Source organism: Capsicum annuum, chromosome 3, assembly GCF_002878395.1.
Source record: "Capsicum annuum cultivar UCD-10X-F1 chromosome 3, UCD10Xv1.1, whole genome shotgun sequence".
Classification (NCBI taxonomy): Eukaryota; Viridiplantae; Streptophyta; class Magnoliopsida; order Solanales; family Solanaceae; genus Capsicum; species Capsicum annuum.
Window position 1 is genome coordinate 256,050,843 of NC_061113.1, and position 60,992 is coordinate 256,111,834.

The following is a 60,992-nucleotide window of genomic DNA, read 5'->3' on the forward strand; positions in this document are numbered from 1 at the left end:
TAATTAATTTTTAAAAAAATTATCACACTCTTTTCTTTCTTTACCCTAGCAAAATCTCATGCTCTACTGTTAAAGCGCATTCTACCATTAAAATCGCCGACGTCGCCAATGAAGGCGACACAACAACAACAACAGCGCGCCGCCTCCTACAGCAGCAACACCAGCCGACGCCGACGACAGTACACAAATCTCACAGTTAGTCCACAATAGTGTTTTTGAGTTAAACTACCTTTAGTTCTATCCTTGTTGAATTGCTCACATCGAGTTTGGTTGAGCTATAATAGAGCTAAAGTTTAGGTTTGAATCTTGAAAACTTTTACCGTGTTTTTTCCATCTGGGTCAGTTCTAAGAACAAAAATTTCAATCTTGAAAACTTTTAGTATGATTTTCCCTTCTGGGTGTATTCAAGAACTCAAAAAATTTCAATCTTGGTAACTTATAAGTGTGATTTTACCATTTGGACCTGTTCAAGAACTCAAGAAATTTGAATCTTGGTTGCGTATAGTGTGATTTGAAGTTGCTTTTTGACAGAACCTGAATTAGGAATAAAGGTTGCTTTGCTATTCTTCAGCAATCATTTGTTTCTTTCTCTTCAATTTAGGCCAAGCAAAAGTAAGTTGATTTCTCTCTATTTTTTTTATAGTGGAGTCTTTAAATGTAGTGTTAAGGTAGGATTATTTGATGTAGATGTCTTTGAAAGTCATAGGTTTTTGTAATGATTATATGGTGTGTGGGGGACATGCGACGCCTCTACTTATTTACTTTATTAAATTTGTTGAATTGTTTGACTTATATTATAAATTAAAGTTTAATAATTTTATTTTGAAATGTGATGTTGGTTGTGATGATTATATGGTGTGAGAGGACATGCGACACCTTTACTTATTTGTTTTATTAAATTTATTGAATTGTTCGACTAGTATTAATGAAAGTTTAATAATTTTATTTTGAATTGTGATGTTGATTGGGATATGTTCTGAGAGAGACATGTGACGCCTCTACTTATTTTCTTTATTTAATTTGTTGGATTGTTTGTCTTGTAGTAGAAATTAAAGTTTAATAATTTTATTTTGAGTTGTGGTGTTGGTTGTGAATTTGCAAGGTTGAAGAGAAAGTGACTTGAAAACGGTTACGTGTAGTCACTTGAAATAGTGAACTATGACCTGAAAATGGTTAAATATAGTTACTTGAAAATGGTTGTGTGTAGTGACTTGAAATGTGAATTTGTGACGTGAAAATGGAAAAGTGTAGTCACTTGAAATATGGATTAGGGACTTGAGAATGATTATGTGTTGTGACTTGAAATAGTGACGTGAAAATGGTTAAGTATAGTTATATGAAATGTGAATTAGTGACTTAAAAATATTTAAGTGTAGTGATACAAGAAAGGCAAGGAACACACGGAACAAACACCAAAACAGTCCACAAGTTCAAAGAACTGAGGACCTCTTTGATGACCACGCTCGAATTCAACAAGAAACTAATAAAACAAGATGAACAATGGTGTTTAACACACCAAACAGTCAGCCCAAACTAGATTAACACACAAGACAAAGAACAACAACAAGAGAATAACAACAACTCCACGGATTCAACAACACAGGAACAAAATGGGTACAAGAAAGTAAAATAGGTAACTTGATATACAATGCATAAACACTTATGAACCAAAATGTATATTAAACATTAAGACCCAAAGTATTCACACAAATAACACCAATTTCTTACGGGACCTCAATGGAATTGGACTTCCCAAGCAACCACCGTTTCCAAGATTGTTATCAATGCAAGTAATGTCCACACTTGCCTCAAGGAATCCACCATGCAAGACACTCTCTTGAGCTCTCAAAATATGTCATCTAAGTCTAAGAGAAATGACCTAATAAGGTTCTATTTATAAGCTAGGTAAACTTATTACAAAAAGTCCAAAAGACCCTTAATGAGCCCTTACAAAGGGGCGGCCTTGGAGTGTGCTTCTTGGACGGTTTTGGAGTGTAGGAGCCTTCCTCAACACTTCAAGACTTGTTTCCTTGGATGGGCAGCCCCACAAGCTCGGGTTTTCACATCTTGGCTTCCATTACGTCCTCGAGTGCTAAGATGCCTCTTTGACCCGTATTATCCTCCTCTCCTTGGAAAGGATTCATCTTCGAATCCGAACCTTGTAAAACAATAGGAAGGACAACCAAACATAAGTTCCTCAAGGTATGAGGGTTAGGGTTAGTGTAATCAATCGTAGCATCTTTCCAAGGTGGCTCAAACTTCACATATAACCAAGCATCCCTCTTACCCGAATACCCTCCCAAGAAAGAATCAACTAGTTTATCCACATAAGTATGACAAGAAACAAGGAACAAAAGTTGTTTATCAAGTGGAAAACATAGACTCTTCTTGGAACAAGAAATAGACTTGAAAGTCGAGATAGGAAAGCCATACATTCCATGCACGTTCAAGTCATTCCAAAAGACATCATCACCATATTTCAAATGATCACCGGGGTCAAATGGGTGAAGTGTCCATGGGCACAAGTTGGAAACACACTTCCTTACCCCAATACTACTACAATTACGATCAAATTTCCCCTCTCTACTAGCTTGATCTACAACAAAAACAACTAGAGGTTCATCCTTAGTCAATCGGCCAACATGTTCAACATCACTATTTTCACACACAAGTTGGTCTTCATGACTTCCATAAGACAATGTACTATCACTCGGCATAATGACTTCAATACTAGGTGAATCAACTAGTGTATCCAAAATTTTAAGTTGTACATTATCTCCACAAAATGAAGGAACATTCGGCTCACTTAAAGACAAACTATCATTCACACTTAGTTGGCTACAAACCTCATTCACTAGAATGCAAGAGTTAGTTTGATTACCTTGTAACTCACGTGGAGCATGTCCACTCATGGAAACTTGATTAGGAAGGCTTGGATGCTCTACCAAGTTATCCAACTCCTTGCAAAGAGAGCTTTCTGTCCCTTCCATTCTTTCTTCTATTTGGTCCTTTATTCTTTCCATTCTCTCCATTCGACTACTAAGGTCGTGTTTCATACCCATTATGGCAGCCACCAAATCGTTCATGGTCACTTTTTCCAATACATACCTAACAAGAGAAATTCTAAAACAAAAATACAAAAAATAGCAAACTAGTTAAAGTTAGAAAAGAAAGCATCTTCACAAAACGTCTCAAAACAGTCCGCAAACTCTCAAGTGCACACTTTTGATGTTTTCACTCTATTGGCCTCACAAGTGTTGATAACCCGCTTGTACTCCAATGAGGTCACGTAGTTCAAGTTGTGGCTCGAGGTCGGGGTGGATTCTTGTTTGAAACGACACAAAAAGTAATGTACGAACTTGAACCAAAAATATATTACAATTCAAAAATGAGAAAAGCATAAAAAAAAACAACGCTAACACAAAGAACATACTCAAAAACTAATCTACAACTTAGTAGGTTCTTACTAGTTGTCAATTAGTATAAGAGTCAACAAAATTGAAAACCAATAGAAACAAGAAAGTGAAGCTAGGAAATCCAATGTTCTTGAGCTCTTTGATGATGTGGCACTTAACTATTGGACGTTGTAATGTTGAAAAATTTTTGTTTCAAGAAACTAATTGTTCAATTTCATGTGTGGAAGAAGAGAATTTCGGCCAAGGTATAGGGCAAACAAGGTCTAGACTCCTCTTTCAAGATTCATAAAGTCTTTCACCTACTTGCACCAAATTGACAAGACAACCTTTTTGGATGTCTTGTCCCCTTTCCCCTTTTGGACAATCCTTGAAAAGTGTTATTCTTCTTTTTGGTAGTATGGCTTTTGAAAAGTCTTTTCGTTTGTTTCCCTTTTGGTGATGTCTTGGAAGTGTTTCCAAGGCCAACACTCTCTTTCATTTGAAATTTGCATCAAACAGGTCCCTTTTTGAAGCTTCTTCTTCACCACATCAAGAACACAAGAATATCAACAACAAGAACACACAAGCCGTCCACCCCCACAATAATATTACTTGATTTTTAGCTCAAAACAATTGGATTTTAGACACTAAAAGTGTTAGTGAGAAAGGAACCAACACTAGAAACACTCAAAACAAGTAAAAGACTACCAAATCTAGACACACAACAAGATTTTCGGCCAAGACATCAAGAACACCAAATCTTTTTTTTGATACCAAATTTTTTTTCACTCTCAAGCACAAGATTGATCTAGTTGTTTTTGTTGAAGTTTGATGTTTTCCAACTTGAGTTGTTCAATCTTGTTTGTTTGGTGATGAATTTCAATTTTAGAGTAATGAGACAAGACTTTGGATTCTATTTCCGAAGGTCAAAGGTTCCCATCAACTTTTCACCAACTTGCACTAATTTGGAAAAACACCTTTTTTCTTTGGCTTTGTCCCTTTCCTCTTTTGGATCTTTTTGAAAAAGATTTGACACTCTTTTGGTAACTAAGCTTTTTGGGAGTCCTTTTGTTTCTTTGCCACTTTGGTGTTGTCTTGAAAGTATTCCCAATACAAACACAAAGCTTTGTCTCTCTCTTCTCTTTTTCAAATCAAGCAACCCTTTTGTTGAATATTACCTCAAGAACAATATGAACAACAACAAGAACACTTATGAACAACCACAATCTCTAAACCGTCTAACCCTTCAACAACAACTTGACAAGAGTTCATATCTTAGACTTTGGACTCAAGTGTGTTAGTGAACAATAATCCAACATACGAAACTACTAAGACAAGCAAAAACACATCTAAATCTAGGCAACTTCTCGGACAAACACAAGACACCTAACAACACTCTTTTTTTTTTATTTTCAACTAGAAGAGCCCAAGATTGGTAGTGTAAGAACATGACCAGCCTTAACTTTGATACCAAATGATACAAAAAACGCAAGGAACACACTAAACAAACATCAAAACAGTCCACAAGTTCAAAAAACCGAGGACCTCTTTGATGACCACTCTCGAATTTAACAAGAAACCAACAAAATAAGATGAACAATGGTGTTTAACACACCAAACGGTCAGCCCAAACTAGATTAACACACAAGACGAAGAACAACAATAAGAGAATAACAACAACTCCACGAATTCAACAACACAAGAACAAAATGGGTACAAGAAAGTAAAATAGGTAACTTGACATACAATGCATAAACACTTATGAACCAAAATGTATGTTAAACATTAAGACCCAAAGTATTCACACAAATAACACCCAGTTCTTAGGGACCTCAAGGGAATTGGACTTCCCAAGCAACCATTGTTTTCAAGATTGTTATCAACACAAGTGATGTCCACACTTGCCATAAGGAATCCACCTTGCAAGACACTCTCTTGAGATCTCAAAATATATTATATAAGTCTAAGAGAAATGACTTAATAAGGTTCTATTTATAACCTAGGTGAACTTATTACAAAAAGACCAAAAGGCCCTTAATGAGTCCTTACAAAGGGGCGGCCTTGGAGTGTGCCTTTTGGACAGTTTTGGAGTGTAGGAGGTTTCCTCCACACTTCAAGACTTTTTCCCTTGGACGGGCATCCCCACAAGCTCGGGTATTCACGTCTTGGCTTCCATTACGTCCTCGAGTGCTAAGATGTCTCTTTGACCCGTATCATGTAGTTATTTGTAACGTGAAGTAGTTATTGAAAATGGTAAGTATAGTCACTAAAAATGTAAATTAATGACTTGAAAATGGTTAAGTGTAATGACTTGAAAATGTGAATTAGTTACTTGAAAATGATTAAGTGTAGCTGCTTGAAATGTGTACTAGTGAGTTGAAAATGGTTAAGTATAGTGTTTTGAAAGGTGAATTAGTTACTTGAAAATGTGAACATGTGTTTTGAAAATGGTTAAGTGTAGTGACTTGAAATGTGAATTAGTTGCTTGAAAATGGTGAAGTGTAGTAACTTGAAGTATTGAACTAGTGACTTGAAAATGGCTGAATGTAATAACTTGAAAATAGTAAACTAATGACTTGAAAATGGTTAAGCGTAGCACTTGAAATATGAATTAGTGACTTGAAAATATTAAGTCTAGTACTTGAAATGATGATTAGTGACTTGAAAATGTCAACTTGAATTTTGAAAATGGTTAAGTGTAGTCACTTGAAATGTGAATTAGTGACTTGAAAATGGCTAAGGGTAGTGACTTGAAATGTGAATTAGTGACTTGAAAATGGCTAAGGGTAGTGACTTGAAATGTGAATTAGTGACTTGAAAATGGTTATGTGTATTGACTTGAGAATGTGAACTTGTGTTTGGAAAATAGTTAAGTGTAGTAACTTGAAAATGTGAATTAGCGATTTGAAAGTGGTTAAGTTTAGTGACTTTAAATGTGAACTAGTGTCTTAGAAAATGGTGAAGTGAAGTCACTTGAAATATTGAAATAGTGACTTGAAATGTGAATTAATGACTTGAAAATGGTTAAATGTAGTCACTTGAAAATGGTTAAGTGTAGTCATTTGGAATATGTACTAGTGACTTGAATGGTTAAGTGTAGTAACTTGAAATGTGAATTATTTACTTGAAAATAGTCATGTGGAGTTACTTGAGAATGTGAACTTGTGTTTTAAAAATGGCTATATATCATCTTTTTCTTGGATTTTTCTTGATGATGAAGGTGGGAGATAATATATGGATTATTCTTTAGATTCTTTTCCACTACTATTTCTTGTCTTTTTGTCTTGGTCATGTGTCATGGACCCACACAAATACTATTTCAAACTAATTTTATAAGTAGAACTTTTTGGGTGAAGTAAAACTTCTTTTTCATTCTTGTTTACTTTTTAAATGGTATAATTGAATTTCGGAAAAATGGTTAATATGCACCGAATTTTATGAAAATATTTAGATATATTTTTCGTTAAAAGTTTAACTCATCAATATTCTTACCATTCAAGTATTGATCTATATATACTTTTGTTATCAAGTTTTGGATCATATATACTCCTGTTGTTAAGTTTGGGATCATATATACCTCTATCCCCTTTTCCTTTTTTTTCTTAAGAAATTATAGTTTTCACATCACTTTTTATTGTCACATCACATATAATTAAATTCACCCCTTCTTCTACACAGTAAATGACTGTTAAATACTCTCATCTACCTCATAATCTCTTTGAATTTTCTCTAATTTATCGAAAACCCTTTATCAGATTCGTATGTAACCGCTTCTATCATACATACACACATACATACATACATACATACATACATACATATAAAAGCTATCCTCTTAATTGATAACTTATTATTGCTGTCTATATATGAACTGCCTCTTTTACACTTCTACATCTCAATTTCTCTCTTGGGTTTTCCTTATTCTTTTTATTCTTGATGCTAGAATTGACAGTGGTACGAAAGATGGAGTGGTTGATGATATTAAAATAATTTGCAGTTGGTAAGCACTTTAATTTTTTATTTTTATCGCAATTGTACGTTGAGTTTTTATGGGGTATTCTTGACTTTTTTCATTTTTTTACTTGATGATTCTTTGGGTTATGCAAGAATTAAAAAACACAACAAAGGAATTTTGGCAAATTAGAGAAAATTCAAAGAAATTATGAGGTAGATGAGAGCATTTAACAAATGGTTAATGTGTAGAAGAAGGGGTGAGTTAATTATATGTGATGTGGCGATTGAAAAATGATGTGGAAAATATGATTTCTTAAAACAAAAAAGGGGTTGAAAATTTTTAGCAAAGCAATTAACGACAACAGGGATATATATAGCCCAAAACTTGACAACAAGGGTATATATTGCCCAAAACTTGGCAATGGGGGTATATATGGCCAAGACTTGGAAGAAAAGGGCATTGATGAGCTAAATTTTTAATGGAGGATATATCTGAATAATTTCACAAAGTTTAGGGGCATATTTGATCATTTTTCCTTGAATTTCTATAGGTGATTTAGTCATTTAGTTGGCAAAGAATTATCCTAAAATAATTAATTTTGAAATTAGTTTTTCTGAAATTAGTTATCCTATTATATATATATATATATATATATATATATATATATATATATAATAATATATAAAATAACTTATTTCATTATTATGGTATAAATAATGAGATAAATAATTCTGATATTAACTAATATCTCACACCAAATATGAAATAAAATAGTTCTTCATTTTATCCCAAAACTATTTATCCCTTAGACCTCACACCAAACGACCCTTAGGGTCAGTGGCGGAATCAAAAATTTTAACAAGGGGGTTCACAAGTGAACATACGAACTAACTGAATGGGGGTCGACATCTATTATATACACATAAAAAATAATTTTAACCATGTATATATAGTATAATTTTTCATCGAAGGGGTTCGGATGAATCCCCAATCCTAAGTGTAGCTTTGCCCCTGCCTAGGGCTCATGAATTACAATGATTTAATAGAGAAGAAATTAAGAAATGTTTATACAAAGTGAATGATGAAATGGTCGATAGATTAACATAGAATGAAATTAATTTAAATTTTGATATATAGATCTGGCAACACACTGTTAACCGAGAGAATTCAGAGTAGATGTGTCAGATGTCTATCATTTTTTCAAATTACTAGTACTGACTTAGAGTGATAACCTAGTCCATAGCTTTACTTACCAGTTATTTGTCCACTGCCTTCTCTCCCATCACCAACAAGATCAATTAGAAGCCTAGAAGAAAGATTGTACATACCAATTCAATAAGCAGCTAGAGTAGAAGAGAAGGTCCGGAACAAGGTTGACTGAGACTGTCATCAACTGCAAGAGAAGAGAAGAGAGAAAGCAAGTCAGAAACTTCGTACCTCATTAACGGTTAGAGTTATAAAAATGAACAACTTAAAATTTATTTTTATCTAAATTTATTTTTATCTTTTAAATTGTATAGTTAATACTAGACATTAAAGGGCCCGTGTGTTATTTTTTTAATCTCAATTTATGTGACACAAATATAATTTAAATAATTAATTATTAAAATAATTTTAATTTTTAATTATTGTGATTTATAAGACTATTTCATATATTTCAATTTAAGTGACACTGATATAATTTCAAAAGTTAACTTATGTGGTAGTAATATAATTTTGATAGTCAATCAAATGTTTTATGTTGACATATCGTTTTGTGTCTATTATATGATATATTATTAATTTTCTAATGCGATCATAATAATTAATTAGGGGTGATATAATAAAATCACGATTGAAGCATCAAAGAACTCGTGTCTTAAATGACTTATAATAACTAATTAGAAGTGATATAATAAAATTACTATAAAAATACTTGTGGAAAAATATAAATAGGCATCATATAACACATCAAGTTTATTTAAAAAATCAAGCGTTAATTTATTATTTTTTGTCAATTTTATATTTCTTATTAAATATTATAATATTTTTAATACTTAAATAACTTATAGTAATTAATTTGGGATAATATAGTAAAATTACAATTGAAGCAGTTGAAGCAGACATGTCGATTATTTTATATTTTTATTTAATATTATATTTTTTTTAATACTTAAATAACTTATAGTAATTAATTAGGAGTAATATAATAAAATTACGGTTGAAGCAGCTGAACTAAGCAGCACAAGCAGGCATGTCGAAGACGGTACCTGCTTATTGCCACTTATTATATATAGTAATTATACGTATAATAAAGGCACGTGAATTGCACTGATCAAATGGTGAAAATATAGAGAAACATTTTGTGATGATTGAATGATAAAACAATCGATAGATCAAACAAAAATGGGATTAATTTTTGAGTTTTGGTATATAGATCTTAAGACGCCGTCAATAAAGAAAGAGAATGAGATTAATTTGAGTTCTAGTAGTATATAGATTTAACGACGCCGTTAGCAAAAAGAAAAAAACTAAGGGAGCTCTGGCATATAAATTTCGGCAAAGAGAATTCGGCATACTAAAATTATAAAACTAAACAACTTTGAGTATACACAAAAATGTTTTTATTGTTATAAAATATCTAAATAATAAAGAAGAAAAGTAGAGAGAATAGACAGAATAATTCTTATTTCTCTTGAGGGATGAATTACAATGAAGGAAAACCCTTTTATTTATAGGGGAAAACTAACATTGGGTTTGTAACTTTTTCATTAATAGACATACACAATATATGGTAAAGTAAATATTCACTATATATGATAAAGTAGACATTCACTATATATAGTACATTTATAACACTCCCCCTTGAATGTCTAATTAATAGATAATACGCATATATGTTGCATCATTAAAAACCTTATAAGGAAAATTCAGTGGGATAAAATCTCGTAAGGAAAAAAGAGTACAGCGCGTATTAACTCCCCCTAATGAGAACATCTATCTTTGAACCTTTACATTCCGATCTTGTGCACCATCTTCTTGAAAGTTGCAATTGAAGGAGACTTGGTGAATAAATCAGTCACATTGTCGCTTGAACGAATTTGTTGCATGTTAATATCACTGTTCTTTTGGAGCTCATGTATGTAGAAAAGTTTTGACGAAATGTGCTTCGTTCTATCTCCTTTTATGAATCCTCCCTTAAGTTGTGTTATGCATGCTGCATTATCTTCATATAAGATTGTGGGTATATTGTCACATTTCAAACAACATTTTTCTCGAATGAGATGTATCATGCCTCAACCATACACTTTCTCGGCTTTCTTCATAAATAACTATTATCTCAGCATGGTTTCATGAAGTGGCTACGATAGAATGCTTTGTATATCTCCAAGATATTGTAGTACCACCACATATGAACACATAGCCTATTTGAGACCGAGCTTTATGTAGGTCAGATAAGTACCCAACATCAACATGACCAACAAGATTGAGACTGCAAACTTGCTAACAAATTAACTGAAAAAGGTTATATCAGGCCTTATAGTACTTGCAAGATACATTAGTGCATCAATTGCGCTAAGATATGGTACTTCATAATCAAGGAGTTCCTCATTCTTTTCTTGAGGTGGGAATGGATCCTTATTCAATTTTGCATGTTTCTCATTTAAGCAAAAATTCTATTGCTTTGGAAAACTCTCCAAGAGTTCCAATGATACTCAAATCATCAAATTATCTCTTATGAGGATGATAAAAAATTTCCCAGAAACTTTATATGCTTCAGACATTTTGAATCCTTTAGAGATTTTCATATAAATTTTTGTCAAGTGACAATATCCAACATGTCAAGTGTGACATCTTCAAGTGTCTGGACTGCAAATTAAATAAGTTTTATACTTACCAAAATGCATCATTTCGTCTCACTTGATAAATATTTCTACATCAGCATGCTTAAATAAACGTAGAATTTGGATCCTCGTAATACTTTACAATATTGCGTCAATATTGTATCAAAGATATTATCGATGATATATCATTTTGTATCGGTTCACAATGTGACAAAACATTTTGTGATTTCATCACTTCATTATTTTCAGGTACCTAAACCTCTTAATGAAGTGTTATGTCGTAGACTCTTCAAGAGCACATTGCCTTCTTATTATGATTATTTGCTCCTTGTTTCATGTGGAACCGATTAGTCTACTATGTTTCATGCATGCATAGACTTTGTCCTTCAAGGACACAAAATAGGAGCACTTGCAGCTTAAATATGAGATGCTTTCGGCATATGACTTGAATTATCTTATGAATGAGGATCTTATGATAATTCCTAACATTTTTCATAGTTGCTTATAATCTCCCCCTTATGTTAGGAAAACTAACACACATCCTCCTTCTTCTTTGAGGAATCCATCTTTGTGCATCATGGTACATTCATTGATCGTATATCACACACTAACTATTAGATGGACAACGTGTGATTCCTGACTTAGAACCAACTTTGAGGGGAAATTAATCATAATTTATTGGTTTGATGCATACAAGTAATTTTGTATATAATATTTCAAACCAACACATGAAGCATTTGTTCTCAATGGTTTGACTATTTATTGAAGGCATTTGATGCTAAATCATGATCATCAGGATGAATTGTCTTGATGGCATAATCCAAAAGTTATGCTCTTAACTCAATTTTATTGAGCAAACAACTTTATGAATGTCAAACTGCAGGTTGAAAATAAAAGCACATGGGATCATCTTATATTGATGCATCTTAATAGATCACATAACTGGTGAACGGGCCCATATTCACCTTTTATACTTTTCAGATTTTAAGGGATCCAATCCCAATATTAGTTGGTCCAACCAACTTGTTATGAGAACAAGCACTATTAAAAGTAATGAAGAATTTTCTAATTCTTCATATATGTTACATACTCAGTATGCACATCATTGGGATGTCGCAATCGTTCATATCAATTTATGAACTTTTATACTAGTAAACTCCAAGTTTACCATGACATGTACCTTTTTTCTTTAGTAAATTTCAGATTTACTATTACATGAATAAATTTTAGATTTACTACTTCAGAAGTAGATTTCAAAATAACTTTTTTCAATTATTCAGCCTATTTTGGGGGTGAGTTGTGATATTATCACAATCAAGTGCATGTTTGCATTAATAAGATTCTCATTCCCCAAGAATGGAGTATAATCATGCCTTAAGCGTATCAAATTATGATAGCTACTACAAAAGCAAATTGAGGCATACATATGATTTATTACTACCACATTCAATTCAAGGAATGAAGCATATTTAATGGAAAATGTTTCACCAAATACTCATTATTTTACCTTAGCCATCATAATATCATTAATATGGTGCATTGAGATTCAAACTCAACGTCTTATCCATATAAAGGCGTCTTAGGCATAAATCGATGAGACTTGAACCCAACATACTATCATCCCTTTTGACAATATTGTTCTTGAGGAATAAATTTTAAACATAAATGGTTCCAAACCAATTATTTTTCCTCAAATTCAACAATAATTATATTATTAGTAGCAAAAGACAAATAACATAAGTAATTACTAACCTTGAAATTATCTTTAGATTTATAATCTCACTTTGGCAGAGTCTCGTTCTGATAACATGTTATAAAATAACTAAATAATAAAGAAGAGTATATAGAATAGAGAGAGCAATTCTTATTTCTCTTGAGGAATGAATTAAAATGAAGGAAACCCTTTTATTTTTAGGGGAAAACTAATCTTGGGGTTTGTAACTTTTCCATAAATAGAAATACAAAATATATGGTAAAGTAAATATTCATTATATATGATAAAGTAGACATTCACTATATATGGTACATTTATAACATTTATTGTGATTATGAATCGTGCGAATTAATTTCCTACGAGAAAATTATTAATAGACTAGTAATATTTAAATCCTAGAATTTCATTCATGTAAATCTTTCCCTCGTCGGATTTCTTGATGAAATGTAGTTTGTCACAAAATCTTATGATTTTTTAGATTAATATATTGTCGAGAAATTATCAGTAAAAAAAAATATCAAAAGATTAAAAAAAATTTTTATTAAGATTAATTTTTGAACACGTGCGTTGCACGTGTATCTTGATTAGTTAAGTCTATATCTGTCTATATTATATTGAACTAAAACAAATAGAATTGAAATACATATATAGTGTATGTTTTCAAGAATAATGAATATATTGATTCTATTTATTGATGACCGGACACATGAATTTAAAATAATTCAACATGAAATCTATTTGGATGACGTGAGAAACGATACGCTTTGCTTTCTTATTGTGTTGGAAGTGCTTGAGCGATCATCGAGAAAGATTTTTAGCGGGAAAGACGAAGGAGTATGGTGATCAAAGAATATATTATTATGTCTCTTTAAAGAGGATCGCGAGGGCCTCATTAAACATAGAGGGTTAACTAAAGCATTGGTCACTCTTGGCTGATTAAAAAATAATACGCAAATCTTAATCTTACGACACATGCAGATTATTATTCTATCTTTATTCCATGTTAATTTGAAAACACTGGGCATTTGTAAAACACATATTCATGTAAACTTGAAAACTCCAACTACCATCAAGAGAACTATCTTTAATAATAATAATGATGGGTTGATACAAAATCATTTGTAGTGAAAGACCACAAAAGACAAGATATAAGGAAGAATGGAGTTGTTTCTTCGGCCTTGCAATTTGGTAATGCGGAAATGAAGATTTGAGTTTTGACATATAGATTTGCGGTGGAGACAACAAACTAAACAATTTTGAGTAACGGAAAAATTATTTTTATTATGCTTGTGAATCGGGGCAAATCTAATTTTTTTTTTTTGATCAAAATAATGATTAAAAAGACTATTTATATTTAAATTGTAGAATCTCATTTCCGTACGTAAATTTTACGCTCGTTAAATCAATTGATAACTATATTTAAATTCTACAATCTCATTTCTGTAAATTTTACGCTCGTTAAATCTCTTGATAACATATTTAGTTTTTTCCTATAATATAATTGTCGGAGATCTAGGAGAAAAGTCATAAATCCCGTATTAAAAAAATTATTTTGGAGTAGAGGGACTTATAAGAGAATATATTCTTTTGAATTGAACTCAAAACATTTATAAAGGGATAAAAAGCAGTGTTACTAAATTTATCTCAAATTTCTAAAAACAAATTATACCAAGATATTGTACATAGTAGATAGTAAAAAATCACTGTCAAAATATTAAGGTCTCATTTATTTCCATTAAAACTAAGACGTCTAAATTTAAATATATATTTGAATTGTTAAGATATTGTATTAACATCCAAACATTAAATAATTAAATCTGTTTATTTTTAATGCATGAATGGATAAAGTTTTCTTTATTTATAAGGTAATTAAATAAAATATTAAATGAGTCTAACATTATATATCAATAAAATATTTCTAAAAAAAAACTATATGATGGCGAGTGGTGGAATTGCTAATGGTGTGGTGGTCATATAGATTAGGATGATGTTGGCTAATTAGGATAATTGTTTTCATTTTTTCAAAAATTATTTTCATCAATAATTTTTATGGTTAAATACCACTATTTTTACTAAAATGAAATAATTTTTTGATAAATTAAAAAAATTCCCATGGCCAAATGCCTATTAGTATTTGTGTAAATTTCTATTTAATACAAAATTAAAACCAAAGGTATAATACTTATTCCTTTCCTATTTTAGGCCAGTTATCTTTTTCATTTGTCTAAATGAGGAAAGTTCTTCTTTTTTGTAAGCAATAAGCATTATTGATTCTTTTCTCATGAATCTTTTGGCTGTCCAACTTTTTACACAAAAACGATTTTCTTGCTCCTTCTACTATCACTATTATGGCAAGACAATATTTTAAAAAAAAAAAAAAAAATCTTAGTTTAATGTTTTGAATTCAAGTTTAAAGGGTGACTTTTTGTAAGATATGGTAGGTGGTACGAATTCGAAGTAATCGAATTGATAAATTTCAGAATATCTTACAGAGAAAAGAATTTACAGAAATTAACGGATCACTAAGTTACACACCCTTTGAAAAGGATCCACATAGATAATAATCAAATCTATTGAAACTTGACAAACTATTTGCTCAACAGATATAATCAGTGGCCTTGCTACATTGATCCAATAATGGTCACTCGAACATCTTCTATTGAAAAATTATATCGCGCATATAGAAAATAATAGTGTATATATGATCAAAATAATGTTATCTTCCACAATACGGGTACGTAGAATCTGTATAATATAATAACAACTTCAACTCGAGTTCAAGTATGAACAAGACCACAACGAAGTTGAACAAATACCCTCAACACAAGATCAAAATGATCTTTACAAGAGGTGTATTTTATATTTCAGAAATATAGATAAAACAGAAATTGTTAAAGTCAAGTCGTCCGAATTCACGGATTTTCCTTAAGGAATAATTCCCCTCACTGTATCCGAGGTTATGAAATCTTCCTCCCAGGATAAAATGGCCTTCAATCCGACTATAGTGGTACCTCAAATAGGCGGATTCTTCGAACACACTCACGGTTTGAATGATCACACTTAGAGTATTTTTAAGAAGAAGAAGCTTGTAATTTTGAAAATTTTCTGTGTCCTAAACCTGTGGATGAAATCAGGTTTATATAGCCACAAGATGCCCCTTTAAAAAGGTGGCAATGATTCAATCTTAAAAGTGTGTCTATTCTAAAAAATTACATGGCTGCAGTATTTCATTAGTGTTGAACCAGTGTGCAGTATTTTACTGCGACACTGCACCTTTTCACGAAACAGTGGCATCATTTCGATGAAGTGTTGCAGCAATTCATGAAGCAGTGTACCAGTTCACTTAAATCAGCACCTGTTCCGGCGCAAACCACAATTGGTCACTGAAACAGTGTAAACAGTGGCATCTGTATACAAGTATGGAGTCAAAAATATTGTGCAGAAAAATTCTACTGCGTTTCCCTTTGGCATTCTTCGAAATACAAATAAAGTTTGGCTAAAAAATAGATCTCATCGATTATTTTCCGAATCCGAATCCGAAGCTAAGCCGAGCGAGCGACGACGACGGCACGAGGCATCTCTTATTTCTTGCCTCACTTGCCATGTGGATTAAGTATTCATCATTATAAATACTCCAAAGTTCCATTCTCTCACCAATATGGGAGAATTAGTGAACTTTCCAATTTGGGAGTACACCTTCTAAATTGGTGTCTCCTTCTTCCACCATTTTTTTTCCTCTCAATTTTACATTCACACCTTTTCATTACTATGAACCCAACAATCCCCCACATGAATGGGGAATGGCTATTTTTCGTAAAAGTTTTACGGACAAGTATGTGATCATCAAGTAAAGACTGATTGCATCTGGATAAGGGGGTTTCTCTTTGAACTTTCCGTAGTGAACATGCATCGAATGCACTTGGTCAATCGGTAGATTTGATATCTTTGAACCGTCGAGTTTTCATGAGAGCTTAGAGAATAGGCTTTTACTAACATTCTCTTTGAAGCGGCTTCCACTTCGCCCACACATAGGTGATTTCTAAACGTTCAATCCTGTAGATTAAACTATTTGGTCAAATCTGCCAAATTTAGATAATCATTAAAAGATTTTTCACCTTAAGTCTTATCCTTGTTTACTATACATTGTCTACATCATGAGAATGGGTTGGGTAATTGACAATGTTGAACCTGTCAGACACAACTTTATTTGATCTCCTTGAACCTAGCTCTTGGGATCTCTAGTCTGCTAGGTAGAGTTACCTCCATGCTGACTTGTCCTAGACCTTAAACCCATTCCCTTGGATGTTCTTTCTACTCCTTCTCTAGATAGGCCTTTTGTAAGTGGATCTGACACATTATCCTTTGACTTTACATAGTCTACAGTGATAATTCCACTAGAGAGAAGTTCTCTAACGGTAATATGTCTTCGTCTTATATGACGAGATTTACCGTTATACATCATGCTCCCTACCCTACCTATTGCTGCTTGGCTATCACAGTGTATACATACTGGTGCCACTAGCTTGGGCCAATACGAAATATCTTCCAAGAAATTACGGATTCATTCTTCTTCTTCACCGATTTTATCTAATGCGATAAATTTAGATTCTATTGTAGAGCGAGCGATACAAGTCTGTTTGGATGACTTCCAAGAAACTGCTCCTCCACCGATAGTAAATACATATCCACTTGTGGATTTTACTTCGTTCGATCCGGTGATCCAATTTGCATCACTATATCCTTCAACTACCGCAAGATATTTATTATAATGCAAAGCATAATCTTGAGTGTATTTAAGATACCCAAAACTCTTTTCATTGCCATCCAGTGAGTTTTGTTGGGATTATTCATGTACCGACTCAATTTACTGATAGCGCATGCTATGTCTGGTCGTGTACAGTTCATTATATACATTAAACATCCTAATACTCTTGCGTACTTTAATTGCGAGTCACTTTCACCTTCATTCTTTGAAGTACAAAGCTCGTACCCAATGGAGTCTTGGCTTCGACATAATGAGACTGTGATAATGCCAACCCTTGTGGAGTTTGATGGATTCTTATATCTAAGATCACATATGCAACTCCAAGGTCCTTCATATCAAACTTGCTCTCGAGTATTCGTTTTGTTACATTTATGTCAGAAATGTCTCTACTGATGATCAACATATTATTCACATATAAACATACAATGACTGGGTGATTTGGAGTGTCTTTAATATAAACACATTTATCACATTCATTTATTTTGAATCCGTTTGCCAACATGGTTTGGTCAAACTTCGCATGTCATTGTTTTGGTGCTTGCTTTGGTCCATATAATGACTTGGTGAGTTTACACACCTTATTTTTCTTTCCTGGAACCACAAAACCCTCAGGTTGTTCCATTTAAATTTCTTCTTCCAAATCTCCATTTAGGAATGCGATTTTCACATCCATTTGATGGATTTGAAGATAATATACCGCCGCCAAGGCAATTAACATTCGAATCGAGGTTATCCTTGTTACTGGCGAGTATGTATCAAAATAATCAAGGTTTTCCTTCTGTTTGAAGCCTTTTACTACAAGTCTTGCCTTGTATTTTTTAATAGTACCATCCGTCTTCATTTTCCTTTTGAAGATCCATTTAGAACCTAAAGGTTTATTTCCGGGAGGAAGGTCAACCAATTCCCATGTATGGTTGCTTAAGATTGAATCTATCTCACTATTTACTGCCTCTTTCCAAAAGGATGAGTCTCATGAAGACATCGCTTCTTTAAATGTTTGAGACTCATTTTCTAAGAGAAATATTAAAAAATCCGATCCAAACGAAGTTGACGTTCTTTGACGTGTACTACGCCTTGGATTTTCTTCATTATGTACATTCTCACTTGGTTCATCTCGAGGTCGTTTGGAACCTCCACTAGACTGTTCGTGTCTAATTTTATACGGGTAAATATTTTCAAAAAATTCAGCATTGTCTGATTCAATTACCGTATTTTCACTAATATCCGGATGTTCGAATTTATGAACCAAAAATCGACATGCTTTACTACTTTTAGCATATCCTATGAACACACAGTCCACCGTTTTAGGTCCTATCTTAATTCTTTTAGGTATAGGAACTTGTACCTTTGCTAGACACCCCCACACTTTGAAATATTTCAAGTTAGGTTTCCTTCCTTTCCATTTTTTGTAAGGAATTGATTGTATCTTACAATGGGGAACTCTGTTGAGTATATAATTGGTCGTAAGGATAGCCTCCCCCTATAATTTTTGCGGTAAATCAGAACTTATAAGTAAGACATTCATCACTTCCTTCAAAGTTCGATTTTTCCTTTCCACAATTCCATTAGATTGGGGTGAATACGGGGCCATAGTTTGATGGATTATTCATTCTCTACACATATTTGCGCAAAGGGAGATTCATATTCTCCGCCCCTATCACTTCTTATCATTTTGATCCTTTTGTCTAACTGATTTTCAACTTCAGTTTTATATTGCCTAAACGCATCTATTGCTTCATCCTTACTATTTAGCAAGTGGACATAACAATATCTAGTGCAATCATCAATAAAAGTTATGAAATACTTTTTCCCACCACCAGATGGTGTTGACTTCATATCACAAATGTCAGTGTGTATTAAGTCTAAGGAATTAGAATTCCTTTCAACGAACTTATAAGGATGCTTTGCATACTTCGATTCTACACACGTTTGACACTTAGATTTATTGCACTCAAAGTTTGGCAAATCTTCTAAGTTAATCAATTTTCGTAGCATTTTGTAATTAACATGGCCTAAACGTTCATGCCATAAATCATAAACTCAAGCAAATAAGACGAATTCAAACTTTTATTCATCTCAACAGTCATTACATTCATCTTATAAAGGCCCTCCGTGAGATAGCCTTTTCCTACATACATTTCTCCTTTGCTAACTACAATTTTTTCAGAAACGATTATACATTTGAATCCATTCTTATCTAGGAGTGAAATAGAAATTAAGTTCCTACGTAACTCCAAAATATATAACACATTGTTCAGTATCAAGACCCTGGCGGAAGTCATCTTTAAGCAAATTTTTCCTGTTCCCTTCACTTTAGCAGTAGCGGAGTTGGCTATGTAGAGCATTTTTTCTACTTGAGCCGGAGAAAATGACGAGAACAACTCTTTGTTTGTGCAAACATGGTGTGTGGCACCAGAATCCATCCACCATTCGCGTGGATTCCCCACCAAGTTGCATTTCGTGAACATAGCACACTAATCATCATATTCTTTCTTGGACTCAATCATATTCGCTTGGTCCTTTTTCTTGCCTTTCTTCGGGGATCGACAATCTGTTGACTTGTGGTCAATTTTGCCACAATTGAAGCATTTTTTCTTGAACTTTTTCTTGGGTTGATTGCTTCCATGTTCATCTTTCTTTCTTTTGTTCGAGTTGTTTTGCCATCTTCTACAATATATGCTCCATTCATTGTAAAACTCCCCTTTGAGCTTCTTTCGGCAACTTTATTATCCTATTCAATATGAAGTCGGACAATAAGATCTTCAACGGTCATCTCCTTGTGTTTATGCTTTAAGTAGTTTTTGAAGTCTTTCCACAAAGGTGGTAGCTTCACAACTATCGCTGCTACTTGGAAAGCATCATTCACAATTAAACCTTCTACTAGGAGATCATGTATGATGACTTGCAACTCCTGTACTTGAGAGACAATAGATTTGTTATCAATCATTTTGAAGTCCAGGAACCGTACAACAAGAAATTTCTTAATTCCCGCATCCTCCGTTTTATATTTCCTTTCAAGTGCCCCGCACAGTTCTTTTGATGTCTTGGTTCCGCTATAGACATTATAGAGGTCATCTTAGAGACTACTCAGAATATAGTTCCTGCAAAGGAAATTCGAATGTTTCCAAGCTTCTACAATAACGAAGCGGTCTTTGTCCGAGGTTCCCTCGAACTCCTCAGGAGCGTCTTCACTAGTGAATCATTGTAGACATAAAGTGGTGAGGTAAAAGAACATCTTTTGTTGGCACCGCTTGAAGTCAATGCCAGAAAATTTTTCGAGCTTCTACATCGGTGCCATCGTTGGCGGAGCATTTGTGCGACTTGATGTGGCAATATTATTTGCCCCTATAGACGTTGTCGCATCCATCATTTGACTTTCAGTTGTCATTTTTCCTATTACCACAAGACAGAAAAATTAGTATTTTTCAGAATACTATTAATAAAGTTAAATAAATTTAAACTCTTCTTCTTCTTGTTTCTAGTTAACGATGAAGTTTTTATTACTTCGAATCGTCAACCAAGTGAACCTTAACTTGTGATGAAGAATTTCAGTCTTCTAATCACTAGTTAAATTCAAGCGAAGTAGAAAACCTAAGCTTTAATCTCCAAAAACAAGCAGTACAGATTCTGTAAGTTATTCCTTAAGATTGTTATCTTCCACAATACGGGTACGTAGAATCTGTATAATAGAATAACAACTTCAACTCGAGTTCAAGTATGAACAAGACCACAACGAAGTTGAACAAATACCCTCAACACAAGATCAAAATGATCTTTACAAGAGGTGTATTTTATATTTCAGAAATATAGATGAAACAGAAATTGTTAAGGCCAAGTCGTCCGAATTCACGGACTTTTCTTAAGGAATAATTCCCCTCACTGTACCCGAGGTTATGGAATCTTCCTCCCAGGATAAAATGACCTTCAATCCGACTATAGCGGTACCTCAAATAGGTGGATTCTTCGAACACACTCACGGTTTGAATGAACACACTTAGAGTATTTTTAAGAAGAAGAAGAAACTTGTAATTCTGAAAAATTTTTGTGTCCTAAACTTGTGGATGAAATCAGGTTTATATAGCCACAAGATGCCCCTTTAAAAAGGTGGCAATGGTTCAATCTTAAAGGTGTGTCTATTCTGAAAAATTACATGGTTGCAGTATTTCATTAGTGCTGAACCAGTGTGCAGTATTTTACTGCAACAGTGCACTTTTTCACGAAACAGTGGCACCATTTCGATGAAGTGTTGCAGCAATTCATGAAGCAGTGTACCAGTTCACTTGAATCAGCACCTGTTCCTACGCAAACCACAATTGTTCGCTGAAACAGTGTAAACAGTGGCATTTGTATGCATGTATGGAGTCGAAAACATTGTGCAGAAAAATTCTATTGCGTTCTCCTTTGGCATTCTTCGGAATTCAAATAAAGTTTGTCTAAAAAATAGATCTCATCAATCATTTTTCGAATCCGAAGCCGAGCCAAGCGAGCGACGACGATGGCGCGAGGCATCTCTTATTTCTTGCCTCACTTGCCATGTGGATTAAGTATTCATCATTATAAATACTCCAAAGTTCCATTCTCTCACCAATGTGGGAGAATTAGTGAACTTTCCAATTTGGGAGTACACCTTCTAAATTGGTGTCTCCTTCTTCCACCATTTTTTTTTCCTCTCATTTTTCCATTCACACCTTTTCATTACTATGAACCCAACAAATAACTTTTTAAAAACATATACTAAGATGTAATCTTCTATGATAAAATTTCATATGGATTGGATGTACTTTTATTTTCAACAAGATGGCCTTGACACTCATAGACCAAACTAAAGTAGGTGTATAGAACTATTACGACTTGTTGCTAGTTTAATTTAAGGAATCATATGCTAACCCAATAAATGAGGTTGAAAAGTTATCCTAAGGAGCATTAAATTGATTTAATCATGCTATTATTATCAAAGAAACCAAAAAGAGTAGCATAAAGAAACTTAAAATATAAAAAATGTTGGTAGTTGTATCAACGGTGAATTGCAAGAGATGATGCATTAGCATCCACATTTGTAGTTGTTAGCATTATTGACAAAGAATATAAGTTTAATTTAATTCTATATTGGTCATTATCGGGAATCAACTTAGCTGGCCAATGATTAGCAATCCATTAATCATTAACTTAATCTAAATTAGAATTGTAACTTAAGGCAAAGAAAATGCAACTTTATATTGAAATTAATATCCTAATCAAATGATCTCGTCAAGTTCTTTTGTATTAAGATCTAATTCAGTATCACCATATGTTTTATTTTACATAAATCACAGCTTCCTCCCTTTTATTGTAACAGAAAATGTCAACACAACATTAAGTTGTAAAAGGCTAATTACTTTTACTGTGTTGTCCAAATTTTGACATATTAATTGATTTGAATACAACTTTTAATATAAAGATAAAAAAGGTCATTATCAAACATTGAACTAAGCGAGTCAATATGTTTTGACGATATAATAAGAAAATTGATAAGTAGAGGAATAATATTACAATGGAATATTAGTTTTGGATTATTATTTTTTTAATTTGGCAAAAGAATTCTTATATTACGCTCAAGTTAGTAAAAGTTTTAATTATTAAAGGGAGACAAAAAAGGAGATTGAAGGAAAAAAAAAAAAAACAAAGGCGTGAAAATAAACGTGAAAGAAAAAAAGAGAAAATGGTCTGCTACCTCCAAACCTTTACCTCAAATCTCAACTACACACTCAACCTTTAAAGGTGACCTATTATTCCTGAACTATTTTAAAGTGAAATTATTATCTCCCTGAACTATTTTAAAGTGAAATTATTATCTCCCTGAACTATTTTAAAGTGAAATTATTAAACCTCCAAAACTGACAACCAGTCATTGCAAATATGGTGTGATGCATGTGCCACCACATCATACCAAGTCATTGCCACGTCATTTTTTTATTTTTTTACTCTAAAAAAAATAATAATTTAACACTATTATTTTCCAATTATTATTTTTCTTTCTTCTTCTTCTTCAATTCTTCTTCTTCTTCAATGGCACCCAAGAACCCATCAATAACAATTATTATTTTTCTTTCTTCTTCTTCAATTCTTCTTCTTCATTTCTTCTTCTTCTTCTTCAATGGCATCCAAGAATTCATCAATGGCATTTCTTCATCAATAGCATCCAAGAACTCATCAATGGCATTTAAGATTAATTTATCATCTTCATCATCTCCTCATTCAAGAATTCAAGTTTTAAAATTTTTTCAAGTTAATTCGGGTTCAATGGCATTTCTTCTTCAATAGCATTCAAGAACTAATCAATGGCATTCAAGATTAATTTATCATCTTCCTCATCTCCTCATTCAAGAATTTAAGTTCTTAATTTTTTTCAAGTTTTTTGAATCAAAGTTCTTAGTTCAAGTGAGAACTCATTAATGGCATTTCTTCTACTTCTTCAATGGCATCCAAGAACTCGAATTATGTGAGAATGTTGAATTAAAAAAGTCGAATGTCATTGATTACGTGAAGCTGAATCGAATGTTGAATCAACGTGTTGAATCAAAATGTTGAATCGAATTACGTGAAATTCATCAAAAAAAAGTCGACGAAATTTCGAATTTTCCAGCGCTGTCACTGTTCATCGGCATTTCGCCATTGAAGCTGCACCATTTGAGGCATTGAAGAAGAAGAATAGAAGAAGAAGAAGAAGAAGAAGAAGGCATTGAAGAAGATTAAGAAAAAATAATAATTATTAAAAATAATGATGTGGCAATAAAAAAATAATGATTTTAAAGAGAAATAAAGTCAACTGACACGTCTATGGGCGCATGTAGTCACGTCCAGTGACACGTCAGCAATTGGGGATAATAAATTCGATAAAAATAAGTTCAGGGGATAATAGGTCACATTAAAAGGTTAAGTTTGTAGTTACAATTTTATTTTTTATTTTCTTTAAAAAGTATAGTTGGAATTGGAAATAATAACCAGTCACTCACTTTGGTCGAAAAATTCCGAGGATGCTCTTTCTGGTATGTTCACTTGTCTTTGCGTCAACATTACGTTACGCATGAAGCTAATGGACCCCACCACCGGCTGATTGACATTAATTAAACTAATAGAAATAAGCACAGTTCGGAATTTAAATAGACCATGTTTTTAAAAAAATAATCAAAATATCTAAAGTGATACATAAATATGCTTTAACTCACAAAAAATGTGAGTTAAGCACTTTAATAACACAACTCATAAAAAATGTGAGTTATTCTTTTTGTCTTAATATAACTCATAAAAAATATGAGTTATATGTTAAACAATAAAATCTTTCCCTATCTTCTATTAACACACTATTTATGTTTACATAAATCACTTTTTTTGTGAGTTATTCATTTTGTTTTGAGAAAATGACTAAAAATTTCTCCAACCTTTACTCCAAATCTCAACTACACACTTATACTTTGCGGGGGTCCTATGGCCCCCCTGAACTATTTAAAACTAAAACTATAACAACCCTAAAAAGCCACAACCACATTTTTTTTGGATGGTGAAACACACGCGTTTTGACACGTGTAAAATATATTTAATTTTATTTAATTCATTTTCCTTCCTTAATTTACTTCATTTTTTTGTTCTTCTTTTTTTTTCCTTTCTTTACATCTTATTTTCCCCCTTTCTCTTCATCTTCTTTTCTTCAATCTCAAAAGCCAAAATGAACTAATTAAATTTTCTTTACTTTCTCTTTCCATCATTTTCTTCAATTTCAAAAATCAAAGAATACTCATTTGTCAATCTTTTTTCTTTTTCTTTTTTTAATTTATCAACTATGAAAATTGATGTTGAATTTATGATTGTACAAGATCTTTGGTGCTAATTTTTTTATAATTTTCTGTGAATACCCACCTGATTTATTTTTTGTGAATATCCACCTGATTTGGTGCTGATTTTTAAAATTTTTGAAATTCAAGAAATGTGGATTTGATTGTTGTTTATATCGGATGTGAAGAAAATCATAGAGTACAAGTCAGTAAAGATAAGATTATTGTTTACTTCACAAGTTTAAGAGGTGTGAAGAAAACCTACGAGGATTGTTGTCATGTTCGAGTGATTCTAAAAGAATTGGGTGTTAAAATTGATGAAAGAGATGTATTGATGCATTCGGGGTTCGAAGAGGAGCTGAAAGAGTTGTTGGGAAATGAATACAGTGGAGGGGGATTTCATAGAATATTTTTAGGCAAAAAATACATTGGTGGAGCTGATGAAATACGGCGAATGAACGAGGATGGAAAGCTCGAGAAGTTTGTCGAAAACTGTGAAAGACTGGAGGATGGTGTTGTAAATAGAGGTTGTAATTATGAGATATGTGGAGATATTAAATTTGTACCATGTGAGACATGTTCGGGGAGCTATAAAATTTAATATGAAGAAGAAAACGAAGAAGAACAAGAAAAAATTAAAGACGACGAATATGGCTTCCAGAAATGTCCAGATTGTAATGAAAACGGGCTTATTCATTGTCAAGTTTAATTTGTTGTGATTAAGGTTGATCACAAAATTATCTTGGTCTTTTTTTTACCTTATTTTGTTTGGATTATTTTTTTCTTTTCGGATGATGCTTGTTGTCCAGTGAGGAGTTTTGATTAATATTTATATATATATATATAAAATAATTTAATATATAAAAAAAATATTAAAAATATAGTTTTAATATATTTTTGTTGCTCACTCTCTTTAAGAGAGTGAAACACACTCTCTTTGCCACGTCAGCCTTCAGGGGTATTATAATTTTAGTTTTAAATAGTTCAGGGAGATCATAGGACCCTCACAAAGTATAAGTGTGTAGTTGGAATTTGGGGTAAAGGTTGGAGGGATTTTTGGCCATTTTCTCTTTTGTTTTTTTGAGTTATGTTAAAACAAAATGAGTAACTCACAAAAAAAGTGAATTATACACTTTTCGAATTCTACCAGACGTATGTATTCATTCTTTATATAAATTTTTCAAATTCTTCTTCTTTATATTGAATCCTACTTCTTCAACTTCAATTCTTCTTTTTCAATTTTGTTCAAACTCAATTTATCTTATCAAATCTTAAAGAATGAATTCTGAACGTGTTAAAGTTACATTTTTTGTAGATGACAAAATTATTCACAAGAAAAATATAATATATTATAGCATGTCCCCTGAGTCCAACGCGAAGTATCCAATTTTAACTGATTACGAGAATTTGTAGAATCAATTTTTAGAAGAATGAAAATAAAAAGTGATGATTTTGATTTATTTATAGTCGGACAGTATTCAAATTCCTTCTCATCACTAGAAATAGTAAATTATGGAGAATGAATTATCAGTGACGATGAGTCGTTGACTGAATTTCTGAGGGCTCCTTATGACCATGCTAGTCAAATAAAGCTGAACATTCTGCAAGTTTATGTTAAGAAGGAGAGTAAAAATCGTCCTGCGCAGTCTCCGATAAAGACAAATATGCATACGCAATTTGATGATCCAACAAGTACTGTTAATGCTCATTTAACTCAGTATAATACTTTTTTTGACATGAATATTCTCCAATACATCATGTCGAGTAACATGGCAACACAATTCTCTATACCCGATTAAAACAAAATGGATAACTCACATTTTTTGTGAGTTATGTTAAAACAAAATGCATAACTCACAAAAAAATGAGTCATGCACTTTTCAAAAAGGTTAACTCACATTTTGTGTGAGTTACGTTAAAACAAAATGCATAACTCACAAAAAAATATGAGTCATGCACTTTTCAAAAAGGTTAACACCATTTGTTGTCCCACCGTTAAAATTAAAGTGCATATATTTTGTGAGTTAAGCATATTTATGTGTCACTTTAAAAACATGATATATTTTGATACTTTTATTAAGAACATGGCATACATTTTGTGAGTTAAGCATATTTATGTGTCACTTTAAAAACATGATATATTTTGGTACTTTTATTAAGAACATGGCCTATTTTGATTTTGGATTCTAGAAACAACTCTTTTATACTGTATGTTAATAATTTAATTTATTTATACTATTATCAGTATGAAACAAGCTTATCCATCCCATTATTTTTTACTATGATTTTGAAAAAACTTCTACTTGTGTAATTATACTCCCTCAATTTCATTTTATTTACATAATTATTTTTTAAAAAAATGGTATTCTATGATATACAAATTAAGACAAAAATACGATTACACAAAATAAAACCGATGAAATAATAATTAAGTGGTGATATCTCTCAGTTTCATAATTGAGGTGAAGGGTTCAAAACTCATCAGTAGTATTTCATTTTCTTTTTCCTCTTATGAATATTATTAAGGGGTCATTTGTTAGGACATATAAGAATAATATAAAATATTATATTAGTAATATTAATATTAGTTATAATGAGTTTTTTTTTTCTTATACAGTGTTAATTTAATGTATTAAAAGTAACATGTATTTCATAATTTTTATAAAAATAGTATTTGCTTACAAAAATATTCTCCATAAATATGATGGAAAGAATATGAAAAAAATTATTGAAAAGCAATATCATAAATTTTCATATATTAATAATACACACCTTAATATCAAATAAAATATATAATCAATACTTTGCATTAGTTAAATATAAATTTAAAAATATACTAAATAAAATACTAATAACACACAAAATTAATATATGCATTAAATAAGTTGGCAATGAGAGTTGGAAAGAAACTTGGTGGGGTAGTTTAGTTAAAGAAAGGCTATTTTTTAAGCAATCAACCCCTTATCTTTTCTCCTTTGGGCAAAATTGTTTTATAATATTTCGAACTCTTTTTAGGGATTTTTATCCACTTTTATGTTGAATTTTTTTTTTCTGGCACTAGGCACAATATTTTGAAGAAGAAGAAGTCATTGGAATAAAATATGATAATTTAAATCAATTAGCTACTTACTCTATGTTGGCAAATAAGCAGACAATTTCTCAAAGAGTAAAATTTAGCTTTTAGATTAACTTCTGTCAATCAAATGTATAGTAAAAATAAGATTAACATACACCTTTTAACTTATCATATTATACAAATCTCCACCCTTATAAAGTAATTATAAAAATTCCAACTATATATCTTCATGGGGTGTATCGGAGGCTAATTATGTATCTCGACAAATCGAAAATTGAAAAAAAATGTATCGGAATCTAATTAGGTATCTTTACAAAGAAAAAAAATATATGTTCATTGTATGTATTATGTATCTCGACAGACCCAAAATTGGAAAAAATGTATCGGAGGCTAATTATGGAAAATATTGCATTTTCGTTGGATACATCGAGAGCTAATTATGTATCTCGATACACCCATAAATCAGAAATTTCAGTAATTATAAGAAATATCAGAATTTGTTGTAACTAAGTTTCAAACTATCAAGATTTATGTTGTTTGGCATACTTATTATTACTCGAAGTACTAAGAAGTCTTAAAAGGTATAATAATCCCGAATAGAATGCAATATTATTTTATCCTTCGTTTGGTTGGAAGTATTAGTTAGTCCCGAGATTATTATCCCACCATTTATGTAATAGTGATAGGATAAGTTATCCCATTAATAATATATGTTGTGCGATAACTTATGTCGGAATAACTCGTTCCCACCAAATGACCTCTATGAGGCTTACCAAAGCTAGGCCAAGGTCCCTAGGATTGTGAAACATCCTCTAGCTCTCCCAACGTATTTCTCATACTACAGAAATTAAGCTATCAATTGTTGAGGAGGATCCTTTTTGGATAAGTTTCTAAACAACAATCACTTGAGATATTGCAAACATGTTACTTAATTTCTTGTTTTATATTCCATGACGACTTCTTGTTGTTTTATGTCACTCACTTCCATCAGCCTCAATTTGATATATAGGAGTATAGGTTACTGATTGTCTTGTTGTTGGGACATTCACTTGGTCAATCAATCCTATTATCTTTACTCACCTAAAATAATCTCTATGTCTATGTGATTGTGTCACTCTTTAGGCAATGTTTTCCTCTTGCACCTGCTTACCTCCAACCTGTTGAAAGGTGGTGAATTTGATTTCTGGGTATTTTCTTTTTTGTTGGTACAAGTTCACCATCAAAAATCAAGTTTGCCTTTCGGTTGTAACTACTGGATTAAGTAGCTCTATGAAAGGGCAACCTGATGCACGAAGTATCTCACATTCAAGTAGGGTGATGCAGGCAGGCAGTCTACTCCGACACAAGCATCAGTGTCTTTTCCTCTCTTGAGATTGCACATAGATATATGCCATTTTCATGAAAATCATTTTCTAATTTATGCTTTTTAGGATATGATAGTCTTGATAATGAAAATGTAAATATATCATACATTGTTAAGTAAGCTGGGCAGGCTGCAAAGCATGTCTAGAACATACACAGAGTAACTCTTATATAAGTACTTCTATAAACTTAGTCTAAAGTAAGGAGAACAAACAAAACTTTTAGTAAAATTCTAACCACATTGAGACCTAAAACTTAGTAAAATGCACCTGAAATGTGATTAACACCTGCAAAACTAGTAGTTGGAGCTGATTGCATCAATATTCTGCTGGGTAATGCTACTGAGTATGTGTTCAATTGTCTAAGAACCTCAACTGTCCCCGGAGGAGTTAATGAGATGAAGTTACTAATTACGTCTGGCGCACTTCTCACCAGACTGACCAGTCCCCATTCTGTTGCGTCGATACAAAACTAGGCATGACAGAGTCCTGGGCTTCAGCTTTCTTCTTCTCCTGATCAAGAACACACAGTTGTCTCCTGTGCTTTTTCCCTTTGAGGTGTAACATGAATGTTTCTCCATTCGTGCATGGAACTTGACATACTTTGCACCAGAATTGCTTCCCATTCTCATCTTCATTCTTCCCTCCATGTTCCATCTCATGTTGTTTAGCCTTGTGTTTCTGACCTTTAAGGTGCAGCTCTAATAAAGCTTCGTCCTGGCAGGAAATTTCGCACGGGTCACATCTTATGACTTGCTTGTTTTTTCCGTTGACACTTGAATCTCCCAAGCATTGCAGTTTTACCTTGTGCTTGTTACCTCTCAAGTGCTGCTCGTAACATAGATCTCCAGAGCAGTAAACTTCACAGTCTTTACAATAGTGCCTTATGTTTGGCGTAAGCTTCTGTCGAGGTGACACAAAGCCAGAGTTTCTGGACGACTCTGTATTTTTCTTTCTGCGTGAGTAAGTATTATACGCAGGGCTTAGTGATGGACGTAGTGGAGATGTCATACTTGGAAAATGATTTGGACGTGGTAGCGCTGCATTGGGAGCAGAAGATGGAATTTCAGCATTTAAACTTGAATTGCTCTTGAAGATGGTACCTGATAGAATGAAGAAAAAATTGTATCAGCAGCAACGGTAATGAGCAGTGAATCCGAGAAAACAAACATTCAGCAGTAGTTGCTTAGATATTTGTAGATGTTACTCTGTCCATGAGATTCCAAATGTTTTAACATCTCCTGAGGAACTTCGGTGTGTATGCAAGCTGTTGCACCGCAGTCAATTATTCTACCAGCGGATTTCATATTCTTGGAAACCAATGCTTTCTGTCTTTTTACCTAAAACTTAGATATTTTCTTTTAGATTTGAATATTTTGATACACAAAACATCACATGCACGATTCAATGAACAAAATCAGTAAATAGATCAGGGAAGGGAAGGGAAGGGAGGCACAGCACTTACATTTGAATTGCTCCTGGAGGTGGTACCTGACAGAGTGAAAGGAATAAAACATGTTAAAAAGAGCGGCAATAATACTGTACAGTGTGTGCCAATGAATGTAACAACATTCTGCAGAAATTGCTCTGATAATTTGGTTAAAAAGAAAAGAAAAGAAAAGAAAAGATGAATTACCTCTAGCATTAATTTGTTCATCAGATTCAAATGTTTCCTGTGAAACTTTGACATATTTACAGGTGGTTGTTTGGCTGCAATCTAGTATTCCACCAGTGGATCTGTTTCTCTTGGAAATCAAAGCTTTCCATCGTTTTTCCTAAAACTTACAATGATGTTCTGTTAGAAGACTCGAATCTATGACACTAGAGTTAATTCACAGGATCAATCGAACAAAAACTAGTTTATATGTATCGATGATCAAGTCTTGTAACATATGTAAGATACAAGGAGTACACAGATTTTATCATTACCCAAGATACAGTGTACCTTTTGGTAACAAAATTATATACAGCAACAACATACAGTGAAGAAAACATGACAGCGAATAAGGAAAACAGTGCACAGCATTCGCGAAAGGAACAGTAACAGCAACAAATTAGTGTGATAAACCAAACCACTATAAATAATAGATGGTAACAGATATCAAAAGCAAGAAACTACGGCTAATACTATGAGTCTACTACAGACAGTACCAAGCCTATATCTGTCGAAAAGCAAGACATCGACCTCCACACTCTCCTATCTAAGGTCAATGTCCTCCGTAATCTGAAGTTGAGACATGTCCTCACTAATCATCGAGAGTATTGATACATATCAATTGTCATGCACTTAGATGAATCAGGTAATGCGTTCGCGGAATTTATATATAGAAGAAAATGGATAGAAAATTAGAAACAAGACTTACCTCTAAGGGAAAAATATCAGTATTAGCATCATGATCCGGAAATAAATTTGCAATCTTCTGTTTATATTCTAACTCACGCTTAATTGCATTCTCCATTCTCTTATCTTCTTCATCCATTACCCTGCATCGATTATATGTCATGTCTAATTAATCATATCGATCAGCAAATATGAAGTTACTACTAACTAAGGATTTCAACCGATAGCGGCAGAGCTAGGATTTTCATCAAGGGAATTCAAAATTGAAAATTAACACGCGAACAAGCAGAGGAGTTCAACATCTACTATAGACACAAAAATTAATTTTAACCCCTCGGCCATACCTGACGCCGCCCCTGTCAACAGAATGCAAATTCAGGAAAAAGAGTTCACAACAAATAAACTGTAAGGAAGATCAATGAATGTTCCTCACTCCATTAAATTGGAGATTATTATTATGAAGGACATTATTGTTAACTAAATGATCATGCGCTAATTGTGCATTTGGTACAAATATCCTGGAAAACAATATATGTCCATTTTTTCATGCTTTATGGTAGAGAAGAATATTTTTTTTTGATTTGTTGAATATTTTAGAAACTAGTATATATTTTAGAAAGAACAAAAAACATGTTGTGAAGACCATTATATAATTTTCTTTAATTATGGGGATTAGATGGGATATATTTATATAGTTGTATTTGAACCCTGCTACTGTAATTTCACTATGAATGTCATGAGTCCATCAAATATGTATACTTACTTCACTGGAGAACTAGTGAAGATATTTAATGCATTAGAATAGTACATCCACTTCAAATGTTCATGATTACTCCATGATTTGACTCCACTTAGTCGTTAAATTTTGATTAATTTAGCTACTGTTATAAGTAGATGATCTTAAATTTTGGGGACAATAACCATGTAATTTTCCAAGTGCTCATGTTTTTTTCTTTGACGCCATCCACTATGAAAAAGACTTGATGACCTAATTAATTAACAACAAATTCCGTGTACTAGATAATTATGATGATCACCTTAATTAATCATGCAATAATCCATAACATAACTGGAGTTTTACATTTGCCTTATAGGTGAGTTGGTGAGTCAATACTTGTCTCCTTCACTTGCTTTTACTTGGATTAACATTTCTTTTCATCTATATGTAGCCTTATCCTGCATTTCTGCAAGAGGTTGTTTCCACGGCTAAAGAAGATTTAAGTAGCACTATTTTCCAAGTTACCACATCATGCTTAATATGGAGAGTTAATTCTTGTTGTATTATAGTATGATAGTGTAAGAATTCTTTACGATGCACAAAACACAAACTCAAAGGTTAAAACTTTCCATAGGAAATCTTTGAAAACTTAATTCACATTTCAACTCTTATGATCTTAACAAAAATTTTATGTGATCCTAGCAAATCATAATTGCCAAAACAAAGAATCTAAACAAGTTTTTACAAGAAGAATGTGAGATGTGTATGTTACAAATGTGTAAAAATCTATTGACACTTGGCTGTGTAATTTGAAACAAAAAAAAAGTTCATCAAAATGAAGGAGAAGTGCAACGGCTGGATCCTGATCTGTGGCTGCGAGGAATGGCGATCAACATGTCCAATACTTCCTTCATATTTGGCCTAGCATGAGGACTATCAGCAGTGCACCTTATTCCTATTCTAAGCAATTCACACAATTCTTCTGCTCCCTCTGCTAGGCCAGATACCAAAAGAGACACAGGTATAATGGCTCTGGTGAACCCTTGCCTTCCGTCTCCCATCACTCGTTTCGCCCATTCAACTAGGCATTCCTCGCCTCCATCTACAGCGCGTCTCCCTGTGGCTAGCTCCATGGCCAGGACTCCATAACTGTAGACGTCGCCTTTTGTTGTAGCCTGCCAAGTTTGCCCGTATTCTGGTGCAACGTACCCGATTGTACCAGCAACCATTGTGCTAACATGACTATCTCCAGCATCCATGACCCTAGCTAGGCCAAAATCTGTGACTCTTGCTCTTCCGTCTTTGTCTAGCAGCACGTTGCTAGCCTTGACATCTCTGTGGACGATACAAGGGTAGCACTCGTGGTGTAAGAAGACTAAAGCATGTGCCACATCAATTGCCACGTTAATTCGTCTCTTCCATGTGAATTTGGTTGTATCTGTGATAATGTCATCTAAGCTTCCACCTCCCATGTATTCATAGACTAACAATTTCTCTGATCCGTTAAGGCACCAACCATAAAGTGTCACAAGATTTGGATGCCAACCAAAGTCATTTCCACTTAGTACTTCCATTTCAGCTCTAAACTCTCTTTCCCCTTCAATTCCCTCCCTTTGTAGCTTTTTCACTGCCACTTGCCTTCCATCTGGCAAGACTCCGCGATACACTGTCCCGAATCCTCCCTTCCCTATAATTCTGTCATTCGAGAATCTGCCTGTGGCCTTCAAAATGTCAGAATGTGTGAAGCTTGTTCTGTCCAAACGGATAACCTTGACATCATTAGACAACCATGGTGAGGATGCACCTGAACTCGATGCCAGATCATGTCGGCCCTTTGAATCCTCCAGTAGGTATCCTGGTGTGTCTATCGGAGATTTTAAAATGAGGCAGACAACGAGTGTCATAAGTCCACAAACAACGAAAGCCAGCACCAAAGCCAAGAATACCAAAATTGCACCAACTTTTGTAGGCCTTTTGAAACTTCCACCCTTGTTTATAGCAGCATTCGTAGAGTTGTCAATGAAAGATGGAAGGCGCAACAATGGATCGCCAAGATATGATGACTTCTCAAACGTGGCTAATTGCCCACTTTCTGGTATAGTACCATAGATGTGCTCGTTGTAAGAGACGTTGAACTTGCTCAGATCAGACAATTTATTAAAACTAGCTGGGAATAGACCAGAGAAATTGTTGTAGGACAGATCAAGAATCTGTAAGCACTTAATGTATCCAATCTGGCTCGGAATCTCACCAGATATTCTGTTCTTTGAAACATTCAGGACTACAAGTTGCATTTGTCCAATCTCTGAAGGGAGCGGCCCAGCGAATTCATTTACACCCAAATGAAGCATACTGAAATTCTGCATGCTGCCAATTTCAGGCGGGATCCCACCAGAAAATTTGTTCATGCTAAGTTGAAGATAGCCTGATATCTGATAAGAACGAACATTACTACCCACTTCACACACTGGAAATAAACCATACCCCTTGAGCAATTTATCCCATAGGCTTCTACAATTCTTCCGGGTAAGGAGAGGATATACAAAGCTAAATGGAGGATAATCAGCTGGTATCCACCTCTTCATAGCGAAGCACTCCCCCGAGCCAGCAGTGACCTTATCCTTTGCCCTATTCGACAAGAAAGTAGGCATTGGATTTGAGCCAATTCTTGCTAACTGAGGTGGAATTGGCCCTGAAAGTTGATTGTTTGCAAGATTCAACCACAATAAGCTACTGCAATTTCCCAACTCAGGTGGGATGCCACCGGTCAGTGAATTGTTAGCAAGCATCAGCCACAAAAGTGAGGTTAGCTTCCCTAAGCTTGGTGGTATCTTGCCAGTTAACTTATTGGAGGAAAGATCAAGGGCCTGAAGTGTCGGAATATCCCCAAATTCTGAGGGTATACTTCCATTAAACTGGTTGTATGCAAGAATCAGAAACTTCAAGCCTTTCATCTTGGAAAGTTCAACTGGCAGTGGACCGGAGAATTGGTTCTCGCTCACGTCCAATCGAGAAAGGTTCCCTAAGTTGGGAATTCCAGAGGTAACTATGCCTCCAGCATAAGAGTTACCATGCAACAGAAGAAACTTAACCTGTGTAAATCGCCCGAAAATTTCTTGTATTTCTCCTCTGAAGTTGTTTCTGCTAAGATCAAGAAACACCAAGTTGCTTAAACTTAATAGAGCTTCTGGAATGTCCCTTGAAAAATTGTTGCTTCCCAAATAAAGTGCTTGAAGACTCATAACTGATCCAATTTCCTCAGGAATATGCCCTGAAAAGTTGTTTGAAGACAAATTCAAGTCCTCCAAGTTCTTACAATTCGATATCTCCTTAGGCACTCCTCCAACAAATCCGTTTTCTGATAAATCCAAAGACTGCAAGGTGCAGTTTGGAGTGAAAAACGACGAAGACAGAGAGCCAGTACACTTGTTTTTAGATACCGAAAACTCCTTAAGCTTATCAAAACCAAGTGACAACTCCCCAGTCAAGTTATTGTAGCTCAAATCAAGGTACCTGAGCTTCCTGCACTGATCAAAGGTACTTCCAATCTCACCAGTGAAATTGTTATTCGATATATTTGCAACCACCAAACTGTCACAAATCCCAGGGAAAGTTAAACTGATCTCCCCATGAATCCTATTCATGGTCAAATCAAGAACTTCCAAATTGCTGAGCCCAGTCAAATTCAGCTCCCCATCAATAATATTATGTGACAAATTCAAGAATCTCAGATTTTTACATTGGCCTAAGTCTGCAGGAATGGACCCTCCAATTGTATTCATAGACAAGTCAATATATCTCAACTCTGTCATAGCTGAGAAGTTGTTAAACATGTTCCCAGCCAAATTATCACCAGAGAGATCGATTCGAGTGACACGATCAACACCACCATCACAAACAATTCCACGCCAGGTGCACGGAGACGAGTCTGAGGAATCCCATTCTGTATGTCTGTATCCTTTGTTCATCGGATTTTGCTTTTCAAGAAACGTCTTGAAACTTAGTAACACTTGCTTGTCACTCTCGAGGGTGTCTCCACAAACTAACAACAAAAATAAAAATCGAAACTTTAGAATTGCACGTCAACTAACTAAGCTCATAAAAAGAAGAGTCTTGAAAATTTGAAAAAACAAAAAGAGGCAAACCATGGACTAAAGCTCCCACTATACGCAGACTCTAGAGAAGGTGCCGTACCACAAAGGTCTATTGTACGCAGTCTTACCTTGCACTTCTGCAAGAGACTGTTTTCACAGCTTGAACCTGTGACCTACTATCAAGATTTGATAAAAAAAAAACAAGAATCATGAAATTTTTTTGTAAGTAACAAACCTGTAGAGATTAGAAGCAAGAAGTGGAATAATGCAACAGGAAGAAGAAGAATATCAGATTCCTCTTCTGACATAACTCAATCTTGTTTTCTTTTTTCTTTTTCTTCTTCTTCCAGTACTTTCACTTTTTATGTGTCACAACTCACAAAGTTGCTGTCCGATGAGTTCTAGTTATGTAAGTTGTATAGAAATTTGTGCCAGAAAAAAATATGTTTAGGAAAGTGGTTTTGGTAGTTCAGAAACAATATCTCTGTGCAAGGAATAAACATGGGGAAATGGAGTTGAATTTCAGAATGGAAGGCCTGCAGATGGACCAAACCAAACTTTTTAAATACATATGCACGTACGCAAGAATATTTAATACTACTAATATAGTTTTTGTCTTTTGATTATTAAATTTCAAAAGAGTTTGTTTTGTTGTGGCCTTGTGTGTGTGTGTCTTGTAGTTATAGTATTAAGTATTGTTTTTTAAAAAAAAAAAAAAAAAATCTGGGTGGAAAGATGAGGAGGAGGCTTTTGAATTTGAAGGACCGGAGCTTTTGGAAATTGAGGTATATAAAAAGCCGCCCAAATTGACTGACCATTTTAAGGGGAAAAAAGTGATAAGAGTTCATGTTTTTGGTGATCTAGAATTGTATTTTTGTTAGCTTAGTGTTGGTATTTTTGGTAATGGGTGGTAGTAATCCAAAGTTAAAGATTTACTCTTTGTGATTTACGGTTTAAAATAAGTTAAAACATTCGTTCTTTTAAATTAATCAGGTTTATTTTTGAAAATTAATGTTAGTCAAGGTTCATGTTCTGAATCAATTAGACTTATTGCTTGAAATTAAAGTAAGTTAAAAATTTGTTCTCCCGAATTAATCAGGTAATTTCTTGGAAACTAATGTTTGGTAATGTTCATTCCCTTATAATCAAGTTCCTTCTTTGAAATTAAAGTAATTCAAACATTCATTTTCCAAATGTACAAGATGAGATTTCTCTTGTCCATATAATTCCTCCCTTCTTTTTTAACGTTCTTCATCTTCTTTCATTTTTCGGGAAAATAATTTGTGCAAACTTCAAACTTTCAGCCACGAGTACACGCATTTAAAAGTTATTTAATTTAGAGGAACTACTGATTACAACAATTTTCATCCTTATTGAATCAAGATCGCTTTAACACAACGACTCCATGACATGATATTTATAGTAATTTATTTATAATTTTAATTCTAATACTAATTGAATATCAATATTATAGTAATATGTTTCTAGAACTTAAATGACCAATTTTTCCTCTAACTTAATTTCTTCCCAATTTCGGCTTCAAATAACATCTTGGTTGAATCAAACTTCCACAAGAGGCGGCTGACGCGTTGACCTTCTAAATTAAGAAAAAAAATTGATTTTGACGACGGTATAATTATTTCGGGATTAATAATTTTAGATAAAATATTCTATGCACATGAATATATAATTTATTTACTATTACGTTATAAATGGTGGAATAGTTAATGTCGAAACTAACTAATACCTCTAAATAAACACGGAATAAATTACTCCGAAATTATCTTACCTTATTCATCACACCGAAGGACCCCTTATACTCATCATAAGGCTAAAATTCCTTATGAAATGTAGAGCACCGCGTGTATCGAATCCTATAAAAATAATGTGCTTTTAATACGAGTATCGTAATTTCTTAAATTTAAAAGATGAAAAACTTAGTAAGTATTTCGATTTTGAACCGTCTGGATTGAATATCCACCTCTAATTTTATCTAGGAATTGGCATTCTCAAACTGAATTAAGGTTACCATCGATCTTCTTTTTCATCATTTTTTGAACTATCGGATATGCAGTGGCGGATCTACATAGGGTTCAAGGGGTTTGGACGAACCCCCTTTGTCAGAAAATTATACTATTTTTACATGGTAAAAAAATTTTTTATGTATAAATAGTAGAGGTTGAACCCCCTTCGACTAGTCCGTATATGTACTACTGAACCCCCTCACTGAAAATCCTGGATCCGCCCCTGCCGATATTCATACAAAATTTACTAGCTAGTCTGATTAATTTGCATTTTAGTTATAATAAGCATATCAAGGTAAGTAAATTTCGATTAATGGTGGATTTACCTACTTTTTTTTTCCGTGGTGTGAACTTATAATATAATTTCTAAAAGTATAAAAGAACAAAGGCTATATAGTCTTCCAATCCATAGTCTTGTTAATATATATTACACACATGCAAAGTGACGAAAAGGCTTTTGTGATCCACGTTGTATTAAGTGGAATCTAATCAATACTACTTTGTCAAGGTTTACATTTAATCAGGTCATGCTAATTTCTCATAATAACAACTAATAAGTTAAGCCGATTTTTTTGAACAATATAATGTCTTGTGTGCATGTGAAATACGTAAATTTGATTTTTCATCAGCTTGTTATATTTACAAGTATGTTGTCACTTTTCTATGTATTTAACACTGATTTGTCACCCCAAAATAATATATACTGACAATTATAGACAATCATTTTGAAACTGGCAAAAAAAAAAAAAAAAAAAAAGATGCAGAACACCTGATTAATAAACTAATACATATCTTTTTTAAGTTCTCTGTGCTTTCAATTTTCTAATTTAAAAATAGTACCGTAGTACTATATATATTAGTAACACTCACAAATGCAATATAAGTGCTGCATCAGGCATATGGCATAAAGGCAAGAAAGTTTATGTTAGAAAAGAAAGCCATTTTGATTGGTTGAATATAATGTTCAAACAAAAATATTGACATAAAAAAGAAAAAGACAACTTTAAAAATCATTCAAATTAAATGTTTTGACTGTCTCCTCCAGTCCACTTTTGATTTAACGACCATGATAATTGCGTGGGGTGACAAGAACCGTATAAGCGGAGTCAGAATTTATAATTTATAATTTTTTATAAAAAAATTAAATAAATATATAATAATTAAATTTACAAAAATTTCATAAATTAATTTTATTACTATATATAATAAGTGTCAATAAGCAGACACATCTTTGACATGTCTGCTTGTGCTGCTTGCTTCAGCTGCTTCAATTGTAATTTTACTATATAATATCTAATTAATTACTATAAGTTATTTAAGTATTTAAAAATTTGTAATATTCAATAAAAATATAAAATAATCAGCATGCCTAATTGTGTTACCTGCTTCAGCTGTAATTTTACTATATTACCCTAATTAATTACTATAAGTTATTTAAGTATTTAAAAATTAGTAATATCAAATAAAAATATAAAATAATTTTACTATATTACCCCAAATCAATTACTATAGGTTATTTACGTATTAAAAAATATAATATTTAATAAAAAATATAAAATTGATAAAAAATAATAAATTAACTTTTGATTTTTTAAATTAACTTGATGTCTTGTATGATGCCTATTTATGCTTTTTGCACAAGTATTTTTTATAGTAATTTTATTATATCACTTCTAATTAGTTATTATAAGTCATTTAAGACACGAGTTCTTCGTTGCTTCAATCGTGATTTTATTATATCACCTCTAATTAATTATTATAAAATAAACACAAAACGATATGTCAACATAAAACATTTAATTTGATTGACTATCGAAATTATATTACTGCCACATAAGTTAACTTTTGAAATTATATCAGTGTCACTTAAATTGAAATAGAAGAAATAGCATTATAAATCACAATTATTAAAAATTAAAATTATTTTAATAATTAATTATCTAAATTATATTTGTGTCACGTAAATTGAGATTAAGAAAATAACATATATTGCACGGGCCCTTCAATGTCTAGTTTCTCTCATACATTCGTAAGGTTTAACAAAAAAAAAATAATTGAAATTTTGTTAATCCGTACGTAGAGTTTCAAATCCGTCATTGATAAACAACATTTTTTTTATTTTAAGTAAAAATCTCATATTTAAATTCAAAATAAGAGAAAATTATAGAAGTTTTTCCTTAATATATTCACCATGCACAACATATATAAATCTAGATTAATCAGATAAACCATGAGCTTTCCAAAGACTGACAAGTTATCATCAATGATATCCATGATCATATTGTGTGGGGTGAGATCAAACGGTATAGGCGGACTCAAAATTTATAGTTTAATTTAAAAAAAAAAAAATTCAAAAAAATATATAATAATTAAATTTACAAAGATTTCATAAATTTCTCTCATACATTTGTAAAGTTTGCTAAAAATTATTGAAAAATTTTGTTAATCCGCTTCAAATCCGTCGCCGATATTTTTTCACTTTTAGTTCAAAATCAAAAGTTTAAACTTAAAACAAGAAAAAATTAAAAAAAAATTCTCCTTAATAAATTCACCATGTACAACATAAATTTGAATTAATCAGATGAACCACAAGCTTTCCAAAGAACATCAAGGAAAAATTAGCTCAAGGTTTTTGTTCAATTATAGTGGGAGAAACAGGTAGAAATCAAATTATATTGTTCAACAAAACGTTATAAATAAAGAATTGATAATTGTTAAACTCAGCATGCATATGAGCTGACTAATTGATATATTCTTATCAAATTAAATACTATATCAAAATAAATTAGGTGTTTTTTCCCTTGATGGATACGTGGACAAAATTGGTCAAGGGAAGATATGTTTTCTTTGAATAGTAGTTAGGGTTGTTAAAAAAATTTCTTCAAAAAATTATTTGTTTAAGTAGATAAAAAAATTAATTTAAGATGGCTCTACATCATTTTCATTAGCTAAATTTGTTTAGTAAAATAGAGACAATTAGTAGACACTGACATGTCCGCACGAGTGGATCTAGTTTCATGTTTATCCTAATTGTCCTTAAGCATCCTACAAATTAAGTTTCAAAATCTGACTATTAAAAAAAATGTTGGTTGGTTAATTAATTTATATAAATTCTTTTAGTTATTAGGAAAAATCCATGCGTAAATTGATATTAATTTCACAGTTAAAAACCGTACATTGATTGTGATGAATGAGTTTGACTTAATTAATTAAAAAAATGTTAATCAAATGATCAGGTAAAGATTTTCAAAGCATTACCGGCCTAAGTATATTTTAAGTAGTTATGTGGAGTATTCTTTTTCTCTTGTAAATTAATAATAAAATGTTGTTGATTGGTTTTATTTATAGCGGTAGGATGATTGACATCATTAATCAAAGGTTTCAAATTCGTGTTCGTAAAAATGAAAAAAATTATGTTGAGAACGTTGTCCCTGAAAATGAACTATGCACTAGGTGAATGCCGATTTAGTCGGTTCCATTAATGTGGATACGAAATATCAAGTTGGAAGCAAAGAAAAAAAAACACATACATTTTTTCTTAATTTTTATCTCATATTATATATGATCATCTTGCCCTGCTCCAATAAAATAAATCATGTTTAATTATTTAAAATTTGTTGCATGTTTAGGTCTTATCAGATTGTACAACAAATCTATCACACTTACTGATTAGATTTGAAATAAATATGTTAGATATCTTGTTATCTTGTCGTGAATACAATAAAATGAAACACAATTTAACTATTAATAAAACCTATAAATGAAATATAGATTATGATTGGCGTGCCGTTGTGCTGACTTATACTTGACCATGATTAATTTGGCTCTAATTAAACGACTATGTAAAACTAATTAATCTCCAACAGTTTCACCTAATCCCAAAGAATTAATTACAAAAATCACAAGGACGGACCATGATTAAGACCTTATTAATCAAATTAACTTTTTTTTATTTTTGTTGTTTGCCGGAAATCCAGACTTTATTAATGTGGACAACTTGGTTACACACAAAACATATATTCAAAATCACATGTGAACGATTAGAAGATCCATTCATCATTATTACGCATTTAAAACACACTACTCGCTCCGTCTCAAATTACCCGTCCCAAATTTCTTAATTTGATGTCCCATTTTGTTTGTTTTTTTTCATTAATTAAGACAAGATAAATTATTTTTTTTCATGTTTTACCCTTTGCATCAATTACTTTTTCTTCAAATTAAATTGTAAACATCATTTAATAGGGATACTATGGTAAACTAGGCATGTTATTAATTATTTTTCTTAATCAATGTGGCATCTCAATTTGGGACAGGTAATTTGGGACGGAGGGAGTAGCAAACTAGAATGGGAAAAAGAAAAGACTGAAGTCTCAAAAATACGTTTAAACTTTTTTTTTTTTTTTTAGTTTCATATTTAAATTATTGAGGGTGTGAGAAGCAGTACACCTAAATTATCACTAATTAGTTAGAGAAACACACCTCAAAATGAATAAGAATCAATTAAAATGAAAAAAAAAAAAAATGTATTAGCAAACAAGAATAAAAATACGTCACATGGATTGATTTTTAACGGTTAGGCACACTTAAAGAGTTTGTAAAAAAATATTTTGTCTTGTCAACTTTTAGTTGTCTTTCTCAAATTAAAAGTGATGGTTTAGATACGTTCTCACACTTCCATCAGTTTAAGTGTGAAACTCAAAAGAAGAGGATAATTTAAGTGTGTTTTTAGTACTTTACTCGAAAGAAAAATATAAAAAGTCTTCTCCCTTTCTTTTGAAAATCGACGCTGCAATATCCCTTAGTGAAAATTTTGTCTCAGTCGTTGATGCGATAAAGTGAAGCATGTAAATATATACTGTATAGCGAAAAACGATATCCATGTGGTGTGCCAAAAATGAAATTCGATCAAATACATACTTTGAATATTTTGGATGTTCTAGTACTCCTTATGTTTAAATCTAATTTGTGTGTCCTAATTAGTACTATTAGAAAGTTAAAAGATGATTTCTTCGATCATGATTTTTTTAAAATATTTTAAATTATTAATTATGTTATTTCTAAATACGAAAATTTTATTTTAAAAAATGTAAAGATTCTATATCCAAATTCATATAAAAATAAGTTTAGTTTGATCTTCGTACTTGAATCACGTAAAGTGAAACTGAGAAAGTAGTTCTTAGTAAAATCAAATTGAATTTGGTAGTTCAAAATTCACTCTCCAGTTGTTGGCTTGCCTTTATTATTTCACGTTTAAAATTTTAAAATGAAGGCAAAGCTAGAGATTCCTTTTGGATTTTTTATTATTTTTTTTATTTAAGAAAAAAAAGATTTGTAGGTAGGGATTCATTTAAGGTTTGAGATTTTAAGATAGGTGGATGCACTAAAGGAAGACAAATTAGGAATTATTTTTATTAGAAAAGATTCATATAATATCTGTCCTTTCATAACATCTCTTTTAATTTTCACATGAACTCTGAACATAAACTTTGTAATGCTGCATATTATTAGCTATTAATATAATAATCATTTCTCATTTAAAGAAGAAGAAAAGAAAAGAATTGATCAATGGTGTCTCGTTGAATTACTATCTTGTACATATGTCATAAGTGCAATTTTCGATTCATTGATCAATTTTTTCTACACATATTCATCAAACTTTTCACGCCTCAAGAAAAGAAAAATTAATCATGAAATATAATTTATAAAAATTGTGTGGTAGCTCACGGAAAGAATTGCAACCTTGTATATATATATAGGCAATAAGTAATCCTCACCACCATCGAAGATTGTCGTGAAGTGGTGAAATACCTCTATTTTTATCTAGATATTTGAGGTTTAATTTGAGCATGGGGTATAAAGTTGTGGCTTTGATAGGGAGCATTTTACTTCAAAGTTGAATTTTCTCAAAACGAATTTGAACTAGTCAGACTCCAAAGTGAGTAACGGATACCTATAGAGTAAGGAAAAAAGTAATTCTCACTAGCTATATCCTTCTCTTCACCTTATACTATAAGGACAAGCCATGCCACTTTGAAAAAAAAAAGAAACATGCATGGAATATATAAATATAAATAATAATGAAGTTGGAAGTTGGATCCCCTTTTATTCTTTTTCCTAAAATGTATAATTCATGATGCCAAAGTTTCAACTTCCAACTGCTGGTGCTCAAAAGATCCAAAGTCTTGAGTGGACATCAAGGAAAACTCCAGAAACTGATTTAATTTTTTAAAAAAAAAAAAAAAGTAAAAGGGAGAAGCATATTGCTTGCTTTTCTTTTTCTTTTTAATGGCCATTACAAAAATAAATAAAATAAAAGTAAAGACATCGTTAACTAATTAATTACTAGGTTATAATATCATGGGGCACTACTTGAAAATATCATTTTTTGACTACCAAAGTGCGTTACGTTGTTAATTCAGCCAATGAGTTAATTAGAACCGCTGATACAATTAGCTGAATTCTTATTCTCTTTTTTTAAGGCTTTTTATTATTGGGGATGCTCATGTATAATAAATCAGAATCAAGAGAAAGCTATATCAAGCGAATCTTGCAAAGATGGAGCTAATATTTCAATTTTATCTAGATAAAAGCTATTGAGTTATTCGATCGAACTCGTAGCCAAACTTCTTCCTCTGCCACTGAATCTACCATGTCTGTGCCATGAAATAAAATTGAATCTTATGACGCGAATGAATAACGCATCGATCTCAATGGATCCCTCGTTACTGCGCAGAGGAGAAGAATAGGTAGGGATGACAGGATTACAGATTTGGAATATTGTTTGCATGTTGTGATTCATTTGATTTCCTCTAATCACCCTCAAGCACACCTGATCCAAGCTTGCAGGAATCTTGTTCAAAGGGATTGGCAGTGCTTTTGCAAGCATACTCATAGAGGAGAGAAGGTAAGATCGCGGCTGACTGGTTGGCATCTGAAGCTCTGAAGCAGCCGCCGGGTTATCAACAGCTTTTGACCCCACCCCCTCGAGAGCAAGATGCCGGCCGAGATGGAGCTGGGAGCAAACCTAAACTTTCCTGGGGCTTGCCTTACCTCAACATCTAAATAAATAAAGGGCGGGCGCCGAAAAGGAACCAGCCCTGCCTCTTCAAGAAAGCTTTGCGATTTGACTCCACTCAATATATCATGCCCATCAACAGACCCACTGCAGCTGTACCGGCGAAGTCAACCTAGAATATTCAGTCAGGTGTTTTCAATATGAGTACACCTGGAAATCGGCCAGGCACACTACTTTTCTTATAGCTATGTTTTGTATGACATAAATTTTATTTTTCGGAAAATATTTTTCCTAAGAAAACATTACGTAGAATTTAGAGACTATTTTTAAAAATGAACTGTCGGAAGAAAATATAAGTAAAAGAAGTCTGTTTTTCTGTTTTAGTGCAAAAACTCGTTTGATGTTTAATGACTATTTAGTTGTTGTTTTTTTTTAAAATATCGAGTCATATACTAAGCAGATATATATAAATTAAAAGCTACAATACACTTTGCTTTTCCCTCCATTATATGGCAATATGAGAAGATGCCAAAGATCTAAGAAAAAGGTGGTAGTCACAAAACATAATAACAAATGGAGAAAATGACCCTAGATTGGGTGTGGGGTTTGGGGTTTTTTTTTTTTTTGGGTGGGGTGGGGTGGGGGGCTGTATGTCCTTAACAAATAAGGCATTGGAGATGTGATATTTTGAGAGGTTGGAATTTATGAAATATTTGGAATGGTGGGGTTTGAATTTGACTTACTTAGCCTATCATAAGTGTAAAAAGAATTCTTATTTTGGAGTGTGGGAGACAATTATATGCCTTTGCCACACAAGGCAAAGGCAAAAGCAAAAGTATATATACTAAGGGATGGTTTGTTATGCTGTAGCCTTTTAAATATAGTGATCTCGAGTTAATACATACTCATAATTGAGCTTTACGATCAAACATTTGTAAATATTCGATAAATTTCTTAATTTATATATATGATCTAAACAAAGTTATTGAGTTCTCGTGAACCAACATATCATATAGTGAAATAGCTCCTAATTGAAAATAGTTTTTCATATAAACATTAATTGATTATTTAAGAAATGAGAAATATTTTTATCTTATAATATATAGATCAAAAACACACTAATAATATACGAAAATCTTTTCAGGACAGAACACTATTATATATAGGTATGAATTTGAATAATTTAATAGTTTCGGCTCAAACTTTATATATATATATATATATATTTAAAATCAAATAAACAGAAATGAATGTGAACCATGACCCACAATCTAATAAAATCATATATTGGTCTTTGATATTTGTCAAAAAAGTTTGAGTTAAGGTCAAAATACATACAAGAGTGTATAATAGAGAAAAAATAATGGTTCAAACTTCAAAGGAGTAAAGAGTGTTTGTGTTCAACAAGATTACAACTACCATTTTCCCATTGACCTTTGACCATTCTCCACTTTATCACCAATCCTTGCCCCCCCAAGCACTCATCTTGTCTTAACTATTACAAGTCTTAATCTCTATTTCTTAATTTGTAATTTACTAAACTTATAACACCGTTGAAAACATTGTTAGAATTTGTCTTTACACCAATCTCATAATTGATAGTTGATAAACTAGTGAGGCAGGAGGAATTGAACCTAACAAAATATTTGATAAATTAACTGTTGTGTTGGGTACTTGGGTTCACACATGCATTGAACCAATCTGCTCTAGAGCGACTAATCTGTCTTGATTGGCGAGTCTACGGTCTTTATGATTTTTCTTTTTTTGGGTTATTTCTAGCAATATATTAAACTATGCTGATTGATATTAACTGAATATGTCGTTGTTGTTATTATATTCGTGATTAATAAAAGATACTACTAAGGTCATACAACTTTCCTTGGCATGGTAGGTGGAAAGATTATTCATAGCTCATTTTTATAAAGTTTTGATTTTTATGTTGGTCAATAGGACCAAAATTAGGGCAAAAGTTATCTTGAAAATTAATTCAAATGTTTAAAGTCTTAATTTAAATGTAATTTCTTTTCAAAAATAATTTATTTGTAGGAATATGTGTTTGATTTTATCAAACCAGGAAACTGGGAATTAAATGGGTATTAATTCATGTCGAATTACAATTTAATTTAGCCAACTTAATAAATTCAGCCGTGATTAAAATCTAATTAGCTACAATTACAATGCAATTGATCAATTAATTTTTTATTTATCCAAAAATTAAATGAGAAGACTAAATCCAAATCTAATTGGTGTAATATTTGAAATAACCCCCAAACCCCGTTACCAACATCAGCCCATTCCCTTCCAGGCCCAATATTACTCATCGGCCCCAACTTCAGCAGCGACCCAGCCCAAGATCTAACCCGAACCGGCCCACCCCTTGAACCCCATTCACCCGATCCAACAACGACAAAACCCATCTTCTCCAACCAACAACTCCGGCAAAATCGTCAACAACAATTTCAACAAACGACGACAATACCAACTCATTTGAGCTCGCATTTTCTAGGCTAAGGAATCGAGTGGGTTCTTTTTTCCGAAGAAAATTCGACGAAGCTCGTCGTCCCTGTTCGTTGCCCAGAAAAAGGTAAACCCCTTCATTTCTTTGATTTTCGTTACTGCTAGTGGCATAGGATTTCTTTTTAGTATAATGTTTTCATTATATAGTTGTTGGAATTTTGTTGTTGTTCGGGTACAAAAATCTGTATGTTTTGATGCACTCAACAGAAAATTAATCGATTCCAGGAGTTGAACTCGAGGAACAGAGTAACTATTCAGGGTTCTAATCCGAAAAGATAGCCAAGATAGAGAAAAATAGGAGAAGAAGAAGTGAAATGTTATTATCATGAATGAATATGTTGTATTATAAGTTGGTATATGGTGCCTTGCAGCAACCACTGCAGATTCTTACATACTGAAGTTGTTTGACTCTTCTACCATCAGCAACTCTGACTGACTGAGCCAAAATTGTACTTGGTTTCCACCCTAACTTCTGAGCTACATTCTGTTCAATGAAGTTATGTGTGCTACCAGTGTCAATCAAGACTTGCAAGGGTCTTTTCTCATGATACCCAGTCACTCTAATAGTCTGATAGCCAGTTACTCCTGTAAAAGCTTGAACTTGAACTGATATTGTCCTGAGTTCATCTAACTCAACCTTATCATCCTGATCGTCAACCTTCTCAGCCTCTTCAATAAGCATTTCATCTTCTAATATGTCCACTATATAGATATGCCTGTTAGTCTTGCATTTGTGTCCCAGCACATATTTCTCATCACAAAAGAAGCATAAACCCTTAGCCCTTTTCTCATCCATCACAGTTGCAGTCAGTCTTCTTCCATTCCCATTGCTACTAAATCTGTTGGTTTTATTAGCTTGGGTTTCCACTGGCTTTTTGGATGTATTAGCAGGAATCAATGCCTTCTGATAGAAGGAAGATTTTGCTTGATTGGGAGTGGGCAAGATAGGTGCAGATATGGGCTTTACAACAGATCTCAGACCCCAAGATTTAGCGTGTGCTTCAAATACTTCATCCTGCAATCTTGTGATTTTATAGGCCTGCATTAATGTCTTTGGAGCTTGGATCCTTACAGCCTTGTTTAACTCTGATTTAAGCCCCACTAAATAACAGCTAATAGAGTTTTCAGTAGACAAATTCACCTGGTCAACAACCTATCAAATTCAGCTTGATACTCTTTAACACTACCAGTCTGAGTTAAATTTTTTAGGGCTTCCATAGGATCTTCAAATTCTTCCCCAAACCTCTCATTCAAAGCAATTACATACTCAGTCCAAGAAGGATCCCTCAAAGAATTTCTAGCTTTCATGTATGACCTATGCCAAGCAATGGCCTCCCCCACAAAATGAATAGCAGCTATTTTAACCCTTTGATCAAAAGCAGTTTCATCCATATAAAAAAACTGATCCACTTTATACAACTAGGTCCTTAAATCTTGACCTCCAAATTTGGGTAATTTTACTCTAGAGCATCTAGTAAGAAAATTACCAGAGTGATGATTGTCTTTGGGTCTGTATTCATGCTGAACCTCCACAGAACAATCTCTATCACCTGAAGATTCTGCTCTTCCAGCTTCCTTGTCTTTTGCTTGAATGCCTAACCGATTCATAGCCTCCTTAATCTCACCCATTTCCTTATCAGCCTAGGAATTGCGCTCATTCATAGTGGTCATTCCTTCCATGAGTTTCTGTAACTGCTCTTGAATCTGAAGCAATTTCTTATCCATTTCTCCAGAAGCTTGCTCTTGATTCTTGTTTCGAGTAACTGGCATGCCGAGGAATGTCTTGCTCTGATACCAAATGACGCACTCAACAGAAAATTAATCGTTTCCAGGAGTTGAACTCGAGGAACAGAGTAGCTATTCAAGGTTCTTCTGAGAAGATAGCCAAGATACAGAAAATTAGGAGAAGAAGAAGTGAAATGTTATTATCATGAATGAATATGCTGTATTACAAGTTGGTAGTTATAGTAGTTGTATCTCGTCTTAGCTAACTACCAACTAATTCTATAACTAACAGATGGACTTTAACTGTTTTTGTGAACTTTCCATTGTGCAACTGAATTCTAACTAACTAATAACAACTTGCAACTTGCATCAGTTTCAATCCAAACTTCAATATTAAGTTCAAGAACAACATTCAAGAACTACATTGAATTTCAACACCCTCAAACACAAGTTGAAATGAATGATCAAATGAACTATCAAATAAAGTGTGTTTATCAACTTTTTTCTTTTTAAGTAAAAAGACAAAGCGGAAAATTATAAAATCAAGTCTACCGAATGCACGGTGTGTACTTAAGGAATTTATTCTCCTCACCTCCCAAGATAAAATGATTCTCTTTCTGAAAATAGCAGTATCTCATATTTTCAGAAACTTCGAACACACTCAACGATTTGATGATCACACAAGAGTTTTTGGACGCCAAAGAAGATTATTTTTCAACTCAAAATTATTGTCTTTATCTGAGGAAAAATTCAGGTATTTCTAGCCATCAAGGTGTTGCTTCATGAAGACAAACAATGGTTCAGAAAGGTGCACCCCTTCATAAAGGTGCAACTCTTCGGAAAATCACAACCCATTGGAAAGTTCATAACCATTCAATGACCATTCAATCCGAAAAGGTGCCTATTCAAATTGCATCCTTTCTCTTAGTGTTTTTCCGAAAAAGAAAACACTTTTTCATTTTCCATTCACACGTCTTAATAACCCAACATTTGTTGCCGTAGAAACCTAGGATTTTATAGTGTTCTCTTGTTGTTTCGTCAAGATGTGAATTCTATATTCTGAAAATGGATAGCAGTATTTCGTGTTAGCTAATATATAGTCTTGAAAGCTGACGTCCTCCTTTTGTTGAAATGTTATTTTTCTGGTCATCTTTTTATTGTACTGAGTCTACTTATTGCCCTTGCCGTGTATGTGTATGTTGTATAACCTCGTTTCTTAGTCATGAGTAGTTTTGAGTACTACAAGTCTACAACAACAGCAAACAACAACCTACCCAGCAAAAAATTAAACTGTATATAGGTAATCTTTTATGTGCATATAGAGATTTTTGCATTCCCTGAACACCAGACTAGAGGTTAGCTTAGTATTGTACAAGGTTCAAAATTCATCTTGTGATTTCAAGTTCAAATGCTAGGTGCCACACTTTTATTTTTTGAATCCCTTGGTGAAAATTCTTGGATTCAACATTGATATCCAATGTAATCCCACAAGTTGGGTTTGGTGAGGATAGAATGTATGGAGACTTCACGCCTATCTTTGTGAGGTACAAAGGTTGTTTCTAATACACCCTCGGCTCAAAAGTAGAGTTTTTGATGCGGGATTAAAAGAATTAACCGACATGTAGTAGATCCGAAAAATCATCATATCCTTTAGTCCTCCTTGTCAAGAGCTTTTCTCATGCTTGGCACCCTTCCCGAAATATTTACAATGGAAATACACTACTGTTTTGAATCTTTAACTTATGAACTAGCTTACAAGTTATTGTAGGTGATATTATAGTCAACAATTAGTGCTCTAAATTTTTCTTAAGGAGTAGAAATAGTGAAGAAATCTGATAATTCTTGAAAAAACTGACAAAAGTTTATGAGCACAAGCAATTTAAGCAAATGCTCACTGCAGTTTCTGACAAAGTGAAACTACAAGCAGACAGAAAATGTTGAAAAAAAAAAATCTTTTAACGAATAAATTAGTAAAATGATAGTTCCTTTTTCTTTTGTTAATGATAGTTCTCTTTTTTAGCAACTGAAAGAAAGTTCCAAATTCATTCTAGATATAGGAGGAAAATTAAGAAACTCCAAAGAATTTTACTGAGACATGAAAAATGCAATAACCTTCTGAAACACAGTAATCCTATTATAGACTCAAGAAACTTCCTGGTGTCATTATACAAAGTCTAGTGCATGGCCGAAAGTAGTTCACTATGCTAATTTTGATTAGTATTTATTGTGATGTCAACTTACTACTGTGATGTTTTCTCTTGTTCTGTATTGCCTTTCTAAATGGCAGGAAAAAGCTAATTTTATTTGTTTTATACTATTATGGGCTGTTAGGTGAGACTAAATTCTCTAATATTTGATTAGGTTGATCTTGGAGCACGATCATGCATTAGTTCGAGGGTTGATATGGAAGGTGTGAATGGTAAAAGTGTGGGACATCTATTTGAAAATATTAGCAGCTTTGTTCGTCAATGTATATTTTCTGTACTTAATGTGGGTCCTGTTCCTAGTCACATTGCTTTCATTATGGACGGGAACCGTAGATATTCGAAGAAGCAAAACTTGCTTGACGGGGATGGACATAGGGCTGGATTTTCAGCACTTATCAACATGCTAAAATATTGCTACGAACTTGGTGTAAAATACACAACGGTATATGCCTTCAGCATTGATAACTTCAAGCGAAGGCCCGGAGAAGTTGCATCACTAATGAAACTGATGCAGGAAAAGATTGATGAATTAACTCAAGAGGAGAGCATTGTAAACCGCCTTGGGATTAGGATTTACTTTCAAGGTAACCTAAAGCTTCTGAGTGACTGTGTTAGGTCAGCAGCTGAGAGGGCTATGGTAAAGACATCAGGTAATTCCAGAGCGGTATTGTCTATTTGTGTTGCCTACACATCAACAGATGAGATTGTGCATGCTGTTCAAGAATCTTGTGAAGAAATATGGGACGATATTAGAAAACGAGAAGTAAATAATGCTGAAGGCAATTTTGTTGGACTCAAAGAGAATGGGAAGGACGAGAATGAGCACCGTGTTGGTTTGACAGATGTTGACAGACATTTGTACATGTCAGTTTGTCCTGATCCCGACATTATTATACGGACTTCTGGAGCAACTCGGTTAAGCAATTTTCTTTTGTGGCAAAGTGCACATTGTCTTCTTTATTCTCCTACTGCACTATGGCCTGAGATTGGTTTGAGGCATTTGATTCGGGTAATTTTAGACTTCCAGAGAAACTTCTTGTATCTGAAGGCGAAAAAGAAACAGTCATGAAGCATACATAAAAGTTCTTTAGCAACTATTAATCCTGCTGTGATTTTGTCTTGCAGCTCCTTTTGTTTAATGCAGTTCTCGTCTACTGAATCGAATATGTAAGCATGGATTAGGACAGCTTTTTAGTGTCTTTTTCCTGTAGATATAGTCAGCAGATTGTAGAAATGCTGAAAGAGCTATCAGTGGATATAGTTTGAACACTGAGAGGCCTTGGAAATTGTTGTATCAGTGAGAAGTTAGTCATCAAGTATCAAATGGTTTTACCCTCTTGGAGGTTTGTATTCTTAAGGACCACTTGTGATTTTGAAGCAACCTTATAACCATATCCAATTGTTTTTTAGTCTAACAAGTCCTATGGAGTTCCTAAGCTACTCTTGGCTGAGGCTGATTAAACTTCAACCAAAGTACTAGCTTTGTTACTACCCTCTCAATGAAAAAAGAGAATTTAACTCTTTCCAACTCAGACCAGTAAAATTCAGAAGCCTGATTAAAGCCTCATCCAAATTACTTTTGGTTGCTTCCTCTGTAGTTGCTATCACTACAAATAAATAGTTTTGGGATAATAATTTAGTATACTTAGAATAGTCTTTTAAATATAGCGAACTCGAGTTAATACATAATCATAACAGAGTTTACAGTCATAAATTTACAAATATTTAATAAATTTCTTCGAAGGGGAGCCTTGGAGTAACTGGTAAAGTTGATGCGATTTGATCAAGAGGTCATGAGTTCAAGTCTTAGAAATGCAAGGTAAGATTGCGTACGGTACACTCTTGTGGTAGGGCCCTTCCCCGAATACCGCGCATAGCGGTAGCTTTAGTATACCGGACTGTCTTTTTTTTTTTCAATAATTTTTTTAATACATACACATAATCTAAACAAAGCTATTGGATTCTCATGAATTCACACATAATACAGTGAAATTGCCCCTGATTGTAAGTAGTTTTTTATATAAACATTAATTTGTTATCTTAAGAAAATAAATGAGAAGTAATCGTTTATACACACATATAGAGAGAGATCAAAAACACTGATAATATAAGAAAATCTTTATAGGACGGAGCACCGTTATATATTCGTATGAATCTTGACAAAGTTTAATAGCACTGGTTCAAACTTTACACATATTTGTGTTAATATATCATTAAATATAATAATATATTTAAAACCAAATAAACAAAAATGATTGTGATCCATGACCAACAAAACTAAAATCTTATATTGGTGTTTGATATTTGTCAAAAAAAGTTGGCGTAAGGTCAAAAATATGGAGTGTATAATAGAGAAAATGGTTCAAAGGAGTAAAAAGTGTTTGTGTTCAAACAAGATTACAACCAATCATTTTCCCATTGACCTTTGACTATTCTCTACTTGCCCCCCAAGACTCATCTTGTCTTAAATATTATACAAGTCCTAATCCCTATTTTCATGTAATTCATCATTAAACATATAGAATGTGTGTTTAGACCAACCTCATAATTGGTGGACCTGACATAAAATTTGATAATTAATCAGTTCAGTTGTGTTGCCTTCGATTGTATCCCATAATAAAATTTCTTTAATAAATATCTTGCTGATGGTTTGATTTTCATATATTATTTAGAATGTTGGTTCATGCATGTATTGATTCAGTTGAAGAACCTCCGACTACCTTGTTGGTGAGTCTACGGTCACACGGGTCCACATTTTTTTTGGCCAAGTGAATGACTGAAGTTCTAAGGAAAGATATTATTGAGGTTATACAACTTTCCTTGAGATTATTCTTAGCAATAAAATTTCATAACATCACAACTTATTTTTGCTAAACTAAATGAAATTCCTATTCTTTAATTATGTATCTCTCTTTGATCTAGTTAATTTATTATATATCTCGACCGATGTGTCTCTGTAATCAAAATTATTCATGCAAGCGAAAATGGAGTAATTAGTTTTTACATTCTTAAGTTCAAAATTATATATTCGGATGCTAATTATGTATTAGAAAATTATAAAATAAGGAATTATTTGTAATCTAGCAAAGACTATGAATAGGGAATAATTATGGGTAAACTTGGTGAGAGATTTATGTAGGTTATAGATTTTGTAATCGTAGAAAATTACATAGATCCGAAAATAGACGTATCCTTTTGGGCTGGGCCTGCCTCATACCAACAAATGAAGATGGAAAATGTCAACCATACTAGGCTCAAGTTATTGGCCCAATCAAGTTGAAGTTGGAAAAGGCTATTTAATTAAAAGTTGGCACATGGAAAGAACAAATTTGTAATAACTAAAAATTACATAAACCCACAACTTAAGTTTCACTTATTACAAAAAATCTCTTCTCTCCAAACATATTACAAAAATCCAATTTTTCTCTAAAAATGCATATACATAGCTTTTATGTATATGTCGGCCCTGTTATGTATATGAAACGGCTTCGTTATGTATATATCGGTCTTGTCATATATATCGGTCTTGTCATACTTATTATGTGTATGAATCGGCCTTTGTTCAAGGATTGTTTTTCCTTTCAATAACAATTCCCAACATATACTACTGTAGATAGTATGTTTGAATATTATTGTTAGGATCAAGTTCTTACGATCCAAAAGTTATAGTTGATATTTGATAAAGACACAATATTATTTCTTAACTAAGCCCGTCAAGCAAGCAACATATTTGATAATGAGAGACTAGGGCCACCCCAGCGTGGCACTTACAAAATAACTATATATTGACAAAAAACAAGCAACTACAGAATGGGACATAAAAGTAACAAGATCAATAAAAGCAACAAGATCACATTGCATAACCGTCTTTTCAAACTAGGGAATTTACATTACAGAAAACTTTTGTTTGCACTAAAGTGGCTTAAGTAGCCCTCGAGGAGTCTGCTTATTCTCTCCGTCTAAGCCTTCAAAGATATACCGACCGTAGTCTCATGGTCAGTGTTCTTTCATTTGGACTTGCTTTCTTCTGCATTTACGGAGCCAATTGTGTGTGGTGCTGAAGAGGAAGGCGTGACTAATATATGTACTACTATCGGCCATACAATGATGGCATTGCGGATCTCATTCGTATTCCTATGGAAACGTTTTGCAATAGATTTAGTGTAACTAAAACTCCATCCTGAGAACCTTACGAAGAGGTTGTTTTATTTTGGGAGAATTATCAGGCTCGTATTCAGTAATTTCTCTGGAAATGGACTCCTCTCTAAGTGCAGTCAATGCAGCCTTTTTTCTCTCTTTATGTTCCTTCCACCTCTTTATCTGATTTTCAAGTGCAGCTTTACGCTTTTCAGCTGCCTCAGCTCTGCTTATCGCCTGCTCAGCTCTCGTCCTCAACTCGCTAATTTTCAACGTTGCTGTTTTCAGTTCTTTCTTCAGTAGTTGAATTTCATTTGGTTCTTCATGTACTTGCACATACTCCTCCTTTGGTATTGTGATATAGGCCTTAGCCTCTTCTTTTCCCTCTTCTGATTCTTCATTTCGACTTTCTTTAGATGCCTTACTGGCTTCTTTTAATCTCCTGTTTTCATTTTTAGCCTCTTCAGCCTTTAAGGCCAGCTGCTGAAGTGCAAGATGCAAAGCTGATTTCTCGCTCTTGGCTACTGAATCAGCAATTTCTGCTGCTGCAATTTTCGACCTCCCTTTGTGAATCTCGGATTTTAGGAACGCTATCTCAACTTGTGCTTCTGTTTCCTTTTCTCTTATCTCAACCATTTCCTTTTTAATCTGTTCCAGCTCAAGGCTCATTGTTCCGGAATCTGCATTGGCGCGAGTAGCTTCTTCGTTGGCTTTGTTGAGTTCCCCTTTTAATTGCCTGAGTTCTGACTCCAATAAACTGATATAACCACACTGGTCCCAATTCTTCCTCTCTTGCAATTCAAGAGCTTCATTTAACTTTTTCACCTCAGTAGCAGCACCTGAAGTGACTTTCTCATGAGAAGCGCGAAGCTCATTTACTTCTTGGAGTTCTGCTTTCATTGAATCAATAAGTGCGAACTTCTCCAATAGCTCATTCTCCAAATCTTGCATCAATTCCAATTGATTTCTCATAGAAACCACTTCTTCCTTTGCATTTGCTGCTTCTAATTCCAATTCAGTCTCTCTCTCACGCAAACGTGCAGTGTTTTCTTCTGCCTCAGCAGCAGTCATTTGCAAGTCCAAAATAATCTCGTTGAGCTTTGACACATTCCACAATATCTCTTCATTCTTTAACTTTTCGGTGCTTAAATAATCTTCCATCGCCTCTTCTTGTGTCAAGGCTTCAAGCTTAGCATCTCTTGCTGCCACTAGATCTCCTTGAGTGGCCTTCAACTCACTAGTGGCATGTGAAAGCTGTTCTCGTATCATCACAGACTCCAGAAGGCGGTCATCCATCTCCTGAATTCTAGACTCAAGCTCATGTACATGAATCCTCAACCCTCTACATTCAATCATGTAAATCTCCTTCTCGAGTTCAGAGCTCATTAGCAGAGTGCATAGTTCATCAACTGTGTTTTCGTGATGGTCTAGCTTAAGAAGTGCTTGCTTGTGTGCAGAATCCTTCGCCTCAAGTTGAATTTTGAGGTTTGCCAAGTATTTCAACACACTTCCTATATCTTCTTCTTTCTCCTTGTCCTGGAAGTTATCGAACAACAAGAGAATTTGAATAATCAGACATGGGTAATTGCCCGTTGAGATCTGCACATTAGGTCAAAGAATATAGTATGTGACGCACCACCAAGAAACAGATCTACATGAATTCTTGTTTGTCCTCTTTACTATTTTAATTACCTAGTTCCCTAAACATACGTCCATAAACTTTGTGTTAAGTCCCAAAAGGCACACAGACATCACAAATCTTAAGTTGGCAGATAACAGTTTGACTCTGTTAACGAAAATGTAGCCTTGATATACAATTCAAATCTTACTGGGAAAAATATGAAGGCGAAGATTTTATCTTGAGGGAACGAAGGAATATCAAGTGCAAACATAGTCAATTGAAGCAATCCAAATCTTTTAGTGGAGAGAAGATGTACTACTTTATGGACAACCCAGGTCACGAAGCATCTCTCGTCCACACCCCTTGGACCATTGTAACTGATTCCACAGTTTGAACCTGGAGAAAACTTTATCGTTGCTTCGGATATTCTATATAGGGATCTTTGCACAAATAGGCGGATTACTTTTTCTAGCCAATATACATAAATTATACACTCATTATAAACAATCATACACATATTTATACATGAATTATAGATATGCCACAGCATTTTAAAGAAGATAAAGAGAATTTGGGCAGTTGGCTTACATTGATACAGGAAGTAGATTTATATTTCTTCTTGTGATCACGCGATTTCTGTCCAAACAAAGAAAGGGCAGCTTGGACTGATTCAATTGATTTTGTATCAATCTCCCCCATTACTTCCGAATCTCCAATAAAGAAATGAACTTGATGGTGAGATATCGAAGCAATAAAGATTGGCAATTCATTTGATTTATAAGCACAAAAGTATGAGAGAATTGGAAAATACGATATATTATGTGTTGCTGTGGAAGAATCCAACAGAACAGAAGAGCATTGTTGCTAAAACGAAAACAAACAAAACAGCTTTGTTCTATGTTTTGCTATAAGTTGCTATATTCGGCCGTTTTTGAACTTTTATTTGCGCGCATTCCCTCTTTGTTTCCTCTTATTCATATTTAAGTCGGACTAATCCGTTCACGCTGCATAGAGCCTATTTTGGGGAAGCCCTCTCTACAAACGAGTAGGACACAAAGCTGCAATCCGTTATTTTTTCAAAAGAAGTTGGTTTTGTTATTTAAAAAATCAAAATTAATTAAATTTATTTATGAAACTTTTTATTATTAGTTATTTTTCTAAAAAAAGTTGATTTTGTTTTTATTTTTGTTGCATCACTATTCCCCCAAGATAGGGTGGTTGACTTAAAAAGAGAAAATATTTTTTTGTTGTTGTTTTAGAGTACATGATGTTTTAAAAAATAAAGAAGAAAAATAAAAGTTTGCCTAAAATATATGAAAATATAAAAATCCTATTGAAATATTAGACTTAATATAAAATACTTCTAATTGTACTTGATCTTTTCTTCTTTTTGTATTCTTTTGGTGTTTGAATTATACACAAAGATGAAACAAATACAGTTAATTTGGAAAGGGATCAAGTCATGTACTTTTATAAAGTATTCTATTATTACATGTCTACCATCAACTTTTTTATGATATTTGAGAATTTTTTTATTTAATTTATATTTATATATATTTAGGTGTGTTGGCGGCATAAATATTCTTATAGCTACTATTTTGATGCGGTTTTTAATAATTTTATCAATTTCAAGTTTGTGGTCAAGATGAATGTTCGGGCGGATTTTGAGAAATTTTTGTATGAATGTTAGTTTTAATTGTATTGTTTTAATATCTCGATCATCATTTTCATTTGTTGTAGTTTCTGTTTAATGTTTACTAATACTTTTTACATTAGTTTAAGAATTTTAAATCAACTAAATTTGATTATAAAAAAATCTGAAAATTTTAGAAATAAATATAAATACGTTAGATAAGAAAAATTTAAAAAGTATCAAATTTTTAAAAGTTTTACGTAATAAGAATATAATCAATGATTTTGTAAAAATTTAACTTTAAAAATAAAAATAAATTAAATATAGAAAAAATGTCCTAAAGCAAGAAAGAATAAAGAGCAAGGGTAGAGAGACAAGAGAGAGTAATTCTTATTTCTTCTCTTGAAGATGAGAGATTATATTATCGTAAATACAATGAACAAAATCTAGTCTAATAAAAGATGGATGCTTCAAATCCTAATAGATATCAAAGTAGATCTTGATAGATCTTGATAGACATTCACTATAATGTAAATACATTTATAACACTCCCCCTTGAAGGTCTAATTGGTAGATAATGTGCCTCGTTAAAACCTTACTAGAAAAAACCCAGTAGGAAAAAAAATCTAGTGAAGGAAAAAGAGTACACATCTCTAATAATACGCATTTCGGTTGCCTCATTAAAAACCTTACAAGAGAAACCCAGTGGGACAAAACCTCATAAGGGAAAAAGAGTACAACGCGTATTAACTCCTCCTATTGAGAACATCCTTGACCTTTGTATCTCGATCTTATGCAGCATCTTCTTGAAAGCTGCAATTGGAGAAGATTTGGTGAATAAATCAGTCACATTGTCAGTTGAACGAATCTGTTGCACATTAATATTATCATTCTTTTGTAGCTCATGTATGTATAAAAGTTTTGGCAAAATGTGCTTCGTTCTATCTCCATTTATGAATCCTCCCTTAAGATGTGCTATGTATGCTGAATTATCTCTGTATAAAATTGTGGGTAGATTGTCATATTTCACACCACATTTTTCTCATTCGAGAAAAATGT

General features: G+C 33.0%; 4 protein-coding genes across 6 annotated transcripts; 1 reads left to right on the top strand and 3 right to left on the bottom strand.

The window, feature by feature from the left end:
* Positions 1-29,983: 29,983 nt before the first annotated feature.
* On the bottom strand, positions 29,984-33,438 carry LOC107865905. 2 transcript variants are annotated; one of them, XM_016712097.2, is made up of 6 exons: positions 32,584-33,438; positions 32,262-32,382; positions 31,535-31,673; positions 31,364-31,389; positions 31,106-31,238; positions 29,984-31,001 (listed from the first exon to the last, which is right to left on the bottom strand). In XM_016712097.2, exons 2-6 carry the CDS (start codon positions 32,376-32,378, stop codon positions 30,328-30,330), a joined length of 1,089 nt encoding a protein of 362 aa, XP_016567583.2. In that variant the 5' UTR covers positions 32,379-32,382; positions 32,584-33,438; the 3' UTR covers positions 29,984-30,327. The 2 variants fall into 2 exon arrangements, with proteins under 2 accessions (XP_016567583.2, XP_047265809.1); XM_047409853.1 differs by having other exon boundaries at positions 32,262-33,438.
* Positions 33,439-33,575: 137 nt separating this feature from the next.
* Positions 33,576-37,808, bottom strand: LOC107862280 (probable LRR receptor-like serine/threonine-protein kinase At1g74360). Its single transcript, XM_016707797.2, has 2 exons — positions 37,287-37,808; positions 33,576-36,999 (listed from the first exon to the last, which is right to left on the bottom strand). The coding sequence occupies exons 1-2, from the start codon at positions 37,357-37,359 to the stop codon at positions 33,788-33,790; spliced, it is 3,285 nt and encodes a 1,094-aa protein (XP_016563283.1). The 5' UTR covers positions 37,360-37,808; the 3' UTR covers positions 33,576-33,787.
* A 10,636-nt stretch (positions 37,809-48,444) lies between these two features.
* On the top strand, positions 48,445-53,934 carry LOC107862279 (dehydrodolichyl diphosphate synthase CPT3). 2 transcript variants are annotated; one of them, XM_047409854.1, is made up of 3 exons: positions 48,445-48,677; positions 50,982-51,232; positions 52,697-53,934. In XM_047409854.1, exons 2-3 carry the CDS (start codon positions 51,131-51,133, stop codon positions 53,609-53,611), a joined length of 1,017 nt encoding a protein of 338 aa, XP_047265810.1. In that variant the 5' UTR covers positions 48,445-48,677; positions 50,982-51,130; the 3' UTR covers positions 53,612-53,934. The 2 variants fall into 2 exon arrangements, with proteins under 2 accessions (XP_047265810.1, XP_047265811.1); XM_047409855.1 differs by having other exon boundaries at positions 51,090-51,232.
* A 2,691-nt stretch (positions 53,935-56,625) lies between these two features.
* Positions 56,626-59,150, bottom strand: LOC107865904 (WEB family protein At1g12150). The gene is made up of 2 exons (XM_016712096.2): positions 58,889-59,150; positions 56,626-58,215 (listed from the first exon to the last, which is right to left on the bottom strand). Exons 1-2 carry the CDS (start codon positions 58,997-58,999, stop codon positions 56,710-56,712), a joined length of 1,617 nt encoding a protein of 538 aa, XP_016567582.2. The 5' UTR covers positions 59,000-59,150; the 3' UTR covers positions 56,626-56,709.
* Positions 59,151-60,992: the final 1,842 nt, after the last annotated feature.

Coding starts and splice junctions, on each gene's coding strand:
- LOC107865905 (XM_047409853.1), bottom strand. CDS start 32,402: ATGACATATAATCGATGCAGGGTAATGGATGAAGAAGATAAGAGAATG. Junction 31,674..32,261: donor CTGATATTTTTCCCTTAGAG/GTAAGTCTTGTT, acceptor TGTAAGTTTTAG/GAAAAACGATGGAAAGCTTT. Junction 31,239..31,363: donor CCTCCAGGAGCAATTCAAAT/GTAAGTGCTGTG, acceptor TCTAAGTTTTAG/GTAAAAAGACAGAAAGCATT.
- LOC107862280 (XM_016707797.2), bottom strand. CDS start 37,359: ATGTCAGAAGAGGAATCTGATATTCTTCTTCTTCCTGTTGCATTATTC. Junction 37,000..37,286: donor CTTGCTTCTAATCTCTACAG/GTTTGTTACTTA, acceptor TTTTGTTGTTAG/TTTGTGGAGACACCCTCGAG.
- LOC107865904 (XM_016712096.2), bottom strand. CDS start 58,999: ATGGGGGAGATTGATACAAAATCAATTGAATCAGTCCAAGCTGCCCTT. Junction 58,216..58,888: donor AATCTACTTCCTGTATCAAT/GTAAGCCAACTG, acceptor GATAACTTCCAG/GACAAGGAGAAAGAAGAAGA.
- LOC107862279 (XM_047409854.1), top strand. CDS start 51,131: ATGGTTCAGAAAGGTGCACCCCTTCATAAAGGTGCAACTCTTCGGAAA. Junction 51,233..52,696: donor TGACCATTCAATCCGAAAAG/GTGCCTATTCAA, acceptor ATATTTGATTAG/GTTGATCTTGGAGCACGATC.